The 71,763-nt window shown below is 41.9% G+C and overlaps 6 protein-coding genes across 12 annotated transcripts in view; 2 read left to right on the top strand and 4 right to left on the bottom strand.

Moving 5' to 3' along the window:
* The window catches only part of map3k12 (mitogen-activated protein kinase kinase kinase 12), a gene marked incomplete at both ends in the record, with an annotated part of 25,768 nt that extends 24,710 nt beyond the window's left edge, over window positions 1-1,058 (top strand). The window contains one exon of the mRNA XM_080849310.1: window positions 891-1,058. Within this exon, the coding sequence (XP_080705436.1) occupies window positions 891-1,058 (168 nt within the window). The remainder of the gene's footprint in view (window positions 1-890) is intronic.
* A 2,494-nt stretch (window positions 1,059-3,552) lies between these two features.
* On the bottom strand, window positions 3,553-15,117 carry pcbp2 (poly(rC) binding protein 2; the record flags this gene model as incomplete). 6 transcript variants are annotated; one of them, XM_080848972.1, is made up of 13 exons in its annotated part: window positions 14,971-15,117; window positions 13,746-13,881; window positions 13,511-13,534; window positions 13,395-13,427; window positions 13,095-13,211; window positions 12,676-12,807; window positions 12,062-12,190; window positions 11,732-11,809; window positions 9,800-9,841; window positions 8,641-8,740; window positions 7,242-7,294; window positions 6,780-6,949; window positions 3,553-4,957 (listed from the first exon to the last, which is right to left on the bottom strand). In XM_080848972.1, exons 2-13 carry the CDS (start codon window positions 13,812-13,814, stop codon window positions 4,921-4,923), a joined length of 984 nt encoding a protein of 327 aa, XP_080705098.1. In that variant the 5' UTR covers window positions 13,815-13,881; window positions 14,971-15,117. The 6 variants fall into 6 exon arrangements, with proteins under 6 accessions (XP_080705098.1, XP_080705100.1, XP_080705099.1 ...); XM_080848974.1 differs by having other exon boundaries at window positions 8,641-8,713; XM_080848973.1 differs by having other exon boundaries at window positions 11,732-11,806.
* Window positions 15,118-16,822: 1,705 nt separating this feature from the next.
* On the bottom strand, window positions 16,823-18,858 carry prr13 (proline rich 13). The gene is made up of 4 exons (XM_080848703.1): window positions 18,817-18,858; window positions 18,363-18,425; window positions 17,746-18,188; window positions 16,823-17,184 (listed from the first exon to the last, which is right to left on the bottom strand). Exons 2-4 carry the CDS (start codon window positions 18,376-18,378, stop codon window positions 17,137-17,139), a joined length of 507 nt encoding a protein of 168 aa, XP_080704829.1. The 5' UTR covers window positions 18,379-18,425; window positions 18,817-18,858; the 3' UTR covers window positions 16,823-17,136.
* Window positions 18,859-20,337: 1,479 nt separating this feature from the next.
* LOC308373691 (anti-Muellerian hormone type-2 receptor-like) lies at window positions 20,338-38,885 on the bottom strand (the record flags this gene model as incomplete). Its single annotated transcript, XM_080849296.1, is given in 12 exon segments — window positions 20,338-20,460; window positions 20,587-20,689; window positions 20,691-20,718; window positions 20,969-21,125; window positions 21,388-21,545; window positions 27,161-27,275; window positions 28,782-29,000; window positions 29,153-29,253; window positions 30,330-30,431; window positions 30,909-31,079; window positions 31,261-31,455; window positions 38,855-38,885. Coding segments are annotated over 12 exon segments (1,503 nt in total).
* Window positions 38,886-48,833: 9,948 nt separating this feature from the next.
* LOC308373609 (cell division cycle-associated protein 7-like) lies at window positions 48,834-55,644 on the top strand (the record flags this gene model as incomplete). The annotated part of the gene is made up of 9 exons (XM_080849179.1): window positions 48,834-48,842; window positions 48,934-49,059; window positions 51,214-51,561; window positions 52,229-52,312; window positions 52,435-52,587; window positions 53,696-53,839; window positions 53,914-54,063; window positions 55,339-55,475; window positions 55,605-55,644. 9 exons carry the CDS (start codon window positions 48,834-48,836, stop codon window positions 55,642-55,644), a joined length of 1,191 nt encoding a protein of 396 aa, XP_080705305.1.
* A 3,021-nt stretch (window positions 55,645-58,665) lies between these two features.
* Window positions 58,666-69,909, bottom strand: sp1 (sp1 transcription factor). Of its 2 annotated transcripts, XM_080848744.1 has the most exons (6): window positions 69,762-69,859; window positions 68,853-68,932; window positions 66,828-68,136; window positions 61,500-61,644; window positions 59,153-59,343; window positions 58,666-58,967 (listed from the first exon to the last, which is right to left on the bottom strand). In XM_080848744.1, the coding sequence occupies exons 2-6, from the start codon at window positions 68,913-68,915 to the stop codon at window positions 58,672-58,674; spliced, it is 2,004 nt and encodes a 667-aa protein (XP_080704870.1). In that variant the 5' UTR covers window positions 68,916-68,932; window positions 69,762-69,859; the 3' UTR covers window positions 58,666-58,671. The 2 variants fall into 2 exon arrangements, with proteins under 2 accessions (XP_080704870.1, XP_080704871.1); XM_080848745.1 differs by lacking the exons at window positions 68,853-68,932; window positions 69,762-69,859 and adding an exon at window positions 69,864-69,909.
* Window positions 69,910-71,763: the final 1,854 nt, after the last annotated feature.

The raw sequence follows: 71,763 nt of genomic DNA, 5'->3' as shown, positions 1-71,763 counted from the left end.
AGGCCAGTAAAGGTGTGGACGGAGTACCACCAGATCAGGACCCTGTCATGGCCAGCCCAATTTCGAGACCTGAATCCCATAAAAAAACTCTGAAATGTGATCAAGAGGAAGATGGATGGTCACAAGCCATGAAAAGAAGTCGAGCTGCTTGAATTCTTGCGCCAGGAGTAGCATAAAGTCACCCAACGGCAATGTGAAAGACTGGTGGAGAGCATGCCAAGACACATGAAAGTTGTGATTTTAAATCAAGGTTATTCCACCAAATATTGATTTCTGAACTCTTCCTAAGTGTAAGCATTAGTATTGTGTAGTTTAAAAATGAATATGAGCTTGTTTTCTTTGCATTATTCGAGATCTGAAGACACTGCATCATTTTTGCTATTTTGACCAATTGTCATTTTTCTGCAAATAAATGATCTAAATGACAATATTTTTATTTGAAATTTGGTAGGAATGTTGCCAGTAGGTTATAGAATAAAACAAAAATGTGCATTTTACTTTAACACATACCAATAAATAGTAAAACCAGAGAAACTGATAATTTTGAAGTGGTCTCTTAATTTTTTCCGCGGCTGTATATTGGTTGGAGATCGCAAAGCGATCACGTGGGGCAATGACGTCATCAGGTTGCGTGAATCCGTGCAGGAGAACACCAGCCCCTGACCGATTCAAATCTACTCACTTTCTACCCCCGATTCGGATCGTTGCGGATACCGTGTGCGGATAGAGTGTTCGTCTTAATGATAGGGCTATCTGTATTCTGAACTTTACGGACGGAGACAAACTAGACTTTTTATAAACAGCCTCTTAGGTAGTGGGGGGCTAAAATCTTAAGGTGTTTTTAACTGTGTCCAATCCTGCCCTCACCCCACCTTACCCCACCCCCACAGAACCAGGCCCTTTATGACGACTCAGACTGTGACAGCGCCGAGCTGGACCACTCGGGCAGTGCTGAGCCCAGCAGGCTCCCCAGCAACTGGGAGGAGCCTCAGGCCCAGGAGGAGCTCAAGAGGGCTCAAGAGGAGCAGGACGTGGAAGAGGTGGGGCCTGAGCCCTGAACATGACACTGGATGGGGAGAAACAGTCAAGCTTCTGTAAAGCCCCAGACCTCGTAATCACACACAGAACACACTCAAACATACCACACAAAGACACACAGACACAGACACAGACACACACTTACAGACAAATCCCAGCTGTGCAAAAACACTTTACCCCCACCTCACGTCTCCCTGTGTTATCTTACCTCCTTGCTGAGAGACTCTGGGAATCCATTTCGGGGGAAAATATAATTAAGAGGGTCTATGTCACAACTCTCCATCCTTTTTTTCTCCAGTTAAAAGAAAAAAAACATACTTCAGGTTATACCTCATATTTTCGTTCTCAGTTAAACACATGTTGTTAAAAGAGTTCTTCAGCTTTCCTGTACATATTTATTCTTAAGTGGTCATCTGTCTCCGTGATTCCTTTTTCCTGTTCTTGAGTCCGTTTCTTGCCAGTGACTTATTTTGAAGTTTTGCACTTAATTTCTGAGAGATGTGGTAGTAACAAAGATCAAATGTTTAGCCTGAATGAATCAAAATAATGTTTACATTTGTATTACTTTTATTTTTGTGTCTTTCTTTGTTGACTTATTTTTTACAGCATATTTTGTATCAGGGACTGAGTTGTCATTTTATTTAATTTTTTACATTTGGCATGTTAAGTTATTGACCATGTAAATATTTTAACTCGTCATTGTACAAAGATCACATTTCAAAGAGTTATAAGCTGATACTGTAAAATATGGTGCTGACATTTTCACCAAGTTTGGGGGGAGGGGGGCTGTCATATTGTATGGGATGCCGTTGTCATAGACAGATTGGGAATGAAAAACCAGGAATAAGCAATATTTCAGCTCAAAATCATTCCTCAGCAGATAACAAACTATGTCAGCCCTTTGGGCTGCACAACTGCATTCTTGACTTGATGAATGCCTCATCCAACATTGTAGTGTTAATTATAATGGGGGGAAAAAAAGAAATCCAACCGCATTACCACCTTTCATTATGCGTGTAAAGAACTCACCACTAGCATCTGGGAGTGTACAGATAATTTAAAAAGCATGCTTGTTATATAGTATGTGTACTCCAGACTGTATTCTGAGGTTGTTTCCGAAAGCACTCTAGGCCACACATGGAAAACCACACTTGATTACAGTAGGTAGACGTGTCAGTGCAGACCCATGCAACACACTGCTCCCAACGTTCAGACAAGGCGTGAAGCAAGGTTTTGGCAGGGCTGTAGACTTGGCACGGTGGGTGGTGCCGTACTGAATGTTAATGGAGCAGAGTAATAAGGATGATGCTTGAAGGACCAACGAGTCATGTGCTTGAAAGCTGACCAACTCACCTCCAGACTTCCAGTTCAATACCTGGTGCTATTGGAGTTGCTGAGTAACCTCTGCATCCTTACGACCTTCCACCATTCACTCTGCAAGTACTGTTCTCTAAGCTAGAAAAGGCAGCTTCTGTGTCCGTTTAAAGTTACTTGACTTATCGGTGTTCATTTTTAAGGATACAAAATAGAAGTTTAACAACAAAAAAAATCGCATCACGTGTACATTCCCCACTCACCAAATTATTGTCCCCTTTAATGCAAGGGTGTAAAACTGAATGAAAACTTAGTGTATGTCAGATATTATTCACTAAAGGTCTTGTTACCAGTACAGCAATAGAATACTGCCCCCTGGTGACTGGAGGTTTAAAGGCACGTATATGTTTAGTACTACAGAAACAAAAATTGAAAAGAACTAAATTAAAATGTTTGGTTTTATACGACATTACGTATTGTAGCTGTGTACAATAGATATATTTAAAAAATGAAATTAAGATGAATTAAAAATCATTCTGTTTACAATGAGTATTGTGTGTGTATGCACCCACTTCTACACCCATGCATGCAAACTCACCAGGTTAAGTAAAGCAAATTCCTTCCATAAGCTCCCTTTTGATGAGGGGTGGGCAATTCATTTCCCCAAGGGGCCACATGAGATAGTGGGACTGTTGTGGTGGGCCGGATCCATAGGCTGAACTAATGAGCATGTTTTTGCAGTATTAAAGGTGTTCCCAGACGACCAAAAGACATGGCACACACATACACACGAGAGCAAGCTTGCAATGCAATAGTATAACTATACAAGTTAATAGTCATATCAATTTAGATTTTTGATTCCTAATTTACCATTGACCTCCGCGGGCCGGTCAGGGACAGCCAAGGGACCGCAAATGGCCCTGGGGCCACACTTTGGCCAGGTCTGCTTTATATAGTTTAAGTGAATGTGACCAAATGGTGCAGGGTTGTGTGTTGTTGAATCTTTTTTTTTTTTTTTTAAAGAGCACATTCTCCAAATACCAGATTGACAATGGAGCTGCTGTTCAATGTCTTTTTACAATACATCAGTTCATTAGTATTATTCAACTTGCTACTTATCGTATACAATATCTAGGTCACAGACAACGCAAGGTTCACTGTAGAGGAGTGATGGTGTTAATAAAGACATCTCAAAAAACATTTTGTAGTTGAAGCATTTCACATCGGTTTAATTGTTTTCGAACAATTTTGTGGCACCCAGGTCTACAGTCTTTTTGAGAATGTGCACAAAGTAGTAAATTCTTTCCTGCAAATAATAAAAATAAAATTTCGACTCGAGCAAAACAAAGCAAAGAGCAGGAAAAGTAGTGTTAACTTATACCCTTACTGTACTTCATCTAAATTCAGTTTAGCAATCCTGTTCTTTAGCTGTATCACATTTATACACAAGACCTGTCAATATTTCCAGGAGTCAATCCCCTTTGGTAGTTAAAAAAAATATTTCCTCCATTTTAAAACAAATATTCCAACTCGGTTTTAGTAGTATCAGTCTTTACAAAACAAAAAAAGGAAAGCACTGCTTCTGAGCCTTACCCTCAGCCTGCCTCCCCCTCCCCTCCCTCCCTCCCAAACCCCAGAGCACAAATCTTCCTCAGAGATCAGAAACAAGTGCACAAGGGAAGGTGGAAAAATAGGAATGAGACAGAAAAAAGTCTATTTTCTTTTAAAGGTGACAGAGTACACAGTTTAAATGATATGTATGAGTGCAGTAGCCACTGGTAGGTGTTAAGATCATTCGCTATACCCCAAATAAACAACAAAAGTCCCAGCAGCAGTACAGGGCCAGACTTCTATAAATAAATAGGGCCCTCTAATATGGTGGATAAAATCTATCCCCCTGAATTGGAGCAGTTTTAGTTTATCATGATGCAAGTGTGTGAGTGTATAATGCCAAATCAGGACAGGTGAGGGTTAGAGGAACAGTGGTAGAAGGGATGGGAGAAAAATTATAATAAACAAAAAAAAAACTGAAAACAGAACAGGCAGAAAATAAAAACAATCTATACATATTTTTTGAGATTTTTTTTTTATTTTTCCTTTTTTTGCCTCTTTCTTACGTTTTGAAGAAAAAAATCTGACCTTACAGAAACTAAACCTATGCCTATTCAGATTTTTCCACCTCTACTCTTGTGATGGCAAACAAAGACAGGGAGAGCATGTCTTTCTCTCTCGCTCCTTTCATTAAAACAAAAAATGGGGGGAAAAAAAACTAATAATATAATAATAATATCAATAAATCATTAAAACTTTCTCCACTGGACCCGAAGGGGTTTTAAAAACAAAATTTGAGTGGAAAAAATTAAACAGAAAAAAAAATTAAAGAAATCAAAGAAAAAAAGATATTTATAAATAAAAAGCATGTCGAATATGGCCATAACTGGAACAGAAGGGGAGAGTGAGACGGGAATTCTGGGAAATACTGAAGGGTCGCATTGACCGGTGTTTTTCTAAGAGATGATGGTAAAAAGAAGTGGGGTGAGTGCGGAGATGCAGTGTCAAAAAACAAAATCAGTTGGTCGCCAGTCCTGTAGCCTCAGAGGAGAGCCTAGAGTGGGAGACATTGGGAGAGATTGGAACAGAATAACCACAGTATGCTTCAAAACATGCAAAGAAAATCAAACTAAAATAATAAACAAGGAGAAATAACAACACGCACTGCAAGTCCTGATCATGGTCACAACGCAATCTAAAGTCTCTCGGCATTTACACTTGCTAACGATTTAACATAACCCCAACTGGAAGAGTAACTCATCAATGGTTTCTTGTCAATTTGGGCAAATAAGCTTCTTCTCATCCAGCCAAACAAAAGAAGAAACAAGTCAATTCTAGTGGTGCGGGTGAGGGGAAGGCTGATCTGGGAAACTGAATGGGTCTCCTGTGACACAACTGGACCTCTTAGGGACGAACATTTCACAGAGGGATCAACTGCACTGCATCTGTGGGCAAACCAAGGAACTTAACGAAGCGGGAGAGAGAATTTGGATGTTTCATCCCTTTGGCAAATCATCACACTGTTGGGCGTCACAGAAGCAGGACAGAAGGGTTGATCTTTTACAGCCCACAAAAGCCCCATGTGTGGTGTACACACAGCTTCACAGCCGCTGCTCTTTAGGAGTACAGAGGTCATCTCTAAAGCACACATGGTAAAGTGCTACCTGAGCTCACAGCCCAGAGACAACCCAAGAGGGGCAAGTTAGAAATGATCAGGAAAAAGTGAGTTAAGAAAAGTCCTTATAAAGACCATGGACTCAAATGTCCTTCCCTCTCACACAGATAAGAGATACAGAGAGAGAAAGCCAGAGATCAATAATCCAAATACAGAGCAATCAAAGCCAAAAACTGAAGGCCAGATTTGAACATTTACATTTCCTTCTTGCTATTTTTGACACCAGGTGAGAAAGCATTACTGGCACAGCCGTGCCTACAGCAGTGCAGGTGCTGATAAGCCTGATCTGGGGCCTGTACTTGGGGCCTAATATGGGGACAGCCGCCGCTTCTTGGACTTGGAGCACAGCTCGGAAGCCATCTTGGGCTCGGCAGCGGCAGGGGCGGGGCTAGCCGAGGCCGTCCCACTGACAACATGGAGGGCCAGGAGGGGGAGGGGCTTGAGGCTGAGCAGACTGGAGACACAGGTGGGGGAGCCGGGAAATGGGGAGGGGAAGGAGGAGGACGAGGAAGAGGTGGGGCCAGGTGCCAACAAGGAGGACAGAGAGATGGAAGCTGAGGGGGGCACCACACAGGAGGAAGTGGAAGAAGAGGAGGAGGAGGAGGAGGAAGAGGAAGAAGAAGAGGATGAGGTAACAGCAGTAGTAGCGGCAGGTGAGGTGGTAGTAGTAGTAGTAGCAGTAGTGGCAGAGGAGAGAGGGCAGAGGCTCGTGCTGAGGGCCTGCTCAGGGTTCGAGGAAGAGGAGGAAGAGGAAGAGGAAGAGGAGGGAGGTTTAGAGGACTCTACGCTGTAGAAAGAGAAAGAGAGAGGGACAACAGGAAAGAAAAGAAAAGAAAAGAGGGACACAGAGTGGGAACAGAGTAGGTTACAGGGAAGGTCAGAGAGGATGGGGAAAGGTGGCGGGGGGGGGGGTCAAACTGACACACACACAAGGGATATGAGACTCAATGGACACCTAGAGAGCACAGGACAGCTCCGCCTTATTGCCACAGAACAGAACACCACTACAGGCCAGTAAGGCAGAGGATGGTCAAGCTGGGCCAGTCATACAGACATTTACCATGACCATGGGCAGAAAGGGAGGGTGAATTGACTGCTTTGACAGGAGAGGAACATATAGTAAACAGCAACAACATAACCACAGTATGGATCAGAGAGGCATCCATAGTGAAAGTGTGTGTGTGTGTGTGTGTATAGTCACCTGGCGTTGATGAGGTACTCGGCCAAGCTGATGCTGGCTGGGGAGCCAGTGATGGTAACCTGCCGATCTGTGGAGCCCTCCACCGGGTTGGCGATCTTGATCTGAGCCCCAGACATCTGCCTGATCTCATTGATCTTGGCACCCTGACGGCCGATGATGCACCCGATCAACTGAACAGAGACAAAACAGACAAGGAGCGAGAGACAAACAGCATGAGATGCAGACAGTCAGAACAAAGTACGATTTTAAAATGCCAATGTTCCAAGCTGTTAATGACCATACTGTGAATGTGATACATTACATTACACAAGAGCAGAGCAGAAAATCAAGTGGGAGAGATTATCACTACGCATCCCAGAGGTAATAGACACAAAAATGCATGAGAAGATGGCTTGTAATAAAGCAGACATTGGTTTATCATAGGAGTGGGAAGGATGTGGTCACCCTGAACTTAGCACTTACATCATTTGGAATGGTCATCTCGTGGGAACCAGTTTGGGCCGAAGCATCCATCCCTGTGAAGGGGAGAAGATTGGAACTCAACAAAAAGGGGAGGTTGAACAGACAGAAGCTCTCCATTTTGTCTACAATCTAAAAAAACACTACACCTTTGAAGAAAACAGTGATGGTACAGGAGAGAATTGGATGTGGTTTCTTGGTTAAATTAATTCAAAGTGAAGCCAGTAGACCCCTAATCAGTACATTTAGAGAAGCAACTTTTGCTTCACCGTAATTGCACGACCATTAATCGCGGTTTATACGACTTGCTACATTTCTGCATCCCTGTGGATAATACTCGGGAGCATACTATACACAGGAATGTATTTTTGAAAGTTAGTAACGCGCACAGTAACTGCCAGGTACAGCCTGGTTGGGTCTCTCTCTACCCTTCACATACGAATCCCATTAATGTATCTGGTAAAAACATAAATAACACATGGTTCCTACCAGACTATGTTTAACAGGACGCTATGGAGCGAAAATTCAACAAGAGGTGTAGCCATCTCTAGGGGACCATCTTAACAGTTCATAGCTGCAAGTGTGTGAACTATGAACATGTGTTCATATGACACTGGACAGGCACCCAGAGGGTTTCAACCCATCATAGCTTTTTAACCATCCTACACGGCCTCGTGCTTAGGGAACCATCTTAACAGTTGGCAGCTGCTAGTGTGCCATTAACTCATGATAATATGTGTAAATATGGACTTGTGAAAATGAAGCTGCACAGGCACCCTGATGGTTTCTACCTTTTCCACAACCACTCGCAGGTGATGTTAAATGGCTTCACATAGACAATAAACAATCATGAGAGAAATAATGACACAACAGAGCGAAGGCTTACTCTGACATCAACGTAATGTTTGCAAATTCTCAAACACATTACTTTAACGGTTGCAATTCCCACTGCAAGCTTGTCAGAAGTTTATCGTTCATGGTACTAGGTCATCAGGGGATAAATAAGCAATTAGACTTAAACATTCCCACACCATTGCACTAAATGGCTAGTAGCACTCTCACCACAACTACATGGTATGACGCAACATCCAATAAATTGTGGTCAATACACAGGTTTGTTTTATATAAATCACATAAAATACTGTAAGGCTGTTTCTATACAATGTGGTGAATATCTTGGAAACCATGGTACTCGTGTAAAGAGGAACACATTTGGCAACGGAAACCACAACAATTGCAAGACAATTGCTCTCTTACTGGAAGACATAAATGTTAAGTGTTGTCCACTATCAAAAGTAGAGAACCAGAAGAGGATTGGCAAATTTCACACTGATAAGAAATGGGGGAAGCAGGTCTCCAAGCACAGTCCAAGTGGTGTGAGGGGTTCCTCTGGGGGCCTTACCAGTGAAGCCTTGGTTGCTGGGGGCCAGAGGGAAGGGGCTCTGCTGCATGGCTAGCTGGTGGAGCTTCGTGAGCTGGGGAGAGATAGAGGCAGAGGAAGACTGTGAGAGCAAGAGAGAGGGGGCAAGGGAGAGAAGCAGGGCAAAGAATGGAAAGGAGAAGAGATAGATAGAGAGAGCGGTCAGTAAACAGAGCTGTCCACAACGTTGGCTCACTTTAATGCCTTCTTTTTTTCCCCTCCTCTTTTTAGTTCTCAGTCATGAAAACAGTGAGGTGCACATGTTTTTGTTCTTCTACTTCTGAGAGACTATGAACGTACAAAGCAGTCACAATAAAGAGACCAATGTACTTACTGCTTTTCAATGGTGGCTGATGGGATGAACAGAACGCAATGGTATTTAAACCCAAAATGATGGTCTAAGAGCTGCATTACACACAACACTGAGGAGTGCTCATTTGTGCCATACAGTATTTTCCTAATCCACTTTGGCTGAAAATGTCAGATCCAGCAGAGCATGCAAACAAGATAGGCCAGTGAGCAGACGAAACCAAAAAAAAAAAAAAAAGCGAGAGAAAGAAAGGGACAGAGACAGCAGTGAAGGGGTGGAGAATCTGGACAAATACTACAACATCTATTGTTCCATCGCTTTTGTCTGAAGTTTTTGTCTAAAACTGGTGCCGGATGCTAGAAGACAGCTAGCTAAGAGAGAACTGGCATGGGATCAAGGTCCACACACCACAAACTGATTGAAGGCATTATGTTTGACTGAGAAACTAGCTAGCAAGCTAGTAATACACCTGACACTACTAGCTGTTTGGCATTTAGCCAGCTCTGTTAACTACAGTGATTAAAGTTGAAAAAATGTTTCTAACAATGCCTCAGAAAACAGGTCAGTGATGCCTTTCAGGTTCACCTACGAGAGCTGCCATTGAGAAGATGCAAAGGACGCAGGTTGGAGGCAGCAGAAGATTGAAAGAACACATGAACCCTCTCTTCCACACTAAGGTGAGTGCTGGAGTGCAGGTGGAAGCACTCCAGACTCAGGGGGGTGGGTATAAGGAGACGGGGGACTGGATGGCAAGGTGGTGGGGTTCTGGGGCAGATGAGGAACTGGGAGGAGTTGGAAGTGGGGGGGGGTGCGGGGTATTACAATACTTACATCTGGCTGGGGAATCGCGTGCTGTCCTTGAACTGCATACGCCTGAAACGAGAACACAACGTTCATGGGGGCGCCACCATCACAGCACATTTGAACATTCACAAACACATACAAAACAAAGACAAAGAAATAAAAGTAATACAAATCAATAAAAGTGAAAAGGAAAGCCAAAAGTGAACGTCTTGTCCAAAATCTCCACGTGACCAAGAAGTGAGGAGGAGAGGTAGGAGGGGGGCTGCAAAGAGGCTTGAAGAGTAAAGACCACACTGAGCAGATAATAACACATTTTCTCTCCTGCACAGGCTCAGCATGGCCCAAATGGCTAACAGCTGAGCCTTTGTCTCCAGCAATTCAATTCATTCAGCAGGAACACAATGGTGGGTGGAGAGGCAGGCAGGCAGGCAGGCAGCTCCAGCGACAAGAGCTCACAGTATCAGAAACACAAGACAGACCATTTCAAAAGGACAGAAAGAGTCAAAAAGAAAAAAAAGAAAAAAGGACACATTCATTTAAACTAATGGAAAGGAAAGGTGTGAGAAGAGGGGGAATAACACAAAATATCATTTCCATGCCCGACACTCTTTTGATTTCTGATTAGGGATGGGTATCGTTTGGGTTTTTTCAGATACCGGTACTTAACCGATACTTTTAAAACGATACCGGTGCCTAAACGGTGCCAGAATCGATACTTTTTTATTTTTTATTATTAAAGACATTAAAGGCTTATTTATTGCCAAGGCAAATAGTTTTCTTCAAATTTAACAATATATTAGCTGTTTAACATACTATAAATAAAAATAAATACAAAACACTTGGCTTCAAACCTTTTAGCTTCAAACTATGAACAAATTTTTTACTTTAAACAACTGTTTACAGTATACTTAAATAAATATAAATAAATAAATACAAAACACACTCTGTACACACACTTCAGTAATTCTTTTGCAGAAATATGAGCATGTTTGCATTAATTAAACCCACTGGTTTCGTGAATGTGTACTGCCCCTTAAAGAGTTTAGGTTCAGGGCTGCTGGCATTTCCGTTTAGTCTTCAGTCTGCGATTTCTGATCTGCCTTTGCCTTTTGCCTTCTCTCCCCCCTTTACACACAATTTTGTTGTTGCATATGCTGCACGTCGCATTGTTTGAATCTTTTTCGTGCGAAATACAGCCACACTTTTGATCGTTTACCTTTCGGCATTTTCTCTGTTATATTGATGGCTAGCTCTGTTTGTGCTTGCTCTGTGCAAGGCTGTCTGCTCTTCGCTGTCATTAGACTGTTGCAATGTTATTGTAGCGTCCGAGTTAGTGCTCTCTTAAGAACTCACATTGAGAAGGAATATCTTTGGATGAGACGGTAGCTCTCCGTTTAATGAAGCGTATCAAACTTCTGCTTAGAACAACCACACTTATCTTGAAACCGAAACCACACGCAAGTCAACCCATTACCATGGCAACTCCTCAACACAAATCCCGTTTCCACTAGTCCCATATGGAATGCTACATTATCACCAATGAGCGTGAGCGACACAGGCGAGAGTCTACATTGGGAGATGGAGCAGTTTTATATGTGCCCACGAAATCTGTTAGCAACCCAAAAAAGTATACAGATCGTACTCAGAAAAATCTACGCCACTAACGTAACTTCTCGTTAGCTATCGCTTGTTTTGTTAAATTATACATTTTTTTTAATAAAATTTTTTTTAAAAAAATATCGGCTCAGGCACCGAAAGGAAGCATCGAAATCTGCGTTGCATTTCGGTCCGGGTAGGTACCGGTTGTATGGAACCGGTGCGGTATTGGTACCGGTTCTCGGTACCCAACCCTATTTATGATTTCAGCTCCCTCCCTCCCTCCCTCCTAGGTCTTGGGCTTTTCAGAAGTCGTCAAAAACACTTAACAGTGGCCTGATGTGTACGGATGGGGGTGGTTACCTGTCCTCCAGCGAAGATCACAGGGGATCCTGAGGGTTTGGGTCTGTACGGGATGGTCACTCCCTTTGGAGGAGACTGCTCGGGGGCACACAAACACAGACAAAAAGATGAGAACCGGGGAAGATTAAGATACTAAATAAGACATCACAATATGCGTCTCATTAGCCTTTTGAACTCGTCAATACGGGATACTCTACATTCTGACAAATCATTTTTTTTTTTTTTTTTTTAAATCACAGCCAGGGTAACACAGGCGCAGATAGAAATAGATGAGAAACTGGCAGGGGTGTATTAAGCGAGCGTGTGTGTGGACGGGGGGTTGACATCTACCTCCAGCATCACCACACAGATCTGCTTGACACACTCGATGATGGACTGAGGGGTCCCGGCAATGGTGATGGCACGCTCCGTGGAGTTTGGGAGCATGTCACCTGCCACCTGAACCTGGGCTCCCGTGGACTGGCAGGCACAGAGAGGGAGAGGGAGAGAGACAGACAGAATTTAAGTGCTGACCGTGACATGCGCACACACACAAGGGGAGTTCTTCACATACTGCATCAGGACCACAGAAAACCCTCAATAGGTTATAAAATGCTCCAGTGTAGAAGTGGTATGGGTAGAAGACTAACCAATACAATATTAGCTGCTCATTACCATTATCATTAACAATTACTTAATATTTACAATCTTTGACACAATTAGGCCTAACCTTTCCAAGTCTAAGCTACGAGTTAGCTCTGCTCATGCAAGTGAAACCTGTCTTACTCAGTTCTGTCATGGGACTGAACAAGCCCTCAAGGGGCATCAACCCAGAAGCCCACACAACGCACACACGCAAAGTCAGCACCACTTCATGCCAGCAGCAAATCTATCGATGTGCAGTGAAGTGTCCCCCTTTTAAAAGCCGGGGCGCTGCATAATTTAGAAACGTGGCGGTATCCAACCTCTCTAATCTCCTTGATCTTGCAGCCTCCTTTCCCAATGAGCGAGCCACACTGACTGGCAGGCACCACGATGCGCAGGGTCACAGGGGGCTTGCTGGTGGCTGTGCTGTTGGTCATGGAGCTGCTTATGTCCTGTAGAGGGAAGACAACCGGAAGAAACGGCCACCACAGGATACAAATGACATGTTAGAGAAGTGTGTACAAATTGTATCGGCTATTTTAACTAGTAATTCCAGTAATGCTGACTGGCCTGGATCTATGAATCGCGCACATCTTACAGTTTATCTTTTCTAAGAACACAACATTTTGCAGGCTGAGCAAAGTTTTGCTGTGAGTCCTGCAGAGTGTGTGTGTGTGTGTGTGTGTGTGTGTGTGTGTGTGTGTGTGTGTGTGTGTGTGTGTGTCGTCGGGAGTCCTACCTCCTCCAATTTGTCAATGATCATGGAGAATGCTTTGAAGATGGCGGTGGTAGGACCAGCCAGGGTTATGATTCTCTCTGGACAGTTCCCCTCTGAGATGTTGATGCGGGCTCCACTCTGCAAGTAACAAAAAAAAAAAATCTTTGATGAGGGCTGTCTGAAGCCAAAAGAATGCTGAACACAGGAGGTCACCAGCATCAAGAACAGAGCAGCTTTACACATGACTGGTCGGTCTGATTATTTTCTTTATTATAAAACTTAGAAGCTTCTTTGTTCATGCTGCAACTTAAGGACACTCACCTCCTCTCTCATTTTCTTAACAGATTCACCTTTCTGTGTGAGGAGAAAGAGGAAATTATGTTAGGGCGCCATATAATCTCTCGCATTAAAATCTAAGGATGAAAATCCTAGCATACCTTTCCAATGATGCTTCCCACTTCCTGTTAAACACAAAACAGAAAGTTGTAAGGCATTGGCTTTTTTGCCACATTTTCATTCTACCAATGCCATATACATAGACCCTCTCGTGAAAAGCACATAGACAAGAGGTACCTCGTTCTATATTACTGGTATAAACGTTATACTACAAACACTGTGGCAACTTGACATTGAAGGGTATCTGACCTAATCATCCAAAACAAGAGGACTGACCTTGCCATGCATGAGAAGCCTGATGGTCAGGGTGACATTGAGTCCTCCTTCGATTACACCGGTGTCCATAACTACAATGTCTTGGAGAGAAGCTGGCAAGACAAAAGATTGGGGGTCTTTGGTCACAAAGATGGATCTGAAGAAGAGAAGAGGAGAGGACATGATATTCTGAGAATTGTGGAAACAGGTTTAAACGTGTTGCAACATCAAACATTGAATGAATGGTCAGGGCAAAGTTATGGCTGCAGAGCTTGGATTAGTTTAGACAGATACATTAAGCTGGTCACAAGGGATAAAGCCCCATAAACTAGCTACGGGTGGTCATACAGCATTGGCAAAAATGCATTCGGATTGTGGAGACATAGCTATAAACTATCATTGCATTGGTCTCAGCTCGTACAGATTAACATAAAGATCAGATTTGTAAAATGATCACCCATGCGGCATAAATACTAATCCAGACAGCAATAAGAAGTTAGGTTTTCCTATCCACGCAGCATTTTTTTTTTCAACCATTCATTTTAAACAACATGGTTGATGTTGCAGATTTAGGCTAGCAACCTACCGCTGGCTAGCCCATGTAAACTGTAAAGCAACGGCACGTTAGCGGTCTTAGTTTCATTGCGATATCATAAGCTAACGGCTAATGTGCTAACCCATTTACGAATTAAAACAACCTTCAAACGGAAAGTGGCAAAATATGCACATATGATCCGATTCCATATGGTTCTTAAACATACATTTAAACAAATATACGCCTCCTTCCACATACGGAACCAGCAAACTACGACAATAACATGACTGGCTAACTAGTGTCTTGAGGTGGATTTACGACCGGGCGATTAGCATGATCCATTTAGCAGACTAGCCAACATTAGCTAGCCGACGTTGAGTGTGCACGTTGGCTACCACTGCTAATTTCAGAAACGTAAAATTGAATGGCTATATGCGTATTTGACCAGTTTAGACCGTCCCAAATTAATTTAAAGGGCTAAATACATCAGGTTTCAACCATTACTGTGAGCTAAACGATACAAGAGATTTCAACAAATTCGCTGGCGGCATGCTAGTCAGTTAGCAATTCACCAAGCTGCGTGCTCATGCGGCCTAGCAAATTTACACCTAGCCTCACAGAAGAAACTAGCTAGTTAGCCACAGCGCGCGTTACACCTAATTTAGATTCTCAAGGCTATCTTAAATTATATTTTAACTTTAGTATTCTTACCTGATTCGTGTCTTGAGATGTGTTCAGGGGGAGGGTGGGGTTGTAAGGGTAGAAGGGGAGAGGTTCGGGGGGGTATAAACCCAGGGGGAGAGTTTTAAAAGGATTCGGGGAAGAGGGAAGAGTGATAGTGTGAGATCGAGCTCCACTCTTTTACACAAAGACAACAAATCTCTCACCTCTGAACTTTCACCTTTCCACCCGTCCCTCCCCCATAAACGCAGAAACATCCGTTTTTTCAGAAAGCTAAATAAGAATTCTGGTCTTCGTCAAAATAAAGCCAACCCCGAGCTTGATGCAGGTAAAAGCACTTATAGAGAATTATGAATTCGTTAACTACATTGTTTAAAATACCCCATTCAGTGTAATGACAAAAACATGGAAATATAGAGAGCCCAGTAATTATCACCGGGCCTACGTGGTGAATATGATGTCTATAACTTAACGGATAACATTTATGCTTAAAAGGACAGTCCATAGAGTTTTTCAACAGTTATTGGCCAAAAATCACAGGTAACCAATGCAGTATCTGCCGCTTGGCCTTTTGAGAAATGGAGCTACGTTGGGCATATGATGTGCAGCCTATGTGCCCATATTAAGTAAAGCGAAAACTCGCCTATGAAGTAAATATTTGTTAATAGTGTGTAACATAATTTAAAACGTTTTGGGCAACGAAAACAATGTAAGTATACCTAAAAACAAATAATTAATACCATTTACACGTTAGTTCAAATAAGCATGGTTTATAAAGATGTGGTTTATGTAAGGTAGTAAAACATTTTGTAATAATTTACAATAACATACAGCATATGTATTCTGCCATGCCTGTCCTCTGACATTTGGTCTGCCGATGTACCGGCGCCTTCCTTTCCAGTATTTAAAAAAGGACTTTTATTAAGCTATAACTGAACTGCCAATCTCATGACCCAGAAGCAATGTACCTTAAACGATACTTTGAAAATGATAGTAGTTGAACAGTACAGAGCAGCAATATATAGCCTAGTACACACGTAAACGTAACCTAGTTTCGACTATTTAATAATTTAAAAAATATTATTAAATATGTATGTTTTGAGAGCCTCACCCAATTCACAATCAATCCTTCCCTTTATGTTATGTTTAGTGAAATCAGAAATAATTTAATTACATTAAAATTACATTAAAATACAAAGGGAAATATGCTTTCCATGAAATAAATGATTTCAAGTTTGAATAACCCTATTAGCAATCCTCTTCTCTCTGAATCTTTACAAGAATGTTTAATATGTGATAGTCTGAAGCAACTCGGCAACAGAGTACCTTAACTGAAGGAATATTGGAAAGGAGTGATCATTTTGAAAGATCCATTTACCTACATTGTGTGTCAATTATGTTAAACAATACTATATTGCAAACACATGGGTAGTCACTGGAGGACTTGGACTCAAACAGTTTACTGGCAAAAGAGCTAATTTGTCTCAATAAAACAACATTGCATATTGCATATGTCTAAGTGTAACTTGGCTGGCTCCATGCAACCACGGCTTTGTTTCAGACGATCATAGATTAAGCTTCACTTCAATTTTTGTCATTCAGATAAAACACAAAGTGTTTTGTCAGTGATCAAGGATTTTTTTAACCATTGCATAAGTTAAGGTCTACAACTTAATGATAAGGCACTTTGTAGCTCTCACAGTGTCACTTTTCACAGCGAGACAAGATAAGAACCATACCAGAATTTAGATGATCAGTTTCATATAATTTACCATAAACATTTGCTGTTGTAACACTTGTAAGAATACAGTACATTCATCCTCAACAGTGTTGTCCAGTAGTTGTGTCACACAATTAACTATGAAAACCGATATATCTCCCATGTGGTTAAAGCTGGTAAATCTAGTTCTTTGACAGAGAAACGTAAAATCAGAAGTTTCAGACAAGGTGCTTTACATTACTGACTTTGAGGACAATCTCATTTTCTTTAGTATGTGATAATTAAATAATTCTTTGCAAACAAATCAACCTATATGACACAACAAATGAATGGCTTAGTAATAGTATAGTTTAGAGTGAAAATGATTAAAACTAGCTGTATAAGACAATGGTCAGTAAACCAAAGCTATCATTTACTGTTTGTCACTTGTTACAGGGCAGATCATGTTGTCAGTGATTTGGTGGACTCTAGTAACTTTAGTCTGAGTCGCTGCTGCTGCTACTACTACTGCTGCTTGAGGAATGCTGTGGACAGAGGAAATGTATGTCATGAATTAAATCACAAGTTAATATGCACACAATACATGGAGAAATTCAGACTTCAAAGTGTGATTCTGGCTGAAATTAGCATACGGTATGATACATCTAACTTGCTGATCCTGCTCCTTCAGACCTGGTTCTTCCTCCCTCAATACACATTTATTATGCAAAACACAGCATACACCAAAATGACTAAGTCATGAACATGACAACCTGCAGTTAACTGTTTTGAATTGTTAACTAGGAGTATGAACATTTACCATTTTTAATGAAAGAACTGCAAACTTTTCCACATAGCATTAAAGCAATGATTAGCTATGAGAAAAATGTCAGGAAATTATATTACAGTGACATCAGTTTGTTCTATAACAAACAAGGAAACCCCAGGTGTCATTGAAATGCCAAAAAACTACATTTACGATCTGTTGTCATACTGATCAACAACAAGTCTGAGCTCAGGCTATACATCAGGCTGCATATGACATGAGTCATATCAGTATGTAGAACAACACCCTCATTCAAAGTCCACACAGCCCCACCTCTCACCTTTCCATGCTTCATGTTTTTATGAGCCTTGTGTGCCTTCTTTCCTTTCTTCATCTTTTTCATTTTCTTGTGCACCTTGTGTCCCGTCAGGGCCATTCCTGCCCCTGCTACACCTCCTGCTAAACCCCCAGCCAGATGGTTGTAACCCCCAGGATGTTGATGAGGACCATGTGGATGAGGACCATGAGGAGAGCCATAGTGAGGGCCTGGGTAGACTCCACCGTGTGGGACATGAGTAGGTGGGGCCCCTGGATAGGGTGGGGGAGCAGGACCAGTGGGGAAATAGGTTTGTCCTGGGGCCCCAGGTGGACCCAGCCCAGGAGGTATAGCTGGGTTCATACCAGGTGGATATGCTGGATTGTGACCAGGGGGGTATGCTGGATTTGGAACTCCAGGATAGGCTGGAGGAGGAAAACTTGGGTTGGGTGGACCCATTGGAGGACCTGAAATGGCAATAAATGCGATGTCACACTTCAAATACTGTTAACTAATCCTATCTCACTAAAATGATCAGGTTTAGTAACAACTCTATCAACTTACTGAGTCGGTGCACCATTTAATTACAGATACATACAGGAAATGTATTATTCTTGTAAGCAACTGCTGAAACACATTACCTTGGTTAGGCCACATTGCGAGTTGATCCACTGATGAATGACAGAATGTTTAAGAATTGTTTCCTGGAACATTAATGGACAACGGAGTCAAATGATCCCTTTTAGGTAGAGTAGCCATTCCACATAAAATGCTCGACTATGTTATGTATAACGTTATGGAGTCAACACATTGCCTTTTTTTTTTTTACATTTAAAAACATTAGCGAAATCCAATAAACTGCAACAAAGAACTCGCGAACAAAGTAAGTAGCCTGTACAGCATCTTCTTATCACTAAGTTTCAAACTGGCGTAGTCCAAGTTAAGATATCAACCATGCAATTCGTCTTCTGAAACAAAACAGGCTCACAAGTTTAACAACATAACAGACATAGTCCTATCACTTTAAGCATAGACATGTATAGGTATATACATGTATACATGTATACATGTCTATGACTTTAAGCTACAGCCTACCTTGTTAGTCGAGAGAAAATTCCCAGCCTTCTGGTTCTTCCGGATACCGATCTTGGGAATGAAACGCAAGCCTGACAAAAAAGGTATGTTCACGATGACCATGCACAAGGACGAGGATCATTAATTATTATTTTTTTAACATAAAGTTATTATTTAATAAGCATTACCAACTCCAATGAAGATAAATGGCGGAGTAAGACATATCCATCGAAACAAATACACACTTTCAGGCTCGGTGCAACCAACCGCGTTTATTTAAATTCAATGCCTCCATTTACATTTTATTATACAAATGCTCCTTACAACTAGTACTGCCCAACTACAGTACTGAAGTGAAGTTTATAATCCTATTTACCAGGAAGCTCTGACACAACCAATATTTTGAATCTTGAACATACCATTGGTCACGTCACAACTGTTGTTGTGGGCTTTACCCCATGGCTACATGGTTGTTCTTGACACGGAAAAAGAGGTGTGACCGATGGAAAGCTGGAGCAATTTTCCCTGGTTTTGAATAGTAAATTAATCTATGACTTGCTCATCTATAACCAGTAATTCAGAAACCATATGTTTATCTATGGCAAATCCAATTTCTACCCCAGTAGTGTATCCCTGAACACATGAAAATCCCTTTATCATAAGTCGTACCTCTGACACATAATGGCTTTCACAAGCAGAAAACTGTCAATGTCCATTTAAAAACATCCTGAAATACAGCCTGCTAAAAACACTGACATGCCTAGAGATGTTAATATAAAGTTAAATCCTCTGCTGAATTAGGTCAGTCTATTTAAAGGGGGTGAATACTTATGCAATCACTTATTTTCATTACATATTTTTATTTACTGTGTAGAAATCTGTTTTCACTCTGACATTAAAGAGGGCTATTTTGTGATTTTTTTTGTCCAAAAAGCAAACTTATAATGACGATGACTGATTTATAAAAGCAATAAAAGGGTAAAACATCCAAGGGGGTGAATACTTATGCAAGGCACTGTAATTGATTTTCTTTCGTTCAACTAGATAAGCCTATTGAGTTTTTAAATGTCTGGACGTTGTCTTTTAGGATTTCTTTAGAGTTGAAATAGGTTTGGGTGTATAATGTGTCTGTGTGCTGTTCATTCATTTAACCACTCTAATCAGCACGTTTGATACTTTCTTCTGATGCCTTGAGAAGTTTTTAACTTTTTCAAGAATTTGTCTTCTCCTGTTTTGAAATAATCTATTTATTTGGCACATTTAGGACACTTTTTAATAACATTTATATTAAAATCCTCAGTTTTTGCTGCTGACTTCATTCCCTAAACCCTGTTCTGGTTTCATTTTCACACTGCTCATTTGAAATTACAAACACTTTAACTGCTTCCACCAACAAGGCCCCCCCCCCCCATTATGTACAAGATACAAACAGAGACATTCAAGTTGTTGCCTTTGGGTGCAAACAGTTTGCTGTTGATGCAGCAGATTGCGGTCAAGTTTAAAAACCAAGCTTATTCTTCAACAGGAGAATTTCATTTCCCACTAGAGGGAGCTTTCAGTGCATAAGGAGGCTATTCTGTAGGCAGCACAGTGTACATTCAGACGAGCCCCAGGGTCGTGGTCCCAGCACTCCTCTAGAAGATCTTGCAAGGTATCATTTTTTGTCTGCAACAGATCAGAATGCATTAGTTTCTAATAAGTTTCTAATAAGAAGAAAGTTCATTTGTGTCTACATCAAGTTGCACTGGAGTTGGAATTTAGAAACATGGATGTAGGCGATGAGTGGACTACCTGAGAAACTGTAGCCCATGTTGATGGTATTGCTGGTCGCCCTCTCTTCTCAAACACAAATGCAAGCAACTGCTCCAGAGTAGGCTTAGCTCCTAGTTCTGTTTGGCAAATGGTGCTCCGGAACTGGTAATCCTGGAAAGTGGTTGAGTGGATAATCGGACCAATCATTGCTTTCAAGACTACATAGATACTAGTGACAACCTGTCATTCCTGATCATTCCTCTATATATTATTTCAAAATACACACACATATTGCTATTGGTTTCGTAATGAAAATGTTAAACACAGTACTTGAAGAAAATGGTCCAAACCTATGCTTATGGAAAGTCTGTGTGTGTGTGTGTGTGTGTGTGTGTGTGTCTGTAATAGTGCCTCTGCATACCAGGAAATAGGTCCGAGCAGCGCATCCACATCTCCCAAAGCAACAGGCCCAAAGCATACACATCTCCCTGCAGCAGGCAGAGGCCGCTGTTTAGGTCCACCGATCTGTCAAGGATCTCTGGAGGCATGTAGCACAGGGTCCCCAATGGAGCAGGCTCCTGCATTAAAGAAAAGGACCCAGAGAGAGTAAATAAAGAGCAAAGGGGCACATAGTGATGAGTAGTTTTATGCCTTTATGCCTGTGCATGCATACTCTCACTGTGTGTGTGTGTGTGTGTTACTAACCCCTTTTCAGTATACAGCATGCACTATAGTACTGTATATGCATTTATATTGTGTGGTTTCTGTATGCATGGTTAGTAAGAAACAAGCTAGCTAACAAACAAGGTAGTTTGCAAGTCAACAGCAACCATACATCACCCGAGAGGTGCTAGACTGGTGCTGCCACTGCTCAGGGCCACCACAGGAGCATAGGATCGTGGCACAGCCAAAGTCACTCAGCGCACAGGTGCCATCAGCCCGGACCAGCACATTGTTACTGCTGAGATCTCTGTGGGCCAGTGGGGGTTTATGCATCCCTACCACAGGTTCAAAGGGATCAGAAACAACCGAATCATTTTTTTTATGTTCTTCCCCTGTCTGAATTTCTAATTTTAAATACTATCTTTAATGCTTTACCAATGCAGCAGCATTCAGTCATTTCATATCAAGCAAGTTCTATTATTTACAACTCTATTATCCATCTTTTTTGAGCATATTAAAAAGACAACCTATCCAGTATTAAAAAAAGAAATACAAACAGGCACAGACTTTAGCACATACAGTGCCCTCCGCAATTATTGGCACCCTTAGTGAATGTGACCAAAACAGGCTATGAAAAAATATTTGTTTGCTGTTTATCCTCTTCATCTTTTACTCAAAATATTCACAAAAATCTTACCTTTTCATTGAAATAAAATTATTGAAAGAATTTCTTTTTTTTTTCATTAAATAAATACTATTTTCCTAAACAGGGGTGCCACAATTATTGGCACTCCTTAATTTAATGTTATGAGCAGCCTCCCTTTGCCAAGATAACAGCTCCAAGTCTTCTCCTATAATGCGTGATGAGGTTGGTGAACACAAGGCACAGACCTGAGATCATTCCTACATACAGTATATCTGCAGATCCTTCAGATTCTGAGGTCAACACATTTGCAGATTCGGCTTCAGCTCTTCCCACAGATTTTCTATGGGGTTTAGGTCTCGGGACTGTGATTGCCATGGCAAAACCTATATTCTGCTGTCGGTGAACCATTTTTGTGTTGATTTTGAGGTGTGCTTCGGATCATTGTCCTGCTGGGAGGTCCAACCACGGCCCATTTTAAGCTTCCTAGAGGGGGGCTGTTAGGTTTTTATTTAATACCTGCTGGTATTTGATGGAGTACATGATACCATGTATCCTAACAAGATGTCCAGGGCCTTTGGGGAAAAAAAACAGCCCCACAACATCAGAGATCCGCCACCATACTTCGAAGTGGCTATGGGGTGCTCTTCTGTATGGCTATCTTTCTGTCTATGCCAAACCCACCTCAGATGTTTCTTGCCAAGAAGCCTTATTTTGGTCTCGTCTGACCATATAACTCTAATATAAAAGTCTGACTTACATTTGGCAAACTGTAGGCACTTTAGTTTGTTGTTGATTGACAGCAGAGGCTTTTTTCTGATAACCCTCAAAAACAACTTGTGGTGATGTAGGTGCAGTCTGATGCTAGTTCTGGAGACTTTCTGACCCCAGGATTTAACTAACCTATGCAATTATCCAGCTGTGATCCTTGTAGATTCTTTTACCAGTCGAACCATCCTCCTCACGGTGCGTGGGGTCAATTTACAGATAGGTCCTCTTCCAGGCTGATTCCTTACATCTTGTTCTGGCCCTGCCAGCAGTTATTACGTTTAAAGGATACAGAGACTTTTATTTTGTTACACACTGTAGCTACAGGAAGTCGGCAGAAAGAAAAGAAGAAAGTCCGTTAGTTAGCAACATAGACATCATATAGGTAGATGCCGCCTCCACTGCTTCAGCCCATAGACATGTATAGGTAGACGCCGCCTCCACTGCTTCTCGGCGAAACGCGTCGCCGCCATTTTGGGAAAGGAGCTCTCTGCCGACAGAGGTCTGTCAGACGTGTCAAACAAGCGCAAGTTGCCAGGAGCTGCGGTTAATCTGGATAAAAATCACGATAACCTTTTACATTTCGCAACCAATTCCATGGAGTATTCAAGGGTTTATGCTCTACGTGAAGTGTGTGAAAAAGATTTGCCTCTACGTTACTTTGAATCTCGCTAGTTTAATCGCCAGTCATACATGTGCATGGGTCTATGATAAACGCTCACTTTTCTTGCAAAGCTCGTGCATTTTGAAAATACTGAGAAGATCTATAAACTATCGAAATAGTGCTTCTTTAGTTGTTATTTCTATAGCAGTAGGGGGGTACACGTTTTTGGAAACAGCCCCTCTCCCGCAGTGGCCATCTATGGGTTACGAAGAGCTGCCCGCCAGGGAGAAGAACTCTATGGCGCTGACGTGCGGCACTTCGTTGATCGAGACTTCTATGTGGCTGATGCCCTCAAGTCCCTCTCCACTGTGGAGCAAGCAGTCGACCTCCTCAAAAGAACATAGAGGATGTTGGCAACCTCCAACCTCCGGCTCCACAAGGTGGCCTCCAATAAAGCTGCGGTGATTAATGCATTTCCAGTGGAAGATCGTGCCAAAGACCTTCAGGATCTTGACCTGTTCATGGACGACTTACCTGATCAGCGAAGCCTAGGGGTGAAATGGAGCATCATGTCAGACCACTTCACGTTTCATGTACCTCAGAACGAAGGCCCTTACACACGCAGGGGCGTGCTTTCCATGGTGAATAGCCTCTTCGACCCACTGGGGTTCCTCGCTCCAGTGACCATCCAGGGCCGGCTATTGCTCAGAGAGCTGTCTGCACAGGCCCCCGACTGGGACTCCCCTCTCCCTGAGGACATGCGTGAGAAATGGACCGAATGGCGAACCTCACTGAAGCACCTCAGCAGCATCCATGTGCCCCGCACATACTCCACCATTCCCCCTTCGGAGATCCAAAGCATGGAGCTATGCGTCTTTTCCGATGCGTCTGTTAAAGCCATATCCGCCGTTGCCTACCTGAGAGTTGCCAGCACCAAAGGGACAACAGAGCTGGGATTCGTCTTGGGCAAAGCGCGGCTCGCTCCTCAGCCTGAACTCACGGTTCCCAGGCTCGAACTGTGTGCAGCGGTAATGGCTGTTGAAATTGCAGCGGTAGTAAGCGAAGAAATAGACCTCCCACTCAACTCTGTCATCTTTTACACAGACAGCAAGGTCGTCCTGGGCTACATTTGCAACCAGTCAAGGCGCTTCTACGTCTACGTAAATAACAGAGTCCAGCGTATAAGGCAGTGTACCACGCCTGAACAATGGCATTACGTGCCAACTGATCAGAATCCTGCTGACCATGGCTCACGCTCTGTTCAAGCCTCAAGACTTCAACACCTCATGGCTCACAGGCCCCTCGTTATGCCTCAACTCTAAGTCACCACCCGAGCAGCAAACAGAGTTTGATCTTCTTGAGCCTGAAAAAGATGCAGAGGTCCGCCCTGAGGTAAAAACCATGTCCACACACATCACTGAGAGCTTCCTTGAATCCAAACGTTGGGAACGGTTCTCCACATGGAGATCACTGATCCGTGCCGTGGCCAGACTCAGACATATAGCCTACTGTTTCGCTCACCCGCACAATGATGGAGACGGTCTGCGGTGGCACATCTGTAGGAAGGCCATCCCCGGTCCAATGCTTGAAGTGGCAGAGAATTTTGTCATCAGCAATGTGCAGCTTGAAGTCTATGCAGAGGAGTTCCGTTGCATCAATGCAAAACATTACCTGTCCAAGCAAAGCCCACTCATCAAGCTGAATCCTACCATCGACATCAGCGGCCTGCTGCGAGTAGGTGGGCGTATCAGTCGTTCGGGCCTTGAATTAAAAGAAACAAACCCAATCATCCTACCCGGCAGTCATCATGTCACCACTCTTCTTGTACGACACCATCACGAGAGAGTGCAGCATCAGGGAAGGCACTTTACGGAGGGCGCTGTGAGAGAAAGCGGCCTGTGGATAATAGGAGCAAAAAGGTGCATTGGAAAAATATTAAACAAATGTGTGATTTGCAGACGGCTCAGAGGCAAGATTGAAGTGCAACAAATGAGTGACCTGCCTGCAGATCGTCTTCAAGTAGACCCTCCCTTCTCACACGTGGGCATGGACATGTTCGGGCCATGGGGAGTGTCCACAAGGAGAACGCGCGGGGGTCAGGCTAACAGTAAGAGATGGGCAATCTTGTTCTCCTGTTTATGCACAAGGGCTGTCCACATCGAAGTGGTCGAAGAGATGAGTTCTTCCAGCTTCATCAATGCCCTGAGGCATTTCTTCGCGCTGCGCGGCTCAGCCAAGCAGTTGCGCTCAGATTGTGGGACAAACTTCATTGGTGCATGCCGAGAAATGGGCATCAGCACCACAGAGCAGGGCAAGATCCAGAATTACCTGCAAGAACAAAGATGTTCATGGACCTTTAACCCACCCCATTCATCCCACATGGGTGGAGTGTGGGAACAGATGATCGGCGTTGCACGGCGCATACTGGACAGTATGCTGCTGCGCGCTGGACCAGCACATCCTACACATGAGACACTCACTACCTTCCTGGCCGAGGTCACAGCCATAATCAATGCCCGCCTTTTGATACCAGTCTCATCTGACCCTGAGCATCCCCACATTTTGTCACCCTCCATCCTGCTGACTCAGAAATCAGGCACATCCCTTCCACCTTTAGGCAGCTGCAGTCCAAGGGAGATCTTAAAGAACCAGTGGAAACGTGTCCAGCTGCTGGCCGACGAGTTCTGGAACAGATGGCGCAAGGAGTATCTTGCTACTTTACAGACGCGGCACAAGTGGCAACACAAGAGACCAGATCTCAAGCCAGGAGACGTAGTCCTCCTCAAGGAGAAACAGGCCAGAAGGAATGAGTGGCCTATGGGGGTTGTTGTCAAGACGGTCCCAAGTCAAGATGGACTCATAAGAAAGGCTGAAGTCAAAGTTGTTCAGCAAGGGACAACAAAGAACTATTACAGACCTATTACAGAATTAGTGATCCTTCTATCCCCAGAGTAAGGTGTCATTTTAATGTGTTATGGTATCTCTAAAGATACCATACGGGGAGTGTTCTGGCCCTGCCAGCAGTTATTACGTTTAAAGGATACAGAGACTTTTATTTTGTTACACACTGTAGCTACAGGAAGTCGGCAGAAAGAAAAGAAGAAAGTCCGTTAGTTAGCAACACTAAAGTTCGGTGTTATGCTCCTCCTGTGATGTTGTTCTGAGGCATTCTCTGTAAGTGAAGATAGATGAGATCATTACGTTGTTATATTTGTGCCTTAAACAAATTAGATAAACTTAAATAAGAATGTTTATGATTTACAGCTAAAGTTATAGCTACCAGTTTAGCTTATGATATCTATTGATAGCGTGAGCTCAACCGTTTATCTGTAACGTTCGTATTGCCATGTATTTACTGGTGTATGTATGTGTTTTCCAGTTTCACAATTTTCCACATAAAGAATCAACATCACCCTCGGTGTCCGGATCTCATTGTGGGAGGTTGTTTAGCTTTCTGGATAGCAGAATTAGGAGGACATTCTGTGAGGCCATTACACATCTCCTGTCGCTTTTAACTTCTTAACTATTACCCTGATCGTGGAAGTGGGTATTTCCAACTGTTTAGATATTTTCTTATTTCCCTAAATCTAGATTTCAGCAGCTCAACAACTTTTTGTCGCAAGAGTTCAAGAGTTACTAATGAAACAGGTGAACTCAAAAATGTAAAACATGACTGGTAATATACTTCGGTTAGATTTTAATTATAGGATTTTCTAGGGGTGCCAATAATTGTGGCACCCATGTTTTGGAGAAAAATATTTTATGTAATGTCAAAAAAAGAAATTCTTTCAAGAATTTTACTTCGATGAAAAGGTATGATTTTTGTGAATATTTTGAGGGAAAGACCAAGATGATAAACAGCAAAGATATATTTTTTCATAGCCTGTTTTGGTCACATTCACTAAGGGTGCCAATAATTGTGGAGGGCACTGTACCATTAGAGTACAAGTCAGAATGAAGATAAGCAAGTCCTTCCGCCAAAGACTTAGAGAGTCTCACAGCATCCGTCCAGGTAATCGTAGTTTTAGACAGGTAAGAATTTAGTGAACCCTGAAAACAAAGTAATTACACTATAAAACGTACATTTTCACAATCTCTAATAAGCAGTGTAAAAAATTTCATTGACGTAAAACTGTTCCTCAAATTCAGTTACTCCAACAACTTGAACTGTTCAGACGGTTCATGAATCATATCTGAACCTACTTATCAACAGAAACAATATAAGCCACCAAATCAAATGTAATGCAGGCCCGTAGCCAGGGGGGGTTCGGGCGAACCCCCCCGCGCACTGGGAGGTACCAAAAAAAAATATATATCAATCAAAGTTATCAAATCATCCTGCTTGACAGTCCACTGGCTATAGTACTCAGGCGGGAAGCAATTGGGAGTGGATCTGTGACACGTGTAGGCCTCCTTCCTTTGCAAACAAAACAATATACTACCATTGAGGAGAGCGCCATGTTGCAACATGTGCTCTTGATTAGGGACAGTGCTACAATAACATCCCTCAGTGAGCGCTTTGCCCCCTTCTGCTATGATTGCAAATTCTTTGATCGGACTCGTCCCAAGTATTCTCTGTTCAAGAGACGTCTGCCTTGAGGACGCGGTCACCGTGTATGAGACAGATATGACGTCACCGGAATTGTTCGAAATGGAACTTAACCGATGGAAGAACCACTTCTTGTCTGACCCTCCAGAATCGCGGCCCGACTCTCCCGCAGAAGCAGTAAAGAGATGTGACGCCACCCTGTTCCCTAACGTCGCTGTGCTCCTGAAAATATCATGCACTATCTCTGTTACTTCATGTGAGTGTGAAAGGAGCGCAAGTGCGTTACGAAGGCTGAACAATTACATGAGAGCTTCGATGGGAAACAGCCGGCTCTCTAACCTTGCGCTCCTTCATATCCACTACGACACTGAGGTAGACCTGGACGAAGTGGTGGATTGCTTTGCTCGTCTCCATCCCCGGAGATTAGAACTGGACAATCTGTTGCGTTAAACGTGAGCATTACGAAAATGTATATATGTATGTAAGCTGGAGCATTTTCTGTTAAAGTTAATTAAATTAGAAGTTATATTTTATTGTTGGATTTTATAGTTGGGATTTTATAAATTATATTTCACCTAGTTCATTTAGGACTTCTCTTGTTAGTCAAGTTATTATATAAACGGATGTTGACATGTTATGATTTTGGGAGGATCAGGGAAGTGAGGTTAGAGTTTGGAAAGTTGAAGACTGAGAAGTAAGCCATTAAAACTGTTCAAGAGCATCTTTGTCTCCCTCCAGTTCGTCTGTTCAATAAGTGAGGATTTCACCTGAATGAACCCAACACAAAAGGTTACATGTATATAATAACATACTGCTTAAGACAGTTATTGGCAGTCTCCATTTCTTGCTTTGAAATCGTCTCAAAAACGCAGGAAATGCCATTTCAAAGGGTTGAAATTTCAAAATTTCAAAATTTGTCCCAAATTATTAAATTAAGGACCCCCCATACAAAATCCTGGCTACGGGCCTGTAATGTGTTACACATAATGATCATTTGAATAACTTACATGTAAAGCAAACTCCATTACTAGCATTGGTTCCCCACTCACTGTTCTCCCTGCACCAAGGAAGTTCACAATCCCAGCATGCACCATGAGGGGAACCGCATATACTGCTCTCTCTCGGGTGAATTCATGATGGTTTTTAAAAGGGAAAAGTTTTAAGGCAACCACATTTCCCTGGTAACTAACTTGCCACACAAGGCTAAAACGCCCACAAGCGACAAACTGCAAAGGTTATAAAATAAAATACATGAAAAGAAGACGTAGGGTGTCTCAGACATTGTTATACTAAAAACATCAATCTTTAATCTGTAAACACAATGCTTAATGTATACATTATTTTATGACTAACTACTCAGTGTGATTAATAAGCCTACCTTTTCTAACTTCATGTTTGTCATGTCAATGTCTGATATTGCTGAACTAGAACAGGAACAATGAGATGTCAGTCCTTCAGTTGAAGAAACTGCCCTCTCATCTTTAACATGAAGAAAAGAACGTTGTGAACACATACAATTCAGATTTCTTTGTTCCCTTAATGTTCCCAGATAAAATTAAAGGGTAGGGGGATGGATCAGGACTGACAAGTGCGAGGGCTGGAATATGATAGTGTTATAACCATTTAATTTACTAATGAAGCGTTATCAGTGACAATAGGCTAGATCAAGCCTGCAGAAGGAAAATATCCAAGGGAAAAATAGAGGTTTTATAAAAAAATGGACTATGAAATTATTACAAGTGAGACATATGCCTACAACTGAGTGGGAGAGTCAGTGTCACAACTGCATGCATGTTATGCTGAAAAAGTCTGAATATGCAGGAAATTGTGTGATTTGCATGCAAATGATAAATTACGTGCAGAACGTAATGAAAATATTTTAGTTTAAAATGTAGTCTCTGAACATTTGCTCTGAAATCAGTCCCCCACTCTGAACCATCTGAATAGCTAATATAGTATAATGAACTATTCTGAATGGCAGATAATCCTGCCTAGATTAGGCCCAGATTGCAGGTTTTTCGTGAATGACTAACACGGTTGCAAAAAAACGACATGCGTGGGAGGGGAGAGGAAAGACGGCAGAATGCCAGAGAGGGAAGACGCAGAGAAGAGGAGGAGGAGGAGGCAGTGGGAGTGACAGCATTCCAAGCCATGCCAAGGTCAGTCCATAAAGGAGGAAGACAGAGAACACAAAAGCACCTGGCTTCACATCAGCAGACTTAAGGGTGAGAATTCTATATGCAATAGCCTGGTGTTCCATTGCTGGTGTTATAAATGTGTGCACCATTTCAGGGAAATCTAGGGATGGATAGATACTTGGTGATCTAGAGACTGAATGGCTCCTCCACAGATTATTCGATATCACTGTGTATCCTAATTTACCATTTTTCTAAAAAGGAACCTGATTCTTTAGTCCGCAGAGAGTGAGGGAGAGTGGACAGGAGAATTACATGTTGTGTATGAATGTTTGAAATATTACTTTGTTGATCAAATGCTTAATGTCAAGTTGCCCTAAATAAAAAATATACATTTTCGTAATACATAATATATCTTACCACTGTGACTGAGATGAGGTCTCAATTTGTGTCCTATAAAAACTAATATCAATATCATCAAGATGCCAATGAAGAGGATGATTGCAATGTCATTTAAGGTAACTGTAGACGGGAAAAACAGGGTCAGAAAGGGCATATAGAACCAACATGACATGTTGAGGATATTCTGATTTCCACATTTTCTATTATTCAAGTTCACAAGCACAGAGAATTCAAAAATGAGAATGTGTTCATCTGAACAGCAGCCAAAGCAGCTACTCTGTGTTTGGGCATGTAGCCAAGGCTGGGAAACAAAAGTAAACAGGAGAATGAGAGAGAGATGTAGAAGTGGTGGATTAGATAGACAAAGTCATCTCAAAAGATGAAAGGAAAGTCATCTTCAAAGAGTGCAGAACTGTTTATCTTTAAGCTATTCTTCAAGTAGTGCAGTGCTTCTATTGAGTGTTCATTTCTATTAAAAATATATAACAGTTTCATAGGTGTTGATAATTACAATTTAGTCATTTTATCACATATGTTGGGTAAATGTCTCACTAAACTGTTATTTTAAGATAGATAATTTAATGAAGGAATACAGACCTTGGCTGCTGTCCTGAGGATTGGACTGCTGCGGCTGTTCTGTTTCTGGACTCCAAGTAATGTTGATGTTGCAGAAGTCTGAGCTGCATAGACATTTTGTGTAGTTGTGGAGTGAAAGTGTCGACGCAGAACAGGTAGGCTCAGGACAGGGGCTTTCAACCAGGCTGCATCCTGGAACTCAGAAAAACACAATCTAACTGAATTGTTGAGCAACTTTATTTAAACAATTATTCCTTGTTTTGTGTTCCTGATTTTTGCTATTTCTTGGAAAAAGACACAAAATGAACCTGATCAAGTTATTTACTGACAAAATACAGGTAAGCCTATAGCCTGTAAGAAGACTATCCCTTACCTAGCAGATCAGGTCTGAAATGACCATCAATCAGCTTGAAGAACCCCATACAGCATTGTGGTTTCGCACAGTATTGTACGGTCCCATTTACATTTCCAGACTGCAAGGCCTTGTCTATATTTCTGGAACTGGCAAGAAACTCACATCTCCTCTGCTGTATCTCATTTGGTAATGGGGAACCAGCAATGACTAATGCTATGAACCAACACACAGGAGTAATTGTGGTATATCTTACATTCCACTAGGGGCGCTATGATTGATATTAATGATACCTGAGGTAATGTATGTGAGTTGGATTGATGAAGAAGATAAGTAAAGGATTGTTCTACACTACGTCTGCTCCGTTACTGGCTTCCACCCTAATATACAACATATTGGCGACGAGGATATGGCACTACTCAGCCTTACACAACCTCTACCGTTCCTACAATCACCAGGTGAACCTACAATTACTTTTGATACCTGGCTGAGAAGTTTTGAGACGTACTTGATTGCACTGTCCGAGAAGGAATTGGCAGACAAAAGAAAGCGCGCTCTTGATTCACTGCATTGGTGTGGAAGCACAACGAATTTTCTACCATCTCGAAATGGGGACATCATACAAAGATGCTACTACAGCCTTGAAGGCCTTCTTCATGCCCAAAGTTAACGTTGTGGCTGAAAGGAACAAGTTCCGTCGACGCAGCCAAAACGTTGGTGAGTCTGTTGTACAATATATTGCTGCCCTGCGCGAGCTAGCCTCTACCTGCGAGTTTGGAGAAGTGACAGATGACATGATTAGAGACCAACTAGTCGAGGAAACCAACAGTTCCAGAATACGAGAACGTTTGCTATTAGAATCTGGACTGACTTTACAAAAGGCTGTCACGCTTGCTAGCCAAATAGAAACTAGGGATGCACCGATCCGATATTTGTATCGGTATCGGTACCGATATTGAAGGAATTTCTAGATCGGGTATCAGTGACAATGGGCCGATCCTTATTTAATTTTTTTTTTTTTTTTATGTTTATTTGTATGTATTTACATCGAGGCTTTGTTTAATTCATATCATGCTCCGGTATCATTGTTTTAAATGGACTGTTGTTATATTGAAATACGCACATTCAAAAATGTAGGGTGCTGCGATGGCAGACAATCCAGAGACCAGCCATAAAAACTCTCTGTTGATAGTGACGTTGCCTAGCAACGATGTCTGCTCAGTTACGTTTTCAGTGAATAGTGACAAGTTCAGTTCGTCGCCCAACAGTGGCAAAGTAGTTGTGCTTTATACATTTCCAATGCTTAAATCATCATTGTTCGACATGTATGTGAGGCATTGTGTGCGTTAGGGCTGGGCGATTTTTCGATTTCGATTTTAATCGCGATGTAATTTTTTTCTACGGTTTTAAATGAGACGTTCGATTAGATGGCGCCTTCAAAAAAAAAAAAAAAAATCAATGTTTTCACAGACCCGCGAATACAGCGCCGCACGTAGCCCATGGGCGTCGCGACAATGTAATTGGGGGGGGACAAGACCCCCTCACTTTTCAAAACAAGTCGTTTCGACCCCCCCACTTTTGCAGTCAAAATAGTGCGTGCGTGACTGCTGGTCTACTAGTCCATTATTCTTTCCATTGCTTCACAATTAAATCCGTTCAACTTTATCAGTGGGGAATACCCACAGCAATATAAATCCACTCCGCGTTTTCCTGGTGTACTACGCAGCCTCATCACGCACGCAGATTCAACTGTCATTACTGTTCATTCATTCTCTGATTTGATCGGAGCGTCGCGCTAGAAGCAGACCACAGAAATGGACATACGGATTTTTTTTTTTCGAAGAAGAGGAAAGTAAGTCAGAGTTGCCCAAGTTTTACCTGTAGTGGACAATTAAGGACCACCCAATGGACATTATCTGGCTATAATCGTATTGTTATTGCCATAACAACCGTGAGCTAATCTGGCGTTAACGTTAGCTAGCTAATGGCAGTTTTTCTAACGACAGCAGCGACTAAACACACACTCACCAAAGAAGATTTTTTTTTTTTAATGTGTCACTCACTTGTATACCTCTCTTTGACTCACACACGAAAGATGATGTCAATGCCACAAATAAAATGAACATTGGTGTGCTGGGCATGCTGTCAAGCTTTGCCATGTATGAAAACTATTTCCCCTACGTGAACCGTTTACTTCTGGCAGCTTCCATCCTTAAAGACTTTGGGTTTCAATACACATTTGGCCATTTCTGACCTGAACAGTCATACTTTTAATGAGGTGGTCAGTTTGAATGTAGCCAACATAATTATCAGGCCACCAAACCTATATCAATTGTGAATTTGATATGCTGATAACATGATTTACATCTCAGAGAAAAACATGGTAAAATGCACCAGAATGCGGGTATTTGCATGTACGTTTTTCAAAAACTTTTGGGGTGATTTTGTTCATATCGTGATATAAAATCGAAATCGAAAATTTTTGGGGGAAAAAATCGAAATATAACTTTTTCCCATATCGCCCAGCCCTAGTGTGCGTACATAATGAATGTAAGGGGTTTCATGAAGTTACGACTGTGATAGGTAGAGTATTATGAGTGCAGGTTGCTATTAGTAGCAATTAGCATGCTAAGCGGAGATTTAGTTATGTTCTGATGTTGATTCGCTGTAATAAAGATGGGTTCATCCTGTTAAGATTTCGACTAGATGAGCTATGAATGAGATTCATGTTGCATAGTGTAATGCCAAGTGTAATGTCCACAATTATATGTATGGAGTAATGTTAGTTATGTAATTGTTATCGTGTAGCAATAACTCATGTTAAAGTAATTCAGTGCAGTCCCCATTCTCATTGCAGGCACACACATGTGTACGATCACATGCATCGTCATGTAATGGAAATTGATGAATGCACATTAAAGAGAGATAAAGAATACTGTTTTGGTAATTGTGGGTCTTTTAACAGACTAGAGCCAGCAAATACATTAACAGGTCACCATGCTGAGCCTCTACAATGTAACGTTAAAGTTGACGCTAGCAGATATATGATTGCTAACTAATATGAAGACTAGCCCTAGTTAGAACGTACATTATTTGTGATTATTTTTATCCTATGTTATGAATTGATAGTGATGACTAGACATGATGTTAAGTAGCAAATGAGCAAAAAATGCACCAAGATCTCATGTCATGCACTCCTCTTTTCTCCCTCTCGCACGTGTGGTCACACACATACACACAGTTACCATACTTTCGCGCTGTTTTTTTATATCGGTATCGGATCGGTATCGGATCGGTATCGGCCGATACTAAACCTCAGATATCGGTATCGGTATCGGAGGTGAAAAAAGCGGATCGGTGCATCCCTAATAGAAACTGTGCTTGCCGATGCAAAAGCGATGGTAAGAATGATGATGGAGTTGTTGGGGCCGTCCATGGCACTACTTTTCGCGGCGGAGTACAACGAAAGACCTCGCAGCATCATCGCAACGACTCCCGTTTCGCGCCAAAGCAACATGAAACTACAAATCCTTCCGCAGGAAAGAAGTGCTACCGTTGTGGATCATCCAGTCACTTGGCAAACAGTTCTTCATGCCCTGCCAAGTCAGTTACCTGTAACAAATGCCACAAGACAGGACATTACGGTAAAGTTAGCAAAAGCCTGCCTGCATCCACTGTAAAAGAAGTTTCAAATGAGGTCACTGTGTTAAGCATTGGGAATGAAAACGATTTCCAGACAAATAAACTGTGGTGCAATGTGTCACTTCAAGCAGCAGGTGACACTAGTGTAAATACGAAATTACTAATTGACACAGGATCTGCTGTTTCCATTATACCTCAGTGCTTTTATGAAGAAAACTACAAAGACCTTTCACTAACAAGCCCTACTCTGCGTCTGATGACATACACAAAGACCCCAATACCTGTGCTGGGCTCTAGCTTTGAATGTGACTTGCAATACCAAATCTGCCAATGCAAATCTTTACGTTGTTCCAGGGGGAACACCAATTTTAGGCATGGATCTTTTTACTGCTTTGAGATTGGACATTTCAAGTGACTGTTTGCATAGCAGTGCAGTGCAGCACACTACTGCTGTTGCAGAGTTGGGAGAGGTCGTCAACTTTGTACACAAGGTAAAGGTGCGTCCAGAGATCACTCCTGTCCAACAAAAGCTACGCCGCTTACCATTCTCCATCCGTGTTGAAGTCACTGCAGAGCTGCTGCGGTTGGAAAAAGAAGGCATCATCGAGAGAGCAGATTCATCGCCGTGGGTGTCGCCGATACTGGCCATCAGAAAGAAAACTGGAAAGCTGAGACTTTGTGTCGATCTACGAGAGCCTAATAGATCAGTTGTCATTGATAGCCACCCCTTGCCGCACATGGAGGAAGTGTTCCATGAACTGAGGGGAGCGCAGATGTTCTCTACTATAGACTTACAGAATGCTTACCATCAATTGCCATTGCACGTTGAGAGTAGAGACCTGACTGCCTTTATCACTCATGAAGGGCTATTCCGTTTCACCAGGGTACCATTTGGATTAGCATCGGCACCGAGTGCATTCCAGAGAATGATGTCACAGATACTGGCTGGATTGAAAGGCGTCCAGTGCTACTTGGATGACATTATTATATATGGTGAGACTCCTGAAACACATGAACAACGCCTCAAAGCTGTGCTACATCGCCTAGAAAACAGTGGCCTTAAACTCAACATGTCAAAGTGTCAGTTCAGAAAGACTGAACTTCCATTCCTAGGCCATGTGATATCTGCGTCGGGCCTACAGCCTGACCAAGGACATGTCACAGCTGTTGCTGATGCCCCTTCTCCACACGATGCTCCTGCGCTACGCTCATTCCTGGGGCTCACCTCCTTCTACTCCAAGTTTGTTCCACACTACGCTGTGGTGGTGGAACCACTCCGTGCTCTGTTGAGAAAAGACAGCACATTCAAATGGACTGACGAAACTGAGAAAGCTTTTTGTCAGCTTAAGAAACTGATCATCACTAGCCCAGCACTTGTTTTATTTGACCCGATGCTGCCTACTGTGGTCACAACTGACGCCTGTGACTATGGCATTGGTGCTGTACTTACACAGCTCCATGGCGACACTGAAAAGACTATTGCTTTTGCATCACATACACTTACAGACTGTGAAAGGAAATACAGCACAGTCGAAAAGGAAGCTCTTGCCTGCGTTTAGGCAACTGAGCGTTGGCGTACTTACCTGTGGGGTAGACATTTTACTCTCTGTACTGATCACAGTCCTCTGACAACGCTGCTCACCACAAAGGGCCTTGGGAGAGCAGGTATGAGAATTGCTAGGTGGTCTGCAAGACTGTTGACATTCAATTACACAATTGAGTACAAACGTGGATGTGACAATTTCATTGCTGACTGTCTTTCACGTCTACCACTGCCTAACACTGACTTTAATGTGGAACCTGACATGGAGATGATTGCATTAGTGTCAGATGACTTTGCTGCCATTACTATGGAAGAGCTGACTGCTGCATGTAAAGACTGTCCTATTCTACAACAGTTGAAGGTGTACATCAGGGCTGGTTGGCCGTGCACTGCCAAAGGCCTTGACCCCGCTCTCACACCATACTTCAGAATTCACACTGAGCTTGCAGAACATGATGAATGTGTTATCCGTGGCACTCACCGTGTTGTAGTTCCAAGAGAAATTCAGCCCAAACTGATCCAGATTGCCCATGATACACATCAGGGAATAGTACGTACAAAGCAAAGACTTAGGGAGCTCTATTGGTGGCCAGGTATGGATGCAGCTGTAGAGACCGCCATCAAGTCTTGCGTCACATGCACTCAACATGACAAGACTGCCATCGTCAGAGCCTCCCCACTGAATCCGGTCAGTCTTCCCAACGCAGCATGGGAAAAGCTTGCAGTGGACGTTGTTGGTCCTTACCTCCGTGCACCTCCGGATTGCCGTTATGCTATTACTCTTGTGGATTACTACAGCAAGTGGCCAGAGGTGGCATTCACCTCTGAGGTGACTTCAGCTGCAGCCATTACTTTTCTCTCTACTGTCTTCAGCCGTGAAGGAAACCCGATTGAGCTGGTGACAGACAACGGGTCAGCTTTTGTCTCTGCTGAATTTGAAGCATTCCTTGCCAGCCGAGACATTAAACATTGCCGTAGTTCCATCTATTATCCACTATGCAATGGCGAAGTTGAAAGATGGAACAGATGCCTTAAAGACTGCCTCCAGACAGCAGACATTGAAGGTAAACCTTGGAAGCAGTTTACTACTGATTTCTTGTTTTCTTATCGTGCTACTCCCCATGCAATCACACAAGTCTCCCCTGCTGAACTGCTGCATGGTCGCCCGATGAACACCAAATTGAACATTAGGGGCTTGCCTACACGTCCTTTGCAGTTGGACGATGCAGAACTGAGAGACACTGTTAAAAAGAAACAACTTAAATCTAAAGAGTACACTGACAAATGCCGCAGTGCACAGATCCCGACATTTCAGGTTGGTGGTTTTGTGCGCATTAAAAAGCCTGCACTGGTAAAGAAAGGTGCTCACAAGTTTACAAAGCCACTGCAAATCATTGAACAGAGAGGACCTGCAACCTTTCGCCTCTCTGATGGCAAAACCTGGAACGCAAGTCATCTTGCCCCTGCCTTGCCAGTCAACATGCCTGTGCCTCCCATTCCACATCCTCCTGATGAGACACATGAGTTGCTGCAGGCCACACCGCCTGCTACTGCATTGCCTTCTAGGAGAACTGTTCGTGTTCCAGAATGGCACAAAGACTATGTAACAGACACTTTTCCAAAAGAAAGAGGGAAGAGATATTCATTTAAAAAATGTGTTACATTGTGTTCTACAGCTGTGTGCACTGAATTATATTGATCCGTTGTATCATTTGTGATTGTTAATATTCTGCATACGTTATTCTTTATTATGCTCAAGGTTTAAATACTGAACATGTTAAATCTTATATGTTGGAGTACAGTCTCTTAAGGTAAAGAAAAAGCATGCCGTATATGGTCAATACTGAAGTTGTGATGGTTCTGCCTAATGAAGTTCTTAATAGGTAAGCTAGTTGTACAATGGGCCACCAGCAAAGGTTCTTTAAGAAAGAGGGAATATGTGGTATATCTTACATTCCACTAGGGGCGCTATGATTGATATTAATGATACCTGAGGTAATGTATGTGAGTTGGATTGATGAAGAAGATAAGTAAAGGATTGTTCTACACTACGTCTGCTCCGTTACTGGCTTCCACCCTAATATACAACAGTAATATAAAACATGTTGTAAGTGTCTTTTTCATCTGTATAAATAATAAGGAATACTCTGTAGTCAACTATGGAAGCAGGTGGGGTTCATAGCAGGGTTAATGTTATTTCTTAAGTAGCCGAGGTAATATTTTAAAAGATATCTTTCGTTATTCTAACACTCTTTTTTTCATTCTGAAAGGAACTTGGATTCACAGCCACTCAACGGCAAAGCCAAATCGTAAAGAATCAACATTTAAGAGCTTGAAATGTTAAACCATTCACTTCAATGTAACCAAATGGTCAACTAAATAAATATACGATTGTGAGAACTTGAATGAAATTAAGACACATTTACTCACCAAAGAGGGCTGTGTATGTCAAGGGATGCATAGCTGTGGGAACAATCCAGGACAATCCGGGAGGTAGGCTTAAAGTGTTCTGAATACTTCACTTTTTCAAACTCGCAATTTAACCACCAGCGTTCAAAGAATGGGAATGACCTCGGAGTTTCCCACCCATAACTCCTCCAGCAACGCACCTGCTAAGTCTGAAAACACACATGTCCGCTGGACCATACATGCTGATCAGTGACGTGCGGTGAGGTTCGCAGCTGGTGAGGCACAGAAACCAGAAGTGATTACGTCATTCCGATGTCTAGTTGTTTAAAAAAAAATAGAAATGTATACATCATACATGTATATATGCTTATGGTTTAAAAATTGTCATCTCACCAGAACTGAAAAAACGTTATGTTTTATTGTCTAATACTATTCATTTTAAACGATTATTATTATAAGAAGTTATGTGGCTCAATAGTCAACTGACTTTTATGAGGCTATAGGCCTACAGCTAAACGTACAATCGGTGTGGTAATTGAACTTTTACACCGTGTCAAATAAGATATTAATAGTTACAAGGTAGCGTATGTAGCCCTCCCACCAATGATATGGCTCATTTCAATTTGTCTAGGGAAAATATAACCTTTTACACAACTCGGCAGTGATGGGCAGTAGCGTCACTACTTGTAGCGACCCTACTAGCTTAACTACTTGTCAGTAGCTTGGCAGTAACGTTGCTATTTTTGCTACAAAACCAACCAACTTTTAGCTAAGCTCTTTTATTGATCAAGTACCGCAGTAGCGTCCTCGAAAGCTAATTTATCTTGGACCTTTCTGATGTTCATTCATAACAGGCTTCCCTGCAGCCATCAAACACAAAAATTAAGCAGTACATCACTTTAGGCGAGACGAGTGAAAATAGATAGATAGATAGATATCGTCATTTCAAGTACACCAGACGCTGCTCATACATTTAAAATGAATTCTCCGCTAATTTGAAATGGGTAGTTTGCATGCAGATTCTAGATATCTGGATAAACAATCCAGTGCAGCCGGGAGGTAGGCTTAAAGTGTTCTGAATACTTCACTTTTTCAAACTCGCAATTTAACCACCAGCGTTCAAAGAAATGGGAATGACCTCGGAGTTTCCCACCCATAACTCCTCCAGCAACGCACCTGCTAAGTCTGAAAACACACATGTCCGCTGGACCATACATGCTGATCAGTGACGTGCGGTGAGGTTCGCAGCTGGTGAGGCACAGAAACCGGAAGTGATTACGTCATTCCGATGTCTAGTTGTTTAAAAAAAAATAGAAATGTATACATCATACATGTATATATGCTTATGGTTTAAAAATTGTCATCTCACCAGAACTGAAAAAACGTTATGTTTTATTGTCTAATACTATTCATTTTAAACGATTATTATTATAAGAAGTTATGTGGCTCAATAGTCAACTGACTTTTACGAGGCTATAGGCCTACAGCTAAACGTACAATCGGTGTGGTAATTGAACTTTTACACCGTGTCAAATAAGATATTAATAGTTACAAGGTAGCGTATGTAGCCCTGCCACCAATGATATGGCTCATTTCAATTTGTCTAGGGAAAATATAACCTTTTACACAACTCGGCAGTAGCGTCACTACTTGTAGCGACCCTACTAGCTTAACTACTTGTCAGTAGCTTGGCAGTAACGTTGCTATTTTTGCTACAAAACCAACCAACTTTTAGCTAAGCTCTTTTATTGATCAAGTACCGCAGTAGCATCCTCGAAAGCTAATTTTATTTATCCTGGACCTTTCTGATGTTCATTCATAACAGGCTTCCCTGCAGCCATCAAACACAAAAATTAAGCAGTACATCACTTTAGGCGAGACGAGTGAAAATAGATAGATATATCGTCATTTCAAGTACACCAGACGCTGCTCATAGGGTGGATTGCCCTAATGTGGGACACTGCCTAATGTGGGACACCTAAGCTTTAGTGGGTGTGGCTCTTCCCCAAACAAATTAATGTTAGTGAAACTATAAGAAAACCAAAGCTGTAGTGTCATGTGATCAAAATAATTTAACTTTTGAACTGTCCGGTCATAAATAAGGGCGGGGCAATCATCGAACAGGAAGTACCTGCTGTGAATGCTACCAGAACGTCAATGACATACAGTTTTGACCAAATTGGTGTTAAGAGTATAAATTAATCATTATCAAAACAATCATGCTTCTTTTTATCTTAATGTGTTTATTCATTGTTTGTTCATAAAAAAAATAGTATAGCATGGTATATATTTAAACTATATATTTGATTTTAATCGATTTTTCTATTGTCCCACTTTAGGACAAGTATGTGTCCTAAAGTGGGACAGTATGATTAGACTAATATGGGACAGTTGTAAAACTTCAACCCAGTCAAGAATTTGTGGTGGAGCAGGGTTTATGCAATAGTAATGGTTATTTATATGTTGTTAGTGATCTTTGGCAGTATTAAAATACTTTATTTCTAGATATATTAAGGGCAAGGGACACTTTAACGGCGGTTGTGTTTGTACGGATGATGTGTGTGTACGGATGATGCTCAATTTTCCAACGTTTATCATAGGCTAAACCTTGTTTTTGTTAAACAGGAACAACATTGGAAATGATAAAATGACTGAACATGAAAATAACCTACTGAATAGCTTATTGAGGAAGTTACACTATCATTCATGAATGAAGGTGCCCCATGGTTTAGACTTTTTAACATAGACTTTACAGTGTCCCACATTAGGCAAATGACTGTCCCACATTAGGAAGCTGCACATTTTCTCAGACAGTTTGGCACTAAGAGCACTGATATCTTTATAATTTCTTTTATGAATGTGTTATCTGGATTTTCTCTTTTGATTTGATTAGGACACCCCCTTAGGGTTTCAAAAAGGTATTGGATGTGGATTTAATGTCTTGCCTTCACATCGTAATATTCTACAGAAGTCCGAAAAGCAAAAAATGTCCCACATTAGGGCAATCCACTAGCCTGGATACCAGCCTGAACTCCGCCCACATGACATCGTCAGGCTAGCAATCCACCCTACATTTAAATGAATTCGCCGCTAATTTTAAATGGGTAGTTTGCATGCAGATTCTAGACAACCGGATAACTAGAATGCTGTTGATATTTAGATACAGCTGAAGATGATGAAAGTTAAAAAGTGAAAAGTCCGTGCTGTCTGCTCAGGGAGTCGAATTGCGAAAATGCACGAAATAGACGCGAGGTGTTCTGCACTCATTTGTTTTCATCTGCATTTGAATACCTGACTAACAGCCATACCTTCAAAAGTACGTCACTTTATAAGAGACGAGTGAAACTAAATATGTTTTCAGATGCCTTCTTTGTAATCCAAAGAAAAAGTTCCTGTCAACGTCAATGACATCCAACACAAACATACGAACACACGAATTTCATCCATTCAACCGTTTTTATCTGACTGACAGTTGTGTTGATGCCTAAAATTGCATTGACTTGGCATGCAGTTTGTTTAACTGAAAGTAGCTTCTAATGTATCAAACTACTTTTGACAGGTTTATGTAACTTAGCTTGCTACTTTTTTTTTGAGTGGTAGCTTCTGTGTAGTGAAGCTGAATTTATTGTAGAGTAGCTGATAGCTTAGCTCACTACAGAAATCAAGTAGCTTGCCCAACACTACACAGTTGAACTCGGACACTTGAATTCGAAGTTGACACTTACATATTTATTTGCACAACGTATTAACAAGCAAACAGTTAAACACCACAGACATAGCACACAATACCAAAATGTTCTACTGACCGGTATAATTTAAAGTTGGTGCACTCGCAAACTCGTAATCCATTCACGGTTCCCCTGCACCTAGCAGCCTTTAGCGAGGTTTGTGTTGCCCATATATGTCCCGTTGGAAAACATGAAACAACTCCGCAATGTCAATACCTTCGGTCCCGTCGTTTGAAGCAAACATTTTAGCTCCGGCATTGGTCTCCCATTATCAATCATTTGTTGTTTGGACTGAAAGTCCAGTTTTGAGAACTGCTTCAGATTAGTAATACAATCTTCCATTTTCGCTGTCAAACTCACGAAGTGAAGAATAAATCCAACGTCAGATTATATTCCCAACAAGTGCCCTATCGCCCGCTTCCCTTCTTGAAGCAGTGGTAGTGCGTGCCTCCCTTGCAACATTTTTCAATGCGTTTTCAGCTCAACTCAAAAGGTTCTACGCTTGCGCAGGCACCATAGATATCTATAATAAACAGGTAAGGCCAAAGCTGGGAATAGGTACAATTCGCCTGCGCGAGAGTCGCCATTCGCTTTACGCGAATCAGGCACAATTCGAGTGGGCGAGACTCGCCACTTTGTGAATGAAGCGCACTTCACTTGACGCGATTTGAATTGCACAGAGACGGGCGCATATGAGACATATACGTTGTTGACAATTCTCTCAAAGACACGCGATCTGAATTGCACAGAGACGGGCGCATATGAGACATAGCCATACGTTGTTGACTCACAAAGACAAAACAAATAGCTACACGTAGCCTATAAACGTTGTTGAGACTCTTATTAAAGATTTTACTCATTCTCGGTGTTGAAAGTCGGTAACAAAACAGAGTCAAATAGCTACACGGTCAAGCAATGTCATTTCATGTCAAAACAAATAAACAATCCGAGTGTAATAGCTCTGGTTCCAAGACACAAAAAAGCCAGGAACCAGGTCTGATGGCCCATCAACCTAGACAAAAGGCCAGGAGCCGCCTTGATGGTTCTAACCTGGTGCTGTGTAAACTACCTTGTGGGTGTTGAATTGTTTTTTTTTTTTTGTTCAGCCACTTAACATTTTATAGTGTATTCATATCCATATCTACTTATTTAAAATTGTTGTCCCTATTCATTGTATGTATGTCATATGCCTCTTACCTCATATTCATTGTACTTAAATATCATATCATGGCTCTTACCTCATATTCATTGTACTTATATATCTTATCATGTCTCTTACCTCATTCATAACCTCTATTGCTACCTTCACCTGTACCTGTATCATATCTGCACTAATGACCAACTATTTCTGCCAATGTTACTACTGCTCATACCCCATATATCTTGTACTGTCATATCATACTGTATATATCCCATCTATTTATTTTTATATTACCACTATGCAGAATACTCTGCACTCTTCTGCTATGGTTCTTCTGGTTAGATTCCGTTGCATTGTACTTATATCATATCATGACTCTTACCTCATATTCATTGTACATATATCTTTTCATGTCTCTTACCTCATTCATAACTTCTATTGCTACCTGTACCTGTATCATATCTGCGCTAATGACCAACTATTGCTGCCAATGTTACAACTGCTCATACCCCATATATCTTCTATTGCTACCTGTACCTGTATCATATCTGCGCTAATGACCAACTATTGCTGCCAATGTTACAACTGCTCATACCCCATATAGTATCTTGCGCTGTCATATTATACTGAATAAAAATGCTATACAATACATTATCTGTAAGGTTGTGAGTGTGCAGTGGTAATGTAAGTTGATATTGATATATTGATACATGTTTTTATTCAGTCACACACAGTAACAACAAACAAGTTCAACACAAATAGGCTAACTATACATTCAAAGTGACTGAAAAGGCACAAGCTGAAGCATAATGCTTGTATTTAAGCCTGTCCTGTTTGACCAATTTAAGCTACCCATCAACATATGCATTTTTTAATACATGTAATACATGTAATGGAAATTAAAAAAACAAATAAAAGAATTGCCTCCAAAAAGTTAGTCACAAGAAGAGCAATGAAGCAAGATCCCAAATAAACAGCACAAAATCCTGCATACATTATGGACACTAGCCCTCAAAAATGGCTTTAGCTACCATCCCTTTGAAAACAAAAAATGTCTTAATCTTAAGAAAGTATATGTTAGCATCATTCCATAATGAAATTCTAACAACAGATATACATCTCCTTTTAATTTATTTTTTGGCATTTGGTACAGTAAATTTACAGACATCTCTGAGATTATATTTTGTCTCTTGAAATGAGAAAAACCTTTGTATGCTGACTGGGAGTTGGTTTGATTTAGCTCGATACATTATTTGCATTATTTTATAATATACCAGATCATTACATTTCATAACAAATTATTTAATAAACAATGGGTTAGTGGGTGCATAATAATCAACCTTATTTATTATCCTTATGGCTCGTTTTTGTAAAATAGTGATTTCATTGACAGTTGTTTTATATGTCAATCCCCAGACTTCCACACAGTATGATATGTAGGGAAGTATAAGTGAACAGTAAATAATATGTAAGGCCTTATAGTTTAACATGCTTCTTGATTTGTACAAAATTGCTATCATCTTAGAGATCTTTCCTTTGATATAATAAACATGTGGTTTCCATGTTAATTTATGGTCAATGACCACTCCTAAAAATGTTATCTCGGTCACTCGTTCAGCATCACTTATTTTTAATTGAATGTCCTTAGGCCTACCTATTTCCTTTTCGATTTCCAAAGACCATGAACTAGTTTTTTATTTTTCTATTGAGTGACAATCTATTAACATCAAACCAGGTTTTGAGGATTTCTAAATCTCTTTCAATAGAAGTCAAGAGTTGCTGTAAATTATTACCCGAACAGTAGGCTACATGTTTGTATCAGTTGGATTCGTGGAACGTAATAAAATACATTGCTTGACCGTGTGGCTATTTGTCTCTGTTTTGTTATTTGTGTGCTTGCCCGAAGGGAAGCACACTATTATTCTTCGTTTTTTACTATTTTTTTTATTCTAGTAGTTTTTCTTGCAGCTAACTACTCCTCGCCCGATTGAGATAGAGACGCCGTTCAAACACCAAAACGTCCGGCCCGATCCGGTGCAAGCTGCTATGACTTTTCGTGGCGGTACTCCTTGCCACTCCTTTTTTATTCCTCTTTTTCCATCACCTTTTTTCTCCATAGACTTGCATGGCAGAACTTTGAGGCATTATGACATCATAATAGGCTCATTAAACTGGCTTGCACCTGTGATTCACTGACAACTCTCACTGACACCTGCGCACGGTTCCTCTTCTCTCTCTGTCCCTCTCCATTCAACTGTATAACTAGGAATATTAAGAGACACCTTCCATACCAGGGCTCTACTCACTCATGAATACTCACTCATGTTTACTCACTCGTGCATACTCACTCATGCATACTCACTCGTGCATACTCACTCATGCATACTTACTCATGCATACTCACTCATGTTTACTCACTCATGCGTACTCACTCATGCGTACTCACTCATGTTTACTCACTCATGCATACTCACTCATGCATACTCACTCATGTTTACTCACTCGTGCATACTCACTCATGTTTACTCACTCATGCATACTCACTCATGCATACTCACTCATGCATACTCACTCATGCATACTCACTCGTGCATACTCACTCATGTTTACTCACTCATGCATACTCACTCATGCATACTCACTCATGCATACTCATTTGTGCATGCTCATCCAGCAGGGAGAGCTGGAGAGCTGACACCTGCCCCAATTCCAAGGCACTTGTTCTCTCGGTCATGGCCGCAACAGAGCAAGCACACTCTCGCAGTTCGTTCACGAAACGCATTCTAGTTGTTGTTGTTACCGACCACGAGAATGAGTAAGATATTTAATAAAAGTCTCAACAACGTTGATAGGTTACGTGTAGCTATTTGTTTTGTCTTTGAATGAGTTGTCGTCTTTATAGTTCGCGTCCTAAGTGAAGCGCGCTTCATTCACAAAGTGGCGACTCTCGCCCACTGGAATTGTGCCTGATTCGCGTGAAGCGAAAATGGCGACTCTCGCACTGGCGAATTGTACCCGTTCGCATACAAGACCTTAGCTCTAATAAAGGCTAGATAAGTTGCCCGCGTTGCTGGCCGACGGAGTCAAATGTCCGCACAATTCGGCCATTTTGAGACGGAATAGCTCGCTCAGATAGGTGCCATGAATACACATGCACAAGCTATTTATGTAAAAGCAATAGGCTACTAAAACTCAGCATACAGAATGGCAACAGGAGATAAATGTATACTTTTATTATCAACTTTTTAAAAGCAATATTACTGATATAATAAAATACAGGTGATCCCACGGGATCTCGTTTCAAGGGAACGTTCAAGGAACGTTCAATAGAACAGACTGCACAAAATTCTGGCATCTTCATTGGCAATAAAGTCAACAATTTCCTGTGGAAATCATAATGTAGATGTTTAACAAACCAACCCGATTGGAAATCATATGCAACTTCAGTTTTATATTATGTGCAACTTAAGTTGTATTGAAAAGAAAGAACAATTATGCCTCGCCAATTGAAGTAAAATGATTGAAACACAATAGCTGTGATACACAATAAAGCTGCACATTTCAACATGTTCAAGCATCGAGAATTATTACCAAGGTAATGACGTTTGTAAATCAAGTAATTTGTAAATCCGTCAAGATTTCCGCGAGGTATGAGTGTAAACGATTGTGAAGATCACTGACGTTACCTAACGTACCACTGATCCCTCCCGGAACTATTCCGTCCTTAAAATGGCCTCCTGTGCGGACATTCACGAGTCCGTCGTTGCACCCATAGATATCTATAATAAAGGCTAGATATCCTGCCTGCGTTTCTGGCCGACGGAGCCGAATGTCCGCACATTTCGGCCATTTTGAGGACAGTATAGCTCACTCCCCCTTAACATTGTGTTGGAAGTGGTACTTTTTAAGTAACCAGAACTTCCTTAATTTTCAACCGATTTTCAAACGGGTTGGTTTGTTATAAACGTAAGATATTTCTTATGGCACTACATACTTATGAAGAATTATAAACATGGGTTTTCATATGAAAATAACATTGACAGGTCTCTGACAGGTCTCGTTTCAAGGGAGTGTTCAATAGAGCAGGTTGCACAAAATTCTGGCATCTTCATTGGCAATAAAGTCCGCAATTTCCTGTCGAAATCATAATGTAAGATGTTTAACAAACCAACCCGATTGGAAATCATGTGCAACTTCAGTTTTATTATGTGCAACTTAAGTTATATTGAAAAGAAAGAACAATTATGCCTCGCCAATTGATGTAAAATGACTGATACACAATAGCCGTGATACACAATTAAGCTGCACATTTCAACATGTTCAAGCATCCAGAATTATTACCAAGGTAATGACGATTGTAAATCAAGTCATTTGTAAATCCGTCAAAAATGTCCGCGAGATAAGAGTGTAAACGATTGTGAAGATCACTGACGTTACCTAACGTACCACTGATCCCTACCGGAAGTATACTGTCCTCAAAATGGCCTCCTGTGCGGACGTTCAAGAGACTGCCGTTGCACCCCCTTGGTTGCACCCATAGACATCATATACATCATATACATCATATATACACCTATATGATGTCTATGGTTGCACCCCCTTGGGAGGCACTACTCTATACATGTCTATGCTACCCTGCCCATAGACTCCAATGCATCTGCCTCCCTTGACGGCACGCCACATGGCCATTGGCTGATCACTGTCGCTGGGTACCGGAAATGCTCAAATTCAGCGATTTTGATAATAAAAATGCTCGAAATGATGGGAATCATGCAGAAATGACACGCGTAACACAGATAACAAGAGAAATATGAATATTTATTTTATAATACATAAATATATATGATTATTATATATATTTTTTAAAAATATTTTTGTAATATATATTTTTTTTACTTTTCAAAATGACGCCTCCTATGACTGCACGTCCCTGATGCCGATAATATGTCCAAAACACAGACCGCTTGCAGATGCATTTACCATGAAGAAATGTAGGAAGCAAAAACAGGTCAAAATAGGCTACGGTCCCTCACTCTATGATAGGCCAATGTGCCCAATTAAGGGACTTCATAAACATGTGCGCCAACCCGTCACTTTTGCTGAGCAGTCCAATAGGCTATAGAACGGCACCATGGAGAGTGTAGGCCTCATGCATTTATATTTTTTCATTTGACTGAAGTTTAGCATTAGGCCTGCGTTGTCTGTTATCTCACATGTATGTTCCTTTGCAGGAAGAACCTCTGGAAATGTCCTCCCTCGCTAAGAGGATAGCCGATATTTTTGCTGAAGAATCTGAAGGCGACCAAACATTTTATGGCTTTTCAGACAGTGAAATTGGTGAACTTTGGGATCTCAAGGTTAGTCGTTGTTCTGGTCTTCATTGTTAATGTTACAAAGTGAGCCATTTGTTATCAATATAAGGTGTGCGTATCTAATCAAACTGCGTCTATGGCGTAGCAAACTATCGCAACACACAAAGTCAATGTCCTTAGCAAGTTCAGTTCATATTCAGTCGCCTGGCTTAAGGCGCCTACAAATTGTGAGATTTCAGCAATCTTATACGTTTATTGCAAGCCACACTGCGACATGAATCTAATAAACGTGGGTACGACATCAAGTATGATGTATGGATATACACGACTATACTACGACACCTGCTGAAACGTGGGTTTGGCACCAGTTAATCAGTGCGTCATTTCGTTGTTGGTTAATGTAGGTAGTCACATTATGAGATGAGTCAACCTAGATTAAAGTCCCAGGCTGTCTTTTGTCATAAGATCTTTAACCTCTTACAGTGCGATGTAGGACCACCGTTTTGGAGCCACGTTTCTTTAACGTTGGTCATCTTTCGTCTGGCACGGTCAACAATCGCAGCTTAGACAGGCTTTACACGTCATGCCTTATGATCTGGTGGCCGACACTGAGGGCAACCTGTTGATGTTTTTAGAGGATTTAAATAAATACAAAGTTTTGTCTTTTTCTTGATTTCCCTTCGTAATGTAAAGTGTATTATTGCTTGCATTTAGCCTATAATGCAAAAATACATCTAATCATAGCAATATAATTGTGGCTTGTTGAGCTATTTGCCAGAGGTCTGGCCAATAGACACACACATATATATTACATGTCTGGCCTATCTGGTTCTTCGTTTGCAGGCGATATAATATTTCACCGTGCATTCTTCTGAACTGTCAACTACTACTTGCATGAGGCTGAAGTAGTCTAGCCCACGTTGCGTTGGTACCGTAATCAGGGCTAATCTGCGGCAGGAGAGAAAATATCAGGTGACTTCCAATCTGTAAACGTGCGTTTATTCCTCTGTGTGCAAAAGCAATGGGCGCAACCAGTTTTTCCCTGGTATAACATTCATAGAAACAGTTGCTCAACCTTTTTAAAGTGCCCTTTAGGAAGATCCTATGTGCTAATCATTAAAGGCACCCAGTGCAAGTTTCGAGGCTTAAAAATAAACATTCAATTTCTAGTCTTTTTTACACGTAGTAAGTTTCAATAACTCCATACCATTAGATACCGACATTCAAGCAGCAAAGATGAGACGTCGTTGTGTGGTGAGAACTGATAGAAAATCGATAACAACAATCGCCGCCATTTTCTTTATTTTTTGTAACCTACAATAAATAAAGCAGGCTTCCAGTCAATGGAAAAATGGCTTCTCCCCACCGGCGATTGTTGTTGTTTACGATTTTCTATCAGTTCTCACCACACAACGACGTCATCTTTGCTCCTTGAATGTCGATATGTAATGGTATGGAGTTATTGAAACTTACTATGTGTAAAAAAGACTAGAAATTGAATGTTTATTTTTCATTGAATGTTTACATAAAGTTGCACTGGGTGCCTTTAACGTAAGGGTGACCAGACTTGAGTGTGTGAAAAAGAGGACACTTCGTTGCGGGGGAGGGGGCTTGTATAGCATGCAGATGACCCCGCCCCTCCCCCGTGACGAAGTTTTGCTATCTTTTCCCCATGCAGATGTCATGTGCTGTTGTAAACAATGCAACTAGTGGAAGTGGCAAAGTGCTCAATGTTGCCAGATTGGAAATGGCTATAAGTGTCGCATCAAACACTTCAAATTATCGTATTTGAAGGATAATTATTGTAATCTGGCAACACTGAGAAGGCGGTCGACCAATGACTGTTCTCTCTACAGTCAACATAAGGGAGATACCCTTTCCAAAACTTGTAAGGGCGTAATAACTAGTTTGTGAAACACCCAGAAAAACACATGCATGAGCACAGTTTCCAAATAAAATTATGGGCAAAGTGCACGGCTCATCCTTGCCCTGGTAGCAGGTATTACACTGATTGCAGTTCTTTTTATACCTGTCCACTGGCAGACATTGGATGGATGGGTTTAAGGTTACGGCTGTTGCAGTTCCATTTGCTGCCTGTAGCTAGTGCACTTGTAGTACAATTGATATAGTGTATGAGAGAGAGAACTGAAAATGTAGCCTTTATTGTAGCATGCAGAACATTGTGCATCTCTTCTCCAGAGCTCTGATGGTGAGGATGCAGACTCCAGGAGGTTCACACCCAAGAAACCCTCTGGTCAGCGTTTCACCCTGAGAGTGGCCTTACGCCCACGTGCAGCCCCTCCTTCCCATCATGAGGAGGAGGAGGAGGAGGAGGAAGAGGAGGAGGAAGAAGAAGAAGACATGGAGGCAGAGAAAAGGGGAAGGCGTGGGATCAAGCTCATGAAAAACAAAAAAAAGAGTGTCAAATTCGAGGTGGAGGAGAAGCCTGTAGTCCAGCAGTCGAAGTCTCCCCATTCATCTGATTCAGAGTCTGAGGCCTCTTTCCTGCAGAAAAGGGATATTAACATCAAAGCAAACAAAGCCATGGTAATTACAATGATCACTTGGGCTAAAGGTGGAATTGCAGGATAACGGTGCCGGTGGCTTATTATACGGCTCTTCAGAATGTTCCAAAAAGTACCGTTGATTTGAATGGGCCATCCCTACGTCATACCCTACATTAATTCCTGCTAACAGACCGCTGCGAAAAGATAATGACCGCTGTCATTGGCAACGGGTTTTGTGCTTCTAATTCACCTCTTTCATATCATTCCGCAAGAAGTCCAGTCATTTTAATGTAACAGACTCATGGTAATTTGAAGTCAGCAAGTAATGGGTTGCTATGCAACACCTGAAACTTCAAAGTTCTATTTGCTTGAAGAACTATTTATTTATAAACGGGACTCATGAAACGGCAACTAAATCATTAAAAAGAGGTATGTTGGAGGAATGTCTTCTATCATTTTTGGCAAATAGCCGTATAATAAGCAGGATAATGTATTGTCCGTCGGTCATTCTCCAAAAATAATTCCCATCAGGACGAAACAACACCCTCCACTGCGCGTCGGGGTGTTGTTCAGCCCGTCGGGAATTATTTTTGGAGAATGACCTCTGGACAATACATTATCCCTTACATATCAGACTGTAGCATGTAGCTACATTTTACAGTTGTTAAGTTGTGCACAAGGTGTGAATTGAAGTTTGTTCTTCATAGTTGGCCCAACTGATGGCAGATTTGCAAAAGATGCCTGGACAGCTTTTGAATGCTAAACCAAGCCGCAAGAAGGAACCCCATTCTGTAAGTATGGTGTATATAGGAAGAGGAGTGTGTATATAGGCAGTTTGAGCTGCTGCTGATTGTCATATCTTTCCCCTGAGAGGATGTTAATAACCCTACCGTAACCTTGATCCTGACTGCAGCGGGCTCCTCGCTCCTCCACGGCTGGGGCGGACTCGCAGCGGCGGAACCCAGAGCGCACCTCCCGCAGGAGGACTCGCTCTATGGGCGGAGGCACGGATCAGTCTGATGCTCAAGAGCCACTGGAGCTGAGTCTGGAGGAGGAACTAATCAAGGTTATTATAGAATTCAAACACTACATGCATTTCAGTTCCAGTGCTGAAAAATTATTTCTGTTTAGACTTCTAGTAAAGCCACTCACCTACCTGAGGCCTTTGTAAACCAACACATGTATGGTTATGGCAACTTATGGATGACACAATTACCTGAAGCTTAATAGCAGTAAGACTGAGCTGCTATTGGTTGGCTCCAAATCAGCTCTTGCTAAGATGGAACCTTTCACCATATGTGTAGATGGTAGCACCATCCCTTGCTCCAACCAGGTCAAGAGCCTTGGTGTCATACTGGACAATACACTATCATTCGGTGCACACATTAACAGTATGTCAAGAAGTGCCTTTTACCATCTAAGGAACATTGCACGGCTTCGCCCAGCGCTCACCCAGCAGAGTGCAGAAGTCCTTGTGAATGCATATGTGACATCCCGCCTTGACTACTGTAATTCCATCTTGTCTGGAATCCCAAATAAGCTACTCCACCGGCTCCAACTCATCCAGAATTCTGCAGCAAGGATTGTAACACGCTCTAAATCCACCAGCCATGTAACACCATTGCTTATGCAACTGCACTGGCTTCCAGTAGCCTACCGAATTCACTTTAAAGTCCTGCTCCTGGCCTACAAGTCCCTACATAACAGTACCCCCACCTACCTCTCTGACCTCCTGGAATCCTGCTCCTGCCCGCTCACTGAGATCCCCCTCAGCAGGCCTACTGCATGTCCCTAAGGCGAACTTCAGCACCCTGGGAGAGAGGGCTTTCAGCTACATCGCCCCCAAGTTGTGGAATTCACTGCCAGACTACATCAGACACTGTGACTCAATTACTGACTTTAAAAGCAGACTTAAAACTAATTTCTTCAAGATAGCTTATGGACTGACTTTATTTTTTATTTTTATGTATTTCTATGAGATGATTGTAATTCTAACAACCTGTTTGTGAAGTGACCTTGGGTGTCATGATAGGTGCTTTAAATAAAATGTAGTATTATTATTATTATTATTATTATTATTATTATTATTATTATTATGTATGCATATGTCCTAGGTCAATAGACCTTGCAATAGATATATTCAGCTACTTTACTTTTACTTCGTCTTGTTTTAGGTGCGGGGTGCCCCACGCCCTCGAGCTGCCCCACGGCCCTACCAGGGCAAACCCAGACACATTCGTCCTGTGGAGGACATCACTGAAGACGAGATTGAGCTTGTGGCAACCACCATGACGGAGAAGATCTATAATCGTGTCGCAGTGAGTTCCCACCGATGAATGGTTGTTGAGTAGGATGAAGCTTGTTTCAAGCTTTCCTTTCTTCCTCCCTATAGGGTAGCACGTGTCACCAGTGCCGGCAGAAGACGTTGGACACAAAGACGCATTGTCGCAGTGAGGACTGCCGTGGAATCATGGGGCAGTTCTGTGGCCCATGTCTTCGTAACCGCTATGGAGAGGACGCTCGCACTGCTCTGATTGATCCGGTGGGTGTGGGTGTGGGTGTGTCCAAGTCCAACGCTTTGGTTCAAAAACGTTTGGCCTTGAGTGAAATCTCAGAACTACTGGATATGGCTGATAGACTCAGATATCATGAAACTTTGGCCTAGGGTTGTGGTTGATACGTTACAAATTGGAGGGTTTTGTGACTAGTATTATTGTACAGCTGCCATGATGTTTGTAATTAAGTTTCACATTTTATGGCGTGCAATAGTTGGCCCTTGCTTGACATAACAAAACAAACAAAAATGTCAGTTCGTCTTTAGCTATGTGCTTCTTAGTGCTGTGTTGGAAGTTTGGAAGTAGTCACATTTTGTAACATCAGCAATTCAAATGTGAAGTTATTTGGAAGGATCAAAATGTAATGAAAACTATATAAAAACAAATGTTTATTTTACGGAAAGCAATAGATGGCATACATACTTGCGCCGGAAAAAATTGTAATACATTAACTGTAATATCAAAATAATTCATACTGAAGTTCAGTTTGTGTGTTGCCAAGGAGCTTTCAGATTTCGGGAAATTCCGTTGTTTGTGATGACATTTAAGTGGCACTTATTTGCAGGAGGCACATGAGACATATGAGAGGCCTCTTGGATCAAATCTATCATTTTCAATTAATCTGGTCTTATTTAAGTACACCACTGAAAAATGTTGTACAGTAAAAAACACAGTTTTTTGTCTATGTCCAGCTATGGATGGATTTGCTCTTGGAGGTTCCGCTACAGCCTCAAACGTCCCGTTTTTGTAATCAGCCTCATTCTATCTGAATGGCCTCATCATTATTATAATGCCCTTTTCATCAGTTTGGTACTCCCCCAAGCATACGCCGTTCGTGGCCACAGGCCTTTTGTCATACCAAGTACTTTGGCATTGAGCAGTTCAACTAGTGTTTTTCCATTCTAGGTAAATTCTTTCAACAGCCTAATATAACACCTGCCTCAGTTATGTATTCCACAGGATGCATCTGAAGCTTCAAAATTATTGTTTATAAATTAGAATTGATGTTCCCCCTTTCATTATTTAATATTGATTCAAATGCCAGTTATCTTCTGGTAATGACAAAAACGGTGAACATCTATGAATCTGAATGGACCAATAACATTTATCTCCATAGTTAATGGTAACATAATACACTAATTGTTTATCTTTGAGGGGCTGAGATGCTAGGCATGTCTGAACTCAACTATTTAAGTTGACATTTAAAGGCATATGGATTGTTCTACTTTGTTAGTCTGATCTTGTGTGTCTTGTTTACACAGGACTGGAAGTGTCCACCGTGCCGTGGCATATGTAACTGCAGCTTCTGCCGTGCGCGAGATGGGCGCTGCCCGACAGGCATTCTGTTTCCATTGGCACAGTACCATGGCTTCTCCGATGTTCACTCCTATCTCACCAGGTGTGTTTCCACACTTCTGTGTGGTCTTTTCTTATATTTGTGAGCTAACAAACTTTTTGCTAAATGACTTGTTAATTTAAAGTTGAGTTGGTTTATATTTCGCTAACATTACTCTCTGTTCCATTGCAGCCTTCGCAACAAAATAAAAGCTGAGGATGACTCTGGATGAGGAGGATGTGCAGGGAGTGAACCTGCCATTGACCACCAGAGGATGCCCTTTTTCGCTACACATTTTTCAGCAGGGAACTGCTCCACATGTAATCATAAACCATTTTTAGTCACCTATGTTCATGTTGGCAGAAGATATTTCAAGATTTTAAAGCAGCAATGGCGTTTCACACACACACACACACACACACACACACGTTTTACTACTTTTTGTAATATTTCTTAATAAAACAATCAACATAAAGTCTTAAACATTTGTGTGGGGATGTGTATGCTTGGTGTTTTGGTTGGGCTACTGGTAATTGCATCCAATTAAGCCATCCTATGTAGTAGTCTGACTGTGATATTGGACTCTTGGCTTGTTACTGTGTACTGTTGCAAGGAGAACTTCAACTCCCACCCAACCCTAGGGCTGTCTTGGTCCTCATGCAGTTGGACAAATCAGAGATGCTTAAAATAAAGAAAAATTACAGCAAGTGAAAGGTTATTTCCTTGGAGTCTTAAATTGCTGTGGGCTTAGCAGAAGATGCAAACAAAGCTCCGTGAGTCTTTAGCAAAATGGACACCGATGTCTAAACATGCGACCAATGTAATTGTAACATTATTAGAGTTGTTTTAACTTTCCTGTGATCTAGTTCCAGTTCCTGTTAACATCAAAATTAATTGCATAGATTTTTCCAGTATATTCCCCCTGGAACACTTGTCACACTGACAATGCAGCAACTCCAAATGCTTTAGTGTGTGTCTGATACGGGAACACAGTGTGAGGATTGTGAGGGGCATGTATGCATACAAACTTGCTATTGTATCTATCAGTTCAACTACGTGGCAGGGATATCGTGTACAATATGCACTTATCTTATAGTCGTGCACTTAACCCATTAAGTACAGAGGTAAGCATATCAAAACCAACCGGACAAGGCCAAAAGGATGTTAACAAAAACAAATGAAGCCCTTGGAATTCATTATTTTAATCCAGACATTGGCATTTGTAGCAGTATTCACAAGGTACAAAACCAAATCCCTTGCATAAAAAAGGTTCATACACGTGGTTGTCCTTTGGGGGGAAACGTATATGAATGAGGGGAAAAAAAGAAAAATCCTGCCCTTGTTTCAAAAACACTGATTTTACTGTTTACAAACTATCCAAGAACAGCGTATTCCAGCTCTAAACAGACCAACCCAATAAAAGTACTTATACATGAAGAGGGAAGATGGACAACAGAAAAACACCTCTCCTTACAGTGAGCCCTTGAAGCATTTCCCAAGCCCTGACTGGCTGCATAACTACTGATGTGATGATTTGAAACTCACGCCGTATCCTCCTTACCACTGATTTAGGGATGAATCAGCACAATAAGAAAACGTCTTTGTTCACTGCTGGTGTTGAAAAGGTTCATTTAGTACACAAAATGCAAGACAACATGTTAGACTGAGCAAAAGGCCCATCCTTGTCTGTGAGACAAATGTAAAAGCAAAACAATATAAAATGGGGGCATAGCAATGAATGATGCAACATTGCTCACATTCAGAACAGATACAGAATGATGTTTCAGCAAATTGTTACTATTGTTCTACTCCATGATAGTGCATTTTATATCTGGGTGAGGGTATCTGAAACACAAGGAGCAGCTGTTGGAAATACGAACCAAAGATGACTGACTTAAAGTAGGAAGCCACTCTTGAGGCCAGGGTGATTTTGGGTTCAACAAATCTCAGACACTGCCGTGGTTTTCTTTGAAAATGAAGCAAAGTCCTGATGTTCAAATTCCTGCCCCTGAGAATCAATTTAACCACCTGATAGAAAGCGGACCTTTGGTTTGGATTAAATCTGAAACAGACTTTTTAAAAAACAAATGTTCTTTTGATTCTTGTGATTTGAGTAAAGAGAAATGTTAGGAAAACACCAAGATAAGAACACATTTTACCACAGAAAAGGAAACACATTAGGAGGTTCTAAATTATAACAAAGTAAAGTTAGGCAGATCTGGACTGTACTGAATGCAATACATAGTTCTATTTAGAACACTCTGAGTTTCACTTACAAATGTACTCTCAGAAAGAAAAAAATACATTTATATAAAAATGATAATAATTAAGGTTAAGATCTGATTGTATGAGACAGACAACACACAACAAAAGGCAATCTCAGGTGATCATACAAGCTGATCCTTCCTATGGTAATTTGTAGTTTTCAGAGTTTAGAAAAAATATAATTTATGTACAAAAACACTAAAAAAAGTTTGTTTTTGCTATGATAAGTTATCAAAGCATTATGGCTTGTGAGTGTACCTATCATTCATGTAAAAAAAAAAAAAAAAAAAAAAAAAAAAAAACATACATATGACCACCACAAGGATTTTAGTGTCCTTCCACCCTGCGTAGATTAGTGCTCCTGGGAGGGGTTTCTGAAGTCACTAGTGACCTAATTCTCCTTGTGTGTGGTGCATAAACTGGCCTTCCAGTGCCAGTGGTCAAACTGGACTGCTCAGAAATCCTAGCCCTAGCAGTGCTGCAGTGTTGGGGGGAGGTTCGAGAGACACGCTGGACTTGGGACTGGCTGCTGGGTCCAGGCGGGACACGCCCAGACAGAGGCGACAGGTGTAACCTGAGAGGAAAGGGAGGGCGCTGCCAACTCCACAGGCTGGCGTAGTGGGTGTGTGTGTATTAAGGGCATCACACCTCCCACAAACATCACTTACAAAGTGTTTGGAGTTCTAGCGAACATTGTGCTACAGCGGAACATTTTCCCTTATGACGCAAGCCCACTTGTGTTGCAGTCTCTTGCCAAACCTAACCACTTCGGTTAGTTTGTCCTTTCCTGACCTTATCCGTTTCATTGCATGGTTCTTGCAGAACACCCGTGCCTATTACTACTCCGAAACATCGTCCCTGACCTTAAACCCCCCCCCCCCCCCCCCCCCCACTTGCAGACCCATCCATTTCTCCATCCTCCCTTCCGAGCTCCAAAGTCCCACAAGTCCCTTTGCTTCTCCATTCAGTCCACTGCCCCGGCCCCTGTGCTCCTTCAGTAGCCATTGCTGTTCATGTTCAGTGAATGGATATCCGTCACCTGCATGACGTTAATGCCGCTGCTGGCTAGCCTGGCGATGCCCTCAGGCGACAGAGTCTCCATGGTGATAAGAGTGGGCGCTTCAGGTTGAGCGCTGTTGTCTGCCAATGGGGCGGGGGAAGCAGAGTCAGAAGTGGGCTGGCCTGCCACTGCTGTGGCCTTCTTGTTCAAGTGAGTCTTGATGTGCTTGGATAGGTGGTCGCTGCGCATGAAGCGCTTGGGACATTCTGGACAGGAGAACTTCTTCTCACCTGCAAAGGAGAGATGCATAGGAAGAGAGGAAGAGGTTAACAGCAGGGAACGGAAGGGGTCTGGTCAACAAATGAATGAAAACTGTGTATGTGTCTATGCCAAACTCTCCCCTGAAGATGTTGCATTGCCCTCCACCCAAGCACATAAGTGCAGCTACATCACTTCAAGTGTCTTTCAGACTCACCGGTGTGGGTGCGCTTGTGTCGCTGAAGCTCATCCGAACGGGTAAAGCGCTTGCCACAAAAGGACCAGGAGCAGACAAACGGCCTCTCTCCTGTGTGCCAGCGCAGGTGGGCGCGCAGGTGGGACGTCTTGCCGTAAACCTTGTTGCAGCCGGGGATGTGGCAGATGTGCTGCTTCTTCTTGGTGGGGTCTCTACTGGTGGAAAGAGAGAGCATGGAGATCACATTTGGGAGGGATGAGTGTGACAGGCAAAATACAGTGGGGAAAATAAGTATTTGAACCCCTACCGATTTCGCAAGTTTGGCCACTTGCAAAGAAATGTGTGATCTAGAATTGCATTGGTAGGTGTATTTTAACAGTGAGAAACAGAATATCAACAAACAAATTCAGAAAACTGCATTTTATAACATTTATGACTTTATTTGCATTTGATGCAAAAAATAAGTATTTGAACCCCCAAGCAAATAGCAAGAATGCTGGCTTACAATGACCAGTTATGTGCCCAAGAAGCACACAGATTAGTCCTCATTAAGTCTAACAAGGTACACCTGATCTCAACTGGTGACGTTTATAAAAGAAACCTGTCCAAAGAATCATACTTCACACCTTCAACCTCACCACCATGGGCAAGACCAAAAAGTTGTCCAAGGACGTCAGAGATAAGATTGTAGACCTGCACAAGGCTGGAATGGGCTACAAAACCATTGGCAGACAACTATTGGTGTGATTATTCATAAATGGAAGCAACACCAAACAAATGTTAATCGCTCTAGGTCTGGGGCTCCATGCAAGATATCCCCTCGTCCGGTATCAGTGATCATTCGAAAGGTGCAGAATAACCCCAGAACTACACAGGCGGAGCTTGTGAATGATCTCAAGGCAGCTGGGACCACAGTCACCAAGAAAACCATTAGCAACACACCACGCCGTCATTTTTTGAAGTACTCCAGCACTCGCAAGGTCTCCCTGCTCAAGGAAGCGCATGTACAGGGCCATCTGAAGTTTGCCATTGCACATTTGAATGATTCTAAGGAGGATTGGGAGACAGAATGTGGTCAGATGATACCAAAATCAAGCTCTTTGGCATCAACTCGACTTGCAGTGTTTGACAGGGGGGGGAATGCTGAATATGACCCCAAGAGTACATCATACCCACCATCAAGCATGGAGGTGGAAACATTATGCTTTGGGGCTGTTTCTCTGCCAAGGGTACAGGACGACTCCACCGGATCAAGGGGACTATGGATGGGGCCATGTAACGTGGAATATTGGGCTTGAATCTCATTCCCTCATTACCTCCCATTGAAAACGCAACCTTAAAGATTTTGAGAGGATCTGCAAAGAGGAGTGGACCAAAATCCCTCCTGAGATGTGTGTAAACCTGGTAACCAACTACAAGAAACGTCTGACGTCTGTGCTTGCCAACAAGGGTTATTCCACCAATTTTGTCATTTTTGTCAATCAGTTTTGCTAGGGGTTCAAATACTTATTTTTTGCATCAAATGCAAATAAAGTCATAAATGTTTAAAATGCATTTTTCTGGATTTTTTTGTTGATATTCGGTTTCTCTCTGTTAATATACACCTACCATTACAATTATAGATCACACATTTCTTTGCAAGTGGCCAAACTTGTGAAATCGCCAGGGGCCGGTATTTCAAAATGATCCAACAGGATTAATCCTCCTGGATTGGATTAAATCCTGATCAGATCCTAAAAACGGGTATTTCAAAGCAAATCTGATCCTGAAGATTCAGATTCAGATTTGGGAATCCAATCCTGCCTTTGATCTGGATTAAACACTGCTGTTGATTATTTCAAAACTTTAGCGGGAAATCTGGATCAGTTTGATCCTAAAAATCAGGATCACCCTGATCCCACCTCAGAGGTGGATTTGAGGGAGATTACATGTAAAGGTTTATAACAGCCTAAGTGTACCTGCTCCTAAAATTCTTTGTTTGATACAGTAGCCACACTTTACTGCTGTTTGATCAATGTTTATTTATTTGCAAATTCCTTTCTTTTTCAGCAGACACAGGGAAAGTTTGAATATGAATGCTTTATTTAAGTAACAGTTTTTTGTTAAATTATACCCACTGATAAAAGCCTCCACTGAAAATCAGTCAAATGTATTTATTAACATGCATTCAGCACACACAATTCATTTTCATAGCCAAAGCTCAAAAGGTTATGCCATTTAGAGCAGGTCTGTGTTAACTGCCTGTCTTCTCTTTCCACAAACATCCGTAAAGAAAAACTAATATTAAGGTTTTAGGGCTGTCCCTTTTGTTGACAACTGTTTCCTAAAAAGATATGTTCAACACATTTTATCCCAAAAACAGCCTTACCGTCCCTCCCCATCCTTGCAGTAGGGGCAGGTGCAGGCTTCTCTGCGCGTGCGTCTGTTGGGGGTCGGGCTGGTTTCCATGCCCTCTTCCAGTGCTGCGTCATCCATGCTGTCGTTGCCAGTTGCATTTTGCATGCTCTGGTCTCCTGCAGGACAGAAGAGAACACCAGGTCCGTGTTTATGGGAGTCTTTGAGCACTCATGACCATAGATTCAACCCAAAAAAACCTTCAAAAATCAAGAACGCATCCAGGCAAGTAGACTTCCACTGGTTTTAAGATGATTTGTTCAAACTCTTCACACCACAATATGGTAGCAGGCAAGTTAAGACAAAACTATTTACTGGAATTTCACCACCATAGCAAAAGACGCCTCTGGTGTGTAAACACCAACAGGCTGAGTCAAAGTAAAAGGCCAAAAAAACGCACACTGGAAGTGGCTTCCTTTCCCAAGAACAGTGCAGGAAGGAAATGTATGACGTCCCAGCATGAATAAGCATCATTGCAGTCTAATCAGTCGTCTTAGTCTAGTAGTAGTAGTCTTACTACCCGGCCATCCTTTAGGTGTTGCTTCTTTGCTTTTTGAAGTAGGATACCAAACAGATAAGCACGTGGACACTAGGGCTGGGTATCACTAGGTACCCCACGATACCATACTATCACGATATTTTACCCACGATAACGGTAATATCTTGATACAGCGATTCTGCGATTATCGATATATTGCAAGAAATTTCACCCACAATACATCACGATATCTGTGTCACTGAAGAAATTCAGAATGTATTAATTGCACTGAATCCATTTCACATGAATTACACATGAATTGCACGAAAAAACAAGATAACAGGTCTGTAGGCAAAGGTTTTCAGGCATTACTTAAGTTTGAAGTTGATAGTACTACCACTGACCTGTAAAGTATATGGTCCTACCGTTATGTTGTTGGATTCGTGACATTTAAAGCAATGCCTAATAACTGCTAAAACCTGTGCTACCACCTTGCATGTCCAGCAGTGATCAAGGAATGTAACGTGAACTGCAAACTAGACAAAATGATATATTGTATACAGTCACATCAAACCATCTCCCTATTTCACGTGACAATAAAAAGCCGTAACTGCTGTGACGTGAAGCATTAAATTAAACATTAACATAGCTAGCTGCGTGCATTGTCACAGGCAGTAAACCACATCCAAGATGCTGGGATGTTGCCAACAAGAAGCATTGGTCAATCAACCTGCCTAGCACAGACGCTAGTTAGGCCCCTTTAGATTGTTTGGCTAGCTTACTAGCTTCATGATTTTGTTTCCTGCAATAAGCAACACGTCCATGAAACGTGGGCTGCATAGATACCTATTCTGTAATCCAAATAAACGTGCCTGTGAAAACTATCGCCGTCCGCAATAGCTAACGTTAGCAAATTAATGCGTCGGGGGCTTCAGTATTGCATATAATAATAATCCTATTAGGGCTGGGCAACGATTACAATTTTTAATCGCGATTAATCGCATGATTTCCCTGTTTAATCGCATTCTTTTTACACAAAATCCAATAACCAATTCAAAAGTAGTGTATAGCGCACTTTTATTTTAAATGTTATGCCATATGAACAAAAGTGCCACAACATTTGTTGTGCAAACACTTAACATCAGCATTTTTATATAGTAGCAGTTTAATAAAATAAATAGTACTTTGTGTAATTCTCAACTTAAACGATGTTATCAAAACAAATACAAAACTGAAGCTTATTGCCACTGCCAGGGCATTGATGTTTAGAGTGTGGTGAAGCACCAGAAAGTTGTGTTGACAATATTACAACTCCATTCCATGTACTTGATGGCTGGTTTCCCTGAAATGTAACTAATCAGCCTGGTTATGACCGTTTCTGCCATAGCCCTCTGACGTTTATAGCTTGCTAGTTAATGGCAAATCCCCATGCTAGCTACCGACAACTAGCACGTTAAAATTAGTTAGCTTAACTTTAGAGATGCACCGATTGCAAAATTCTTGGCCGATACCGATTTCCGGTTTTTAAGGAGGTCTGACCTGGCAAAACCGGTTTTTCCGATACCGATTTTCTAAGAAATAATTATAATCATATAATAGACACCATATTTGTTTGGCGTGAGTACCCTTCTCCCAGACAACATTTTGCTTATATAACTGCAATTAAAACCACAACTAGTGGTAGGCTATATATGCTATCATAACTCCCCTTTTCAAGAACACTGACATTCAGTCCAGTTTACAGGTCAATAACTAGGATAAAACTAAAATAAATACAAACAAAAGATAGAGTGCACTATTATGTACTGAAAATAAACTGGTTCTCAAAGTAAATTGCACATTTCAGGCCTTTGACCTCTCTAAATAAAAAAGTGCATCATAATATGGGATAAAAAAAAAACATCAATACAAACAGGTAGCTTTAGGTTGTGATGAAAGTACTCCATCCCACTCCCAATGCAATCACTTAACCATCAATGGCAGGTTCTTCTTCACAAACAGAAGCATCTCTGCCTTCTCACCAGAAAGCCTGTTTCTTTTCTCATCTATGACATTACTAGCCAAGCTAAAAAAGCGCTCGCTGTCGACGCTTGTACATGGAGCAGAGAGGTAGGCTTGGGCAAGTGCAGGGTAGTGTGTTTTGTTTTCATGCCAGCGTTTTTTACATCCTAACGTTAACGTTACTCGACTACTCTCAGTAGAGTGACAGACGACAGACGAATGACAGACGTTAATTTGTGAAAATAGCGATCTTTTTCTAACAAACATATTCTACTCAACTGTAAGGAATATTATTCTGCATAATGATCGGCTAAATATCCCGATGTGTTTCACATTTTTTAATAGTTATTTGCGAAGATATCAATATATTTGTAAACGTCTTTTTCTGCACTGGCAGCCACATGTGTAGCATTCCATAATGGGACTGGTGGCAACGGGATTTCTGTTAGGGGAGTTGCCATGGTAATGGGTTGACTTGTTGTGGTTATTCTGAGCACGAGTGAAATACGCTTTTATTAAACGGAGAGCTACTTATCCAAAGAGATATTTTCTCAGTGTGAGTTCTTGAGAGAGCCCTAACACGGACGCTACACATGTCTTATTTTTGACTTGCAAGCATTACAAACAGCGTGTTTTGGGTCGTCCTGGCACACAGTCAAATAAGTCCAAATCAGCTACATGTTTTCTTCCCGAGTCTTGCTAGTTTTTAGCTGTTTTGCTCTGGGCGCCTTGAGCTGCTACGCACCGCGAATACGGGTCAGTTTGATCGGCCGAAAACCGGAAATTACGACAGTGACCGGCCGGTCACCGATTGTGGCAGGTTGGATATAAAACCGGCTTTTTTAATCGGCGGCCGATTGATCGGTGCATCTCTACTTAACTTATCGGGAGCTGGGAGGACAGGGGATATCATTGCACAACAAGCTCAAAATCATATTTGACAGTTGATTTTCTTGTCATCCTGATGTGATCTTAATGATAGATCCAGTAGGGTGACAGGCTAGGATAGCCAGCTGCTTAGCTGCTGCTAGCATCATTCAGAGACAACGAACTATTCTAGCTAAACAGCTGACCGGTTAACGCCCACTGACGTTAACTTTGCTGGTGGTGATGCACAGGCAATTAATCGCCACATTATTTCGAGAAGTTTAGCTTTCGTGTATCTGTGTTAACTTGCGTGTGGTTCAAGTATAACTGTATATACTGTATGTCCGTGCCCCTCTCCAGGTATGTTTATCCGGCCATTCTTTTCTTTTCCGGTTGCGCAGCAGTCAAAATAAAAGTCTATTGGCAACAGACTTTTACAATCATAAAATAAATAATAAAACCTGCGTTAACGCGCGTTAAAATAATTGTCGGCGTTAATTAATTGATGAATTAACGCAAGATTAACGCGTTAACTTGCCCAGCCCTAAATCCTATGAATTACTAACTGTGTAACGGTTCCATCCGAAAAAATACCTTCTGTCTTTGGTAAAGGCAGTTTTTATTTGATCAGTAAGATCCAACAGTTGTTAAATCGAAAACAAGATTGTAATACAGAAAGGTAGCTGAACGTAAAATGCATTGCCAGTAACATCTAAACACCTGAATGTGTCATTTCCAGTACATATAACTTCGCAGGTAACGTTATGCGTCTCCCCTTTTTTCACTGACTACAGTGGACTTCACTCTAATTAATGAGTGCCCTCATGTGGGGTCTTGAAGTAGTGACTCTGTAGATTAAATCTGTAGCGGGTTTTTGTGAGAGAATCTGTTTAGAACGGCTGTATGTTTATTGTTTAAATATCGATATTTGGCGTCAGCATATCGATAACATCCCGCAAGACAAAATATTGCGATACGACACGTCGTAATATCGATATTTTGGCACACCCTTAGTGGACACACCCCTCACCCCGCCTCCAATCTAGCCGTGGAGAGGGACTGGGGACAGGCCTTCCCTGATAAGTTCTTTTCTGGATGGGTGCGTAGGGCGGGGGGACTTACACTTTCTTACGGAAAAGAAGTAAAAAGCATTCACAATTGGTCATGGCCAAGGGACACACAAACACACACACACACTCATTCTCTCACTCTCTCACACACACACTCACTCACTCACTCACTCACACACCTCACTCTCTCTCTCTCCCTCCCTTTCCCCCTTTTCCTCTTAAAGAAACACATTGTCATGCTGACACTTGCAAACAAACCCATTTGAACAAGACAAACCAGTAAGGCAACACCAAACAGGAAGTAACTTCCTTGCTTTCCTACAGACTGCAATAAGAGAAGTTTCACTCCTCGTCATGGCTAAATTAACCACATGTAGCTTACATTTCATACCGAGCAATATGAAGAAAGTTAGTAGTACAGAAGTGAGTAAAACAGCAAATCTACAGATAAAAATGAACTCCAGATTATCTATTAACTTTGACAGTTTTTCACTCCGTATATGTGAAATCAGTGATTCATGTGATTTCCACATGCATCTGGTATTCGTTATGTTAGAGAAGGTTGAAATATTTAAAGATAAGAATTATTTTGGCTGTTGAAATGGTAAATTACTAATCCTACTGAATATTGAATTTACAGGCAGCAGAAAAAAATAAAGTTTTAAACCATGACTGTGAACACAAACGCAAAATATCCTTTGACTTTTAAAAAGATAGTGCATGTGCTGGAAATAATTTGGAAGGTAAGAGGACATCAACAAACTGTACAATGAGAAGTGACCAGACTTTCCAGTGACTAATGACTAACTGGCTGAGCTGAAGTGATGAAGCCAAAAAAGACAAACTCAATTATTAACTACTCCTCCTCTCCCCTTCCCAGACTGACCTGCTGGGTTAGCGATGGCAATAGGCACCCCTTGCAGATGGTGCATCTGCAGCCCGGTGTTGCCCAGCGGGTTCAGGTTGATGGTCTGCAGGCCCTGGAGCTGCACTGTGCCTCCAGTCTGTGTCTGTGCGAGCTGTGGGATGGACTGCATGGGGGCCAGCGTGATCTGAGCCCCTCCTGGGTTCTGGAGCTGAATGGTCTGCCAGCTGACCTGGCCGTTGGGCCCTACGGTGCGCAGCAGGATGGGCCCGCTGTTGGGGATGGTCTGGATCTGCAGGTTCTGGAGGGCGTCCTGAGAGATGGTCGGTGTGGCAAACACCTGGCCTCCTGCTGTAGTCACCGTGCCTTGCTGGATGGATTGGAGCGTCTGGGCGCCCTGAAGGATCTGCTGGGGTTGGATAAGGATCTGTTGCTGTTGTTGCTGCTGCTGCCCATCTCTGTTATCAGGCTGGATGGGTATACCCCCTGTCGCATTTTGGAAGGTTCCGGTGACTACTGTGTTAGTGCTCTGAGCCTGCGTTGATATCCCATATGAGGTGACAGGCTGGCTGGAGGTGGTGGTGATGGCGCTGGTATAGTAATTTGAGGGCACTGCTGTGGTCTGCTGCTGCATCAGCTGCTGGTTGTTCCCTGCATCTGTAGTGGGCACTCCAGTGCTCACTGGGAGGAGGGTTATATTGCCATTGAGCGACACCGGCATATTGGCCAGGAACTGTGTCTGGTTGGGCAGCATGGCATTGCCCAGGCCCAGGTTCTGGAGGGATATGCCTTGCTGAATTAGGCCCGGAACAGTCAGGATGTTACCTGCAGCCCCAGACCTGTTGGTGGCTGCAATGAGCTGCTGACCACCATTGGGGGAGGACACAAGCTGAAACTGGCCAGCCCCCAGTAACGAAGGGTCCTGCTGGGTTTGGGCAAGCTGCAGCTGCTGCCCATCCACAGTCTGGAATTGGGGTATGACCTGGTACTGGATATTGGGCATCACACCAGAGAGGGTTGTAAGCACTTGCTGGCCCTGCATATTGTTTGCCATTACATACTGCTGCTGGGGCTGGTGATGTACCCCTGCTGCCGAGGACACCACCAGCCTGTGCTTCTGATCCTCAGCCATGACCAAAGAAGTGGTGGTGTTGGGATTGGCAGTGGACGTAGCACCGGTTGAGATGACTTGCCAGCCGTTGGCAGTGTGTGTGATCTGAGAGTGGCGGAGGTCTAGCTGCTGACTTTGCTGATCAGATGTGGCATCATTCTCATCCATGCGACTGCAGGTAGCTGCTAACAGAGCGAGGGGAGATGGCTGCTGGGAGTCCTGTCGAATTAGAAAAAAGAAACGTGGTTATTGGTTGTTACACTAAGATAAGTACACCTATGCCTTTCGGCAGTTGCTCCGTCAACTGTTTGTGTAAAGTAAGAGACAACACAAAGAAAATGTTTTACAAATGATTGTATTTCATTAGTACAGCGATTACTCAGTCGCAGCTCTGATACCACTGACATTTCTGTTGGAATACTTGTGGGAATGAGAGGAGGGAAGGGGAGGGAGGAAAAGGAGGGAACCAGGCTATTTGGAAATGGGTGGGATCGCAGATTCTTTCTGTCCTCCCAAGCTCCAGCGCCTAGCCACGCATACCCTCCCCCACCCCACCCATTTCCCTCCCACCCATTCTTCTACCCTATAAACTTGCTCAAGCGCATGTAGCCACCCCTCCGTGGGCAGCTAGAATGGGCCGCGCAGCCCGAATTCAAAGTGCGGGGCTTGACAGGAACACCCCGCGTAGCCTCTCTTACCTCCAACGCCGTCCTACCTCCCACCCAAAGACATGTGCGCTAGCAAAACCGACAACAAATACCGTCCGTCACACCACTTCAAAAGCTTTCAAATCTAGCTGCCTAGCCGACTCAGTTGTGCTTATTTGAGTATGATTTGCCGCCACCACATCGAAAAGTCATTTGAATCACTTATAACGTTAGCTAACGCACTTTAAGATCATCCAAAAAGTTATTTTAAAGTGCTACCGAACTTACCTGTTCGGTATTTCTGTTTCGCTTTTGAAGGAAGCCTCCGTCACTTTCCACCAGCGCGGCCATTTCATCTTGTTGTTGCTCTGCGTGAAAACGTAACTTAGCTAGCTCGTTGTAAAAAAAAGGTTCCCTTCGAAAATACTTTTGTCAAACTTCAGCGTGACTAACAAGCATTGTCAGACATTAACACACAGTTGGTTCATTTTTACACAACGCGGACGTGAAAACATTTCCTCTAATCACTAATTATGAAACAAGTTGATTAACGTAGCTAGCCTGCTAATTTTGCTGGCAAAATATCTTGGTCCATCAATCTGCCTAGATGGCTCCCAAGTTGCTATGGCTAGCTATGTATCCTAGCATAGCTTGCTACCAAAGCTGACACGAGCCAAAAATGTCACTGAATCCTGTTGCTTGTAGTTTCCCGTGGCTTTTAACCCAACTTACTGGATTCAGCCCGGCAAATACATTTTGATTAGGTTACCTACCCAATGTCACGACATTTTACTTGACCGTAAAATGATTCTAGTTATAATTTAACCATCTTGAAGTGACTGACTATCTTAGGTTTGCTACCTGGTCATTGAACAGTTCGCTAACCATACCTAACGTTAGCTGATAAACCAGCTCTCCATGTCAACTGTTATTACCACTCCAACAACTACTTCTGACCGTATAGCTTAACACAGAAAAGTTGTTTGTCAGCACGTCGCAGTCTAAAGTTAAGGTTACAGTATCACACACACCATTCCGTAATATGCGAAACTTAGTTATCTATTGGTTAAAGTAGCTAGCTAGCTACAAGCTAAAGGAAATAGCTACTCATCTCGTTGTTAAACCATTAACTTCAACAAGTTAGCGTTATAGCTTAAAAGGCTAACTATGTGGGATTAAGTCTACATCTATACTCACGTCCGGGTTATAAACATATAATCCACAAGCACATCAAGGCCAATCTAAAAGCCAAATGTAGTTGAACAGAAGCTGGTAAACTTTTTTTTTAAATTCACTCACCACCAGTCATAGTTCTGAGACGTGAAGAGTTTCTCGGGCTTCTTCTAGACTGACATCAACTTGCAAACCGCGCAACCGAACTTGACGGCGGTACGGCGAAGGAGAGAAGGAAAAGTTAGTTCTCCAATAGAAAAGCTAATAGTTTAGTTTTGAGCCAATAGAAATCTCTTGTATGAGATTCTTTTCTTAAGTACGTTCTGTTGAAATTTCACCTCGAAGTGATATGGAATGTTGGGCGTGAACAATACTACATGTAGTCCAGTAAGCATTGTACATTTGTGCCAAGGCGCATGAAACACCCAATGGTAGCCAGATTCAGAGGCGGATATTTGGGTGGGGTCAGCTAAAAGTAGGTTGTGCTGCGTATGTTTCACGACTAGTGTGACGTCGGAGGGAGGGATTTTTGGCGCAAATGGCGCCATTGATGAATTCACCGGAATAATAATGTAGCAGAGTATAGTAGGTTCTAAATTATGGAATCGGCCGTGTCCTGTTTAACACACATATAAGTAACAATGTTACGTAGAGTGATGAAACTGAACTGTTGTGAAATGCTAGTTCAAATAGTAGACTAATGTTAGAATAATTCAAATTACTCCTTGGGTTTTATTTTATTGCGAAAATCCTGGTATGTAACATGATCTCGCCAAGACATTCATCCTGTTTGTATGTCTGTTGCTGAGTGATTGTGGAAAGTGGGTATTATTTGGAAACATTTTCCATTCTAAAAAAATATTTATATATTGTCATTGTGTAGTAAAATGAGTTGATGTAAAAATCAAGATAAAACGTTTTATCTACAAAAGAGACTGCAGCACTCTGGAGGAGTAAAGAGTATGTTTACCTGCTTTACTTGTGTGTCTGTATTTTTTATTTCCTCTCAGTTAAATGTGAAGAACTAACAGCTGTGAAAAGAGGAGGATGACAGAGCAGTCACATTCAGACCAGAGCCGAGAATGTGTACTGGCCACTCCCAATGGTCTGGGGGGCTGGGAGAGGGCCTGACAAACTCTGGGGGTGGGAGGGCTGCTGGGCCGTAACTGCCTAAGAAAGGGGTGGGGGGCTGGGTGGGGACAGAGTTTTAGTGTGTGTGTGAGAACAGAGAAGGGGGTGCTCGAGGAGCACATGCCGTTTGCGTGTAAACAGTGAAGGCCACTGCCCAGTAAGGGTGGAGTTCTGGAGCCTCATGCACACCCACCTCTCCCGCAGCCCTCCTCTTGACCACGCTGGCTGCATGGCCCACGAGACCATAGTACTGCTTCTGTAGTGAAGCTGCACCAGAATACAGGGCAAAAGCATGACAAATCTCCATGGAGAGAAAACAAGGCAGCAAAAAGTTATATCAAGGTGCACTCTGCACCAGAGTTATTACAATTGATTACAACTAAAACTAGCAGGAATAATGCTAATAATTCCACTAACTGAAATAAAAATTAAAACTACAATGCAACACAAACTAAAATAAAACCGCAGGTAATATTGTTTTTGTTTCCACTCTCGATTTGCACTGTGGTTACTATACCGCTTTGTCGTCCTGTTTGTCCTCTTGAGAAAAAAAAAATCATTATTTGACATTCTTTCATCCTACCAGTTCTAGCTTCTATAAAGCAAGGCTTCCCCAAAATACCTGAAAAACTAACACTAAAACTAAAACAAAAGTGAAAAAACAAGCTGAAAGACTTTTTTTTCATAAAAATAAAGACTAATTTTAAAACTACAATAATTCTGCTCTGCACATGACAGTATTCACGTGAATATAAAGTGAGACCTGAAAACCTAAACCAGATGATTTCTTTTGACTTATCTGTCACCCACCTCATAAAATCTAGGAATAATTTGTAAAACCGGATGACTACAAAATGGTACAATCAGACCAATATGATTTTGATCAAATTAAAAG

This window comes from Sprattus sprattus (assembly GCF_963457725.1).
Source record: "Sprattus sprattus genome assembly, chromosome: 12".
Classification (NCBI taxonomy): domain Eukaryota; kingdom Metazoa; phylum Chordata; class Actinopteri; order Clupeiformes; family Clupeidae; genus Sprattus; species Sprattus sprattus.
Note: the sequence above shows the minus strand (reverse complement) of the source record. Positions and strands in the feature narration are given on the sequence as shown.

What these genes read in the sequence shown, in the direction of transcription:
- prr13 (XM_080848703.1), bottom strand. An exon ending in AAAACATGAAGCATGGAAAG is followed by an intron (nt 17,185 to 17,745) that starts GTGAGAGGTGGG and finishes CTCTGTCCACAG; the next exon opens with CATTCCTCAAGCAGCAGTAG.
- sp1 (XM_080848744.1), bottom strand. Translation starts at nt 68,915, where the DNA reads ATGGCCGCGCTGGTGGAAAGTGACGGAGGCTTCCTTCAAAAGCGAAAC. An exon ending in TGCAAGGATGGGGAGGGACG is followed by an intron (nt 59,344 to 61,499) that starts GTAAGGCTGTTT and finishes TTCCACCAGTAG; the next exon opens with AGACCCCACCAAGAAGAAGC. An exon ending in ACACAAGCGCACCCACACCG is followed by an intron (nt 58,968 to 59,152) that starts GTGAGTCTGAAA and finishes TCTCCTTTGCAG; the next exon opens with GTGAGAAGAAGTTCTCCTGT.